The sequence below is a fragment of the Impatiens glandulifera genome, chromosome 1 (assembly GCF_907164915.1).
Source record: "Impatiens glandulifera chromosome 1, dImpGla2.1, whole genome shotgun sequence".
NCBI classification, from domain to species: domain Eukaryota; kingdom Viridiplantae; phylum Streptophyta; class Magnoliopsida; order Ericales; family Balsaminaceae; genus Impatiens; species Impatiens glandulifera.
Genome location: NC_061862.1, coordinates 94,315,702 through 94,387,790, shown reverse-complemented (window position 1 = coordinate 94,387,790; position 72,089 = coordinate 94,315,702). Strand labels below are relative to the sequence as shown.

General features: G+C 28.3%; 5 protein-coding genes across 6 annotated transcripts; 2 read left to right on the top strand and 3 right to left on the bottom strand.

The window, feature by feature from the left end:
• Positions 1-2,639: 2,639 nt before the first annotated feature.
• On the top strand, positions 2,640-8,001 carry LOC124919327 (pentatricopeptide repeat-containing protein At4g02750). 2 transcript variants are annotated; one of them, XM_047459552.1, is made up of 4 exons: positions 2,640-4,216; positions 5,436-6,357; positions 7,041-7,229; positions 7,727-8,001. In XM_047459552.1, exons 1-2 carry the CDS (start codon positions 2,657-2,659, stop codon positions 6,240-6,242), a joined length of 2,367 nt encoding a protein of 788 aa, XP_047315508.1. In that variant the 5' UTR covers positions 2,640-2,656; the 3' UTR covers positions 6,243-6,357; positions 7,041-7,229; positions 7,727-8,001. The 2 variants fall into 2 exon arrangements, with proteins under 2 accessions (XP_047315508.1, XP_047315509.1); XM_047459553.1 differs by having other exon boundaries at positions 7,721-8,001.
• Positions 8,002-32,947: 24,946 nt separating this feature from the next.
• LOC124919326 (cysteine proteinase COT44-like) lies at positions 32,948-35,179 on the top strand. The gene is made up of 4 exons (XM_047459551.1): positions 32,948-33,468; positions 33,701-33,936; positions 34,096-34,236; positions 34,721-35,179. The coding sequence occupies exons 1-4, from the start codon at positions 32,988-32,990 to the stop codon at positions 34,979-34,981; spliced, it is 1,119 nt and encodes a 372-aa protein (XP_047315507.1). The 5' UTR covers positions 32,948-32,987; the 3' UTR covers positions 34,982-35,179.
• A 1,744-nt stretch (positions 35,180-36,923) lies between these two features.
• Positions 36,924-38,662, bottom strand: LOC124936701. The gene is made up of 6 exons (XM_047477222.1): positions 38,528-38,662; positions 38,347-38,451; positions 38,102-38,266; positions 37,870-38,031; positions 37,470-37,619; positions 36,924-37,313 (listed from the first exon to the last, which is right to left on the bottom strand). The coding sequence occupies exons 1-6, from the start codon at positions 38,660-38,662 to the stop codon at positions 36,924-36,926; spliced, it is 1,107 nt and encodes a 368-aa protein (XP_047333178.1).
• Positions 38,663-46,457: 7,795 nt separating this feature from the next.
• On the bottom strand, positions 46,458-47,733 carry LOC124936691. Its single transcript, XM_047477212.1, has 6 exons — positions 47,599-47,733; positions 47,418-47,522; positions 47,173-47,337; positions 46,941-47,102; positions 46,541-46,690; positions 46,458-46,490 (listed from the first exon to the last, which is right to left on the bottom strand). The coding sequence occupies exons 1-6, from the start codon at positions 47,731-47,733 to the stop codon at positions 46,458-46,460; spliced, it is 750 nt and encodes a 249-aa protein (XP_047333168.1).
• A 7,777-nt stretch (positions 47,734-55,510) lies between these two features.
• On the bottom strand, positions 55,511-56,785 carry LOC124936681. The gene is made up of 6 exons (XM_047477203.1): positions 56,651-56,785; positions 56,470-56,574; positions 56,225-56,389; positions 55,994-56,155; positions 55,594-55,743; positions 55,511-55,543 (listed from the first exon to the last, which is right to left on the bottom strand). The coding sequence occupies exons 1-6, from the start codon at positions 56,783-56,785 to the stop codon at positions 55,511-55,513; spliced, it is 750 nt and encodes a 249-aa protein (XP_047333159.1).
• Positions 56,786-72,089: the final 15,304 nt, after the last annotated feature.

The window sequence follows — 72,089 nt, the reverse complement described above, 5'->3', positions numbered from 1 at the left end:
TTCTTCGTCTTTTCTACTCGTGGCGCTCTCGACAGAATAAGAGCTGCTGGTGCTGGTGCTGGGGGTAGGGTTGCGGGTTCTTCTTCTTGTGGAAGGTTTGGCTTTGGCTGGAGTAATTTGTCTTTTCTTCCTCATGACAGTTTTTTTATGAGGAACTCCATCGTCAATATCTCCAAATTTCCTCTTTCTGCAGTCAAGATCAAAAAAGACATCATAAACATTACCTCCTATATCTTCAAAGTCATCCCCAGCATATAAGATCTTCTCTTCTTCAGACAATTCCATTTGCTTAACAATCGTGCCTTGCAGGGCAGTTTGAAGATCAGAGGCAGTGCTCTTCCTCTTTGATTTGTACTGTATTATTCTTGGGCAGACAGGCTCTTCAGTTTGAAGCGTCGTTTTAATTGCAAGATTGGGGACAAAAGTTTGGATCACCTCATAAGTCCACACTTGTAAGGCTAGTGCGAACCCATATACGGTATAAGAAACATCGACATCTTTGTCTTTGTCTTTGTTCTTCTTCCCCGAGGCGGCATCCTTCTTCTGCAGATACAGCTTCCTGTAGCGATCAAGGTCTCTGGTCAAACCCTTCATGGTTGCTCTAAAGGCCACCTTTCCCCATGGAAAATTGAGGAAGGTGTCGATGTCATCGACCATGCTGAAGAGTTTCATATTTATTATCCTCCTCGGGTCAAGGGCAAAGAGATAATGGGAAACAAGGTATACCAGCCCCAATTTCCATGCATCTTCCCTATCAGAGCAGGACAGGAATTTTGAATGAAGGTCTCCTATTCTAATAAGTGGAATACGTTTAAAATATTTAAGAACCAAAGTTGGAGATTCTTCAACCTGGTTGAAAATTGTTTGCTCAGTAGGGAATCTCCCAAAATTGAGACCTGTAACCAATGCAAACTCCCTCATCCCGAAGCACAGCTCTTCTCCATTCACAAGGAACTTCATCTCCATAAAATTTGAGCTGGACTTCCTGAGGAGCATGTGGTGTATAATCATTCCTGAGAAACGCAGTAACGGGTGCCCTTTGAATAAGAATCTGAATTGGGTTTCCTCTACCCTTTCAGTTAGATTCATCTTGGCAAACTTGGCAGCAATATTTCCCATATTGGTTTTCCAGGATACCCTCCCAGCAAACTCGGGTATTGTAGTGGACTCCATCTACAAAACAAGGAAGAAGATGGGATCACCATGATAATTAGCAAAACAAAATAAGTATTTAATTAAATAGTAAGACCAACAACAAAAATGGAACAGAATAAATCATGACAGAAAATAGTTTGGTCCAGTTCAATCATAGCATCTAGTGTATAGATGCACATATATATTCCCGAGTCATCCACTCATCAAAAAGGATTTTACAATCAATGTATTCAATATAAGAACACTCATCTAGATGCAGCCTCCAATTAAACATATTAACACTTGATCAACTTTTAGAAATGCATTCAATCAAGGTAAAAGTGAAAGATATATTTGCTTCCTATAGCAAGTGCAATATGGTCCAAGAAAGTGAACATACAGTGTGGATCATTTATGGCTTTTGATTCAGCACGGCAAATTAGGAGCACGTGTTGACTAAATTTCTTAATATAACATCGAAACCTGTCTCATTGGCATTCTAATAAGGTGCAGTAAAGCAGCAAAAGTTAAACCCTAACCCTAAATACCATTTCTTCACAAGCACATAACAAACACGAAACCTGTCTCATTGGCATTCTATTAAGGTGCAGTAAAGCAGCAAAAGTTAAACCCTAACCCTAAATACCATTTCTTCACAAGCACATAACAAAAACGGAAATGTCATTTCTTAAACGAGAAATGAATGAATAAGCGTGAAATGCATGCATGCAGAATAAGAACACTGATACAATACTCGTCATATACCCTAAAAGCATTTACACACATAAACGAAACCAGAACCAAACCCTAAACCCTAAATACATCAATATAAATCAATATAAACGGAATAATACACATCAAAACCTAACCCTAACTCTTAAGCCCTAAACTCACCGGAATATGTCAAAAAGACGGTGGAAAGACGATGATGTCGAATAGACGGTGGAAAGTCGAAGATGTTGGACGAGGAACGATGATCTTGATCGATGTTGAAGGAAGTCGGCAGTTGAGAAGACGTGGTTTTGGAAGTCGGAGTGGGAGGGAGAATCGGGGTGGTTTTGTTTTAAATTAGGGCCGAAAAATTATATATACGACTAAAGACGCGATTTACCATGCACGCGATTTAATCTGAATCGCGTGAGTTCATCACCGCGATTTAGATTAAATCGCGTGCATGGTAAATCGCGTACATTTAAAAACGTGAATTACGAATCACGCGTTTCATCTAAATCGCGGTGATGAACTCACGCGATTTAGATTAAATCGCGTGATTGGTAATTCGCGTCTTTGAGCGTAAGAAATGGCGCCGAAGGGGTATTTTCGACATTTCGCAGGGCAAAAGGGCCCTTTTTGCCAACTTTAGTAGGCGGGGGCCCTTTTTGGAATTTCCCCTGTTATGGGGGCCATTTCATCAAATTTCCCCTTTGGGCCTTAGGTAAGTTATTAGTTATTACTTATTATTAAACGTTGAATAGTTTGAAAAAATAGGAAAAGATTAGTACGTTGAAAGTTGAAACCCCTTATGGTTCTTGTTGAGCGTTCAGTGTCGGAATTTGCCGCCATGAACGTCGCCAATCGTGTGAGGAAGTTCCAAGGGCTACTACACACAGAAGCAATGAACGGAATCCAATGCCCAACTGGAGCGATCGCGAAAAAGCCTAGTCTTGAACAACTTAAGACCCGTCCTCAGGAGAAGACGAAGTCATTACTAACTTATTCTACAGACACGGAGATCGTGAAATTGAACATTTCCATCACGAACCACATGCGTAGCGGCCGGTGTGAGTGCGCTCTTCGAGTATTCAAAGAGATGCCTCGCCGGAGCACTGTCACGTGGAACGCGATGATAACAGGTTATATCTCAAACGGAAGATTCAATCTTGCGCGTGAGATGTTCGAGAGAATGCCGAATAGAGATTTGATTTCGTGGAATGTTATGATTAGTGGGTATGTACGTTTCGGTAATCTTAGTGCTGCAGGTATGCTATTCGACGAAATGCCCAAAAGGGATGTTGTTTCATGGAACGCAATGTTATCCGGATACGCCCACAATGGATATGTTGATGAGGCTAAGAAGGTTTTTGATATGATGCCGATTAGGAATTCCATCTCCTGGAATGGTCTGCTTGCTGCGTATGTACAAAATGGACGGATTGATGAGGCCAAAGTTCTGTTTGAATCAAAATCAGACTGGGAAGTTGTCTCTTGGAATTGTCTGATGGGTGGTTACGTTAGGAACAAAAGATTGCTTGATGCAAGTAGACTTTTTGATAATATGCCAGTTAGGGATGGAGTTTCGTGGAATACCATGATTACAGGCTATGCTCAGAGTGGAGAATTGTTGGAAGCTCAAAAACTGTTTGACGAATCTCCCATACGAGATGTATTCACATGGACTGCAATTCTCTCTGGTTATGTTCAAAGTGGAAATCTTGTGAAAGCTAGGATGATATTTGATGATATGCCCGACAAAAATTCAGTTTCATGGAATTCTATGATATCTGGTTACTGTCGTGGCAACATGATGGACATGGCTCGTGAACTTTTCGAGATAATGCCTGATCGCAATATTGCATCGTGGAATGCGATGATTACTGGTTATGCGCATAACGGTGAAATTGTAGAAGCTAGAAATCTTTTCGATAGGATGTCTGAACGCGATTCCATCACGTGGGGAGCAATTATTGCAGGTTATGCCCATGTTGGTTATGGTGAAGAGGCTTTGCACTTATTTGTTGAGATGAAAAAGTATGGGGAGATGTTAAACCGTTCTATACTCACTTGCGTTTTGAGTACGTGTGCTGATATTGCAATGTTGGAGCTAGGAAGGCAGTTGCATTCGCAGCTTGTTAAGACGGGTTATGGGAGTGGTTACTTTGTGGGGAATGCTCTTCTAGCTATGTACTTTAAGTGTGGAAACCCAGAAGAAGCATGTAATGTTTTTGAAGAAATTTTAGTGAAGGATGTTGTTTCATGGAATACGATGATTATAGGCTATTCTAGGCATGGATTTGGGAAGGAGGCTTTGAATGTTTTCAGATCAATGAATGGAGCTGGCATCCAACCAGATGATGTTACATTGGTAAGAGACTTAACTTTTACCTGAATTATTGCATTCATTAGTGCCATATACTTTAAACTATTTAAAATGAATTATTTGTTTTTTTTTTCAGAGAAAACCTCATTAGGGAAATTTTATTAACGAATACGAATAATTAACGTTAACAGATAAAAAAACTTTCATGCTACCTAAATGGACCTGATTATGTAAGGAAACATTCCTAGGCATAAACCAGGATTTAATCAGAACATGAAAATATTGTTATTAGCCCTCAATTCGTTGAATAAGTCCACTATTTTCAAAGCAGACGAGCATAGTGTTCCCTTCTGCTTTCGTCATAAATATTGAACTAATTATTGAACCAACTAGATGTATCTTGTTGGTAAATGCTCTCCTATTTCTTTCAATTCGTATTGTGGTAAAAATACCAATTTTTTTGTTTAGTCTCAACTTCTTCAATGTTTAATTATTTGGTTGATTTTTTATAAAATTTGATCAATTCAATTTTGATATAATGACAATGGTAATGAGGGGTTATGCTTATTGGAGGATATGTTGAGCCTATTAGAAAATGCCAAAGTTAAAAATTCAAAATGTATTTTTTTCTGGGTTTAGTATAAAAAAGTGTCGGATAATAATCAAATTATTATTTTTTTTATTATGATCCAGATTATATTGTGATTTTTGTTGCATCATTTGGTTTACAGTTTTCTTCCCTCTAGATCATGATCCAAATTATTGTGTGATTTGCTTCATTTGGTATATGGATTTCTTTCTCGATCACGATCAAATTATTTTTTGAATCATGATTAGATTAGATTATTTTTATAGTTCATAACAAAACAACCAATTGGTTTTGAATTAGTTTTCAAGATCTGATTGCTTCATTATGTTTTTTGAATCATGATCCAATTTTTGAATGCCACCATTTGATTCCTGTTCAAGCCAGTTTGTTCGAGATTTTTTATTCTTGTTGATTTTTGTTCCAATCGGTTTGTTCCGAAGCTTACTGGATGACTCATAACATGTTTCATGTGAAGGGGTTTTTACATCACTATTCTTTTCATTCTTTGTTGTACAAAACATTTGCTTATTTAAAAAACAAAACAGCCGATTGGGTTTTTTTCATTTATTCTTCTTTCTTTCCCCCACCTCAACCATCTTTTTCGGTGTTTAATTTCATTGCACCAATTGTAATTCTTGAAACCGGATTCATTTCAATTGTTTACTTTTTATTCAGGTTGGTGTACTCTCAGCTTGCAGTCATACTGGCTTAGTGGACCAAGGCATGAAATACTTTTATTCAATGTATGAAAACCACAACATAACAGCAAACTCAAAACACTATACTTGCATGATCGATCTTCTTTGTCGAGCTGGGCGTCTAGATGATGCATTGAATCTAATCAAAGAAATGCCTTTCGAACCAGATGGTGCAATATGGGGCACTCTCCTTGGTGCAAGCAGGATCCATGGTAACACTGAATTAGCAGAAAAAGCTGCAGAATTAGTTTTCAAGATGGATCCCGATAATACTGGAATGTATGTACTTCTCTCCAATTTATATGCAGCTTCAGGTAGATGGAACGACGTAGGAAATATGAGATTGAAAATGAGGGATAAAGGGATAAAGAAAGTTCCAGGATATAGTTGGATTGAAGTGCAAAGTAAAATTCACACGTTTTCTGTTGGGGATTCTGTACATGTAGATAGGGATAGAATATATGCTTATTTGGAAGAGTTGGAGCTGAAAATGAAACAGGATGGTTACGTTAGTTCTACAAAATTGGTTCTACATGATGTGGATGATGAGGAGAAGGCTCATATGCTTAAGTATCATAGTGAAAGGTTAGCGATTGCTTTTGGAATTTTGAATATTTCACCTGGGAGGCCAATACGTGTGATAAAGAATCTACGCGTGTGTGATGACTGTCATACTGCGATTAAGCATATTTCGAAGATAGTTGGGAGGCTGATTATTTTAAGGGATAATCATAGGTTTCATCACTTCAGCAATGGAGTATGCTCATGTGGAGATTACTGGTGAATATGGGGATAGTTGGCAACAGAAGGAAGAGTTTAATGGGGGAGAATGTACTTCATTGACCTGATCAAGGATGTCTATTTCCACGATATTTTTTCTTTTTATGGAAAAGCATGAGGTAATTCCACTCCATATTAATTCACTTGTATGTATTCAAAATTTTGTTTGATGAAAAAGTTGGATTTTTTTAGATTATTTGAGTTAAATTACTAAAATATCTTTTTAAAATTTAAATTTTGTAAAAGTAAATTGAGAGTATTTTAATATTTTAGTTAATGAATTCAGTAATTTTATGGTTAAAATGAAAGATAATTTGATAAATGATTTTTTTTTTTTTTTATATAACCCAAGATGGATGGAAGATCACTAATAATAATTATATTTTTTCAAAAGGCATTTAACATTTCATTAAGAACCACAGTCAAACGCTAAAACTGCATAAAGTTTGGAGAAAAAACAGACTAGTTAATAAAATAGTCATGTCATTGGCTTGAGCTGCAGATCAGTAATTTATAAACCCTACGTTCAAGAGCTTGTTTGATGTTTTATTCTATTTAAATGATTTGATTGATGGGGTGGGATAATGATTTATTTGATTTAAATCCAAACAAACCACATCTAACAATCCCCACTTCATACTATTTCATTGGAGATCCATCAATTGTTTATAAGCAGGAGTTTAACTACTATTTATCTAGGATTACATTTGTGATCAGTTATGCTAATCTTGTGATAGGAAAGAGCAAGTGAAATCTTACCTAAGCCAAATAATTGAATAAGTTATTGTTTCCATACTTGTAGGACGATGGAAAATCATTCACACGGCAATCTTAACTGTTGGAACTTCACTTGTCTTCAAAGTTATTTACCCTTCATCAGTTAAAGTATTCCTGGCCTTCAAATTATTCCAGAGAACTTACTATGGCAAAAGCTTCCTGCAAAGTTTGAACTTTTATGAGGTTGAAGGGACAAGATTTTTAATGCTATACAGTAAGTTTTTCATTATTAAAGCCTTACTTCCAACATGAAATTATCGTCTCTTCTAATTTATCTTAATTATTGCAAGCTGAATGTTAGTTAAAAAGAACCATGTTTTCATGTCGGTTTAGGCAATATTCTAGTTTCAGGTTTTCTTTGCATTCTTGTGGTAATTCATTCAATATGGATATTGCATGATTTTTCTGCAGACAACAAATTATAATGATTAACTTCTCTTGCTTTAGCTGATATTCAAATAACCAGTATCCTTTCAATGAGACAATGTCTGTCTGTATTTTCTGTCATGTTTAGTTGTACCAAACTCACAAACATTGAGGGACTCACAAGATTCATTTGTGTGAAATTTAATATTCTAAAAGTATGTTGGGATATTTCTCTTTTTCCCAGTTTTGCCCCCAAAATTAGTGTCATCTAAGGTTCATTTCTTTTTCAACATTATGTTAGCTATTGACCATTTTTTGTAATTTTGTTTTTCTTGGAAGGAACAGTTATAAGATGAAATCAAGAAATCAGCACAAGCAAAACTAAAGGTCAGCTCTCCATCTTTAAGAAGTTCCAACTGATTTAAGTTCTTTCTGCTTCATCAAGGGCAAGCAAACAGAACAGACCTAGCCTCGTTTGGAAACAATTTATTTAGTAAATTTATTTTTGGAAAAACATATTCAAGACCATTGTAAACAAAATTGTTTAAGAGAGTATTTCTTTGATCTATTAAACAATTTGTAAAATATCATTTGTGGCACATGTTTGTGAATAAAAAGTATGATTAGTGATGATAATGGGGGCAGATTGGGGATAAGGGGGCAGATTGGGGGTAGGGGAGTACTTATTATCCTTGCTCAGGAATCCATTAGGTACCATTTATATCAGTCTCTAAAAACTATTTTTTATTGATAAAACAATGTTGAAATATTAGTCTGTAAAAGGAATATTGTATGAGATACATTAACTCAAACTTGCCAATAGCGTTAAAAGTGTTCATGGTTATATTGCAGAGCTAACTACATAGCGAGGTGTCACGGCCCATTGGTATGGGGTGCACATGGCAAGCCCACAAGGTGCATTTTCTAGAATATTCCGGATTGTTGTGGTCACTTATGGAACTCTCTAGAATCCTCTAGGAGTTCCTGGATTTTGGTCGGTCATGGAACTCTTTAGATTTCTCTAGGAGTTCCCTTTTTGTGAATGAGGTTATGGAACTCTCTAGAATTCTCTAGGAGTTCCTCTTTTGTAAATAGGGTCATGGAACTTTCTAGAATTCTCTAGGAAGTTCCTTTTTGTATGTAAGGTGGAGAACTCTCTAGAATTCTCTAAGAGTTCTCATGTATAGGTGTTAGTAGAATTCTCTAGAAATCTCTAGGAATTCTTGGGTCTAGGTTAGGTAATAGAAGTGTCTAGAAAACACTAGGTCTAGGAGGATCTAGAATGATCCATATACTTGTATATAAACAAGTCTTGGTCATAAACCAAGACACTCAACAAACTCAACACAACCATTGTTCAAAGAACTCAACACTTGTAATACCTCACTCTTGTAAGCAATAAACAAGATATTCTCCAAGCTCTTTCTCTCTCAAATTGTTCCATCTTCTTGCATATTTTAAGAGCCTGACTAGCTAGTATTGTGGCAATCTAGCCTAGTGCCGCACGGGACGAGGTGATATTCGGCGACCGAGTTTCTGCCCGTGACAAGTGGTATCAGAGCGAAAGTGGTATCGCATCTACGTTTGTGCTTCCGCATTTAAAAGAAGAGATGGATTCAAGTTCCAAAGTCACAATGGTTTCGACCGGCGAACAGAAGGACAAGAGGTCCAAGAAGGGCAAGTCCGTCGAGAGGAGTGTCGACATGGAAGCGCGGGTGACCCGGCTTGAGGAAGGCATGTCCGAGCACCAGGAGGCTCTCGAAGTGTTTAGCGCGGTGGCCGAGAGGGTGACAGCGTTGGATGAGGCTGGTGAAAAGTTGGAGAACGAGGTGATGGGGGTCATTAACAATATGAACCGGAGCATTCGTGACGAAGTGCTGGGATCGGTTCGAGGGGAGGTTAATGATATCCGCCATGAAGTGCTCGAGACAATCCGGGGAGAAGTCCATGCGAGGATCGACGCTCTCCGAAGGGAGATAATGGGGAGGTTCGACACTATGGAAAGGCGGATTGGGAGGAATGGAGGGGAACATAGAGGTGCGGCACCTCAACGAATGGATGTTCCTAAGCCAACTCCATTCAAAGGCTCGAGGAGTGCAAGGGAAGTGGAGGACTTCCTTTGGAACATGGAGAGGTACTTTCGGGCATCAAACATACTAGATGATCGTGGCAAGTTGGAGACAGCACCTTTCTTCTTGCAAGAGATGGCACTACTGTGGTGGAGGAGGCGAGAAGTAGATATTGAACGAGGTACGTTGCGAATGGAGACGTGGGAGGACTTCAAGACCGAGTTCAAGCGCCAATTCTTCCCAGAGAACGCCGAGTTCGAGGCTAGGAAAAGGTTGAATCAACTTGTGCACAACAGGAGCATCAAGGAGTATGTGAAGGAGTTCCAGGAGTTGATGCTCGAGTTACCTAGTCTAACAGAACAGGAGGCCCTGTTCGCGTTTATGAATGGCCTTAAGACTTGGGCGCAGTTGGAGCTGCAAAGGGCCAAGGTGCGGGACGTCTCCGAGGCAATCGCGGTTGCAGAAAGACTGTTAGAGCTCAAAGTGTTTGTGGATAGGCCGAAGATCCTCAGGGACGAGGAGGAAAATCGTGGGGGAGACCGCCCACGTGACCAGGAGAAAGGTGGGGGAGACCGCCCACCTAAGAAGGGGCATGCACATAACAACTCTGTGGGGAAAACCGACGACTCGGGTAAGCCAAGAGTGTGTCAAATTTGTAGTGCCCATAATCACATAAAGTTTATGTGCCCGTTCAAGGGGGAAAAGGTTGCAGCAGTGAAAGGACACGAGTCTTCCGAGGAAGAGGAAGGGACTCGGGTGGGATCCTTGAGACTGCTCAACGCTGCGAAGACTAGTGTTGCGAAGCTGATCAAGGGAACTAAGAGTGGCTCTTTGTTCGTGGAAAATTGGATCGGGGGAAGACGCATTAAGGCACTAGTGGATACAGGGGCTACACACAACTTCATGAGAGAAGGAGTAGCCAAGGCGTTGGGTCTGCGGATCAGTCCAACAAGAGGGACGGTGAAGACCTTTGATGTAGCCAAGCCGGTGGCCGGGGAGGCTAGGAAAGTGCACACCAGGATCGGAGATTGGTATGGGACAGTCTCGTTTACCTTGGTCCCAATGGAAGACTACGACGTAGTGTTGGGATTACAATGGTGCGATCAGGTACGCGCTTGCATAATGCCTTATTCCAATTCCTTAATCATTGTGGATCACGGGAAGTCTAGTGTGATCCCAACAAGGAGAGAATCCGAGGGAATAGGCATGTTCTCGGCAATGCGATTCAGCCGAGGTCGCAAATGTGGTAAATGGGCTTTTACCACTTTTGCTAGGGTGGATGATGGGGACGGTTCCAAGGGGAAAGGACAAGTACCCAAGGACGTCAAAGGGAGGTGCAAGGTCTTCGAGCGGCTCAAGACTAAAGGCGCAAAACCATCAGATCCACAAGGTTTGGCCACAGGAAACGTGGGCCAAAGTCAGTCTGCCTTCACTCGCGCTAAGTCCGTGGGAAAGGAAGTAGGTTATGCTCAGGCATCTTTGGAGGGAGACACCAAGAAGATGAAGAGAGGGGCAGATCTGAGAAGGCGTGCAGTAAAGGAAGGAGACGGTGGAAGGGGGAAGTTGCCCTCGCAACAGTTGAAGTCTCTGCGGTCTGTGCTCAAGGGGCTTGTGCGCAGATTCGAGGGACCGTTTTCGATCGAGAGACGTGTGGGAAACGTCTCATATCGGTTGGAGTTGGCAGCCATAAGTGCATCTGATGTCGTGACGTGCAAGGGGAAGGAAGAGCACTTAGGGGACGCCGGGAAGAAGATCACCATGCATCGTTCTAAGGTCGTGCCGAGGTCGGCCACGACTTAGGTGGGGGAGAATGTCACGGCCCATTGGTATGGGGTGCACATGGCAAGCCCACAAGGTGCATTTTCTAGAATATTCCGGATTGTTGTGGTCACTTATGGAACTCTCTAGAATCCTCTAGGAGTTCCTGGATTTTGGTCGGTCATGGAACTCTTTAGATTTCTCTAGGAGTTCCCTTTTTGTGAATGAGGTTATGGAACTCTCTAGAATTCTCTAGGAGTTCCTCTTTTGTAAATAGGGTCATGGAACTTTCTAGAATTCTCTAGGAAGTTCCTTTTTGTATGTAAGGTGGAGAACTCTCTAGAATTCTCTAAGAGTTCTCATGTATAGGTGTTAGTAGAATTCTCTAGAAATCTCTAGGAATTCTTGGGTCTAGGTTAGGTAATAGAAGTGTCTAGAAAACACTAGGTCTAGGAGGATCTAGAATGATCCATATACTTGTATATAAACAAGTCTTGGTCATAAACCAAGACACTCAACAAACTCAACACAACCATTGTTCAAAGAACTCAACACTTGTAATACCTCACTCTTGTAAGCAATAAACAAGATATTCTCCAAGCTCTTTCTCTCTCAAATTGTTCCATCTTCTTGCATATTTTAAGAGGCTGACTAGCTAGTATTGTGGCAATCTAGCCTAGTGCCGCACGGGACGAGGTGATATTCGGCGACCGAGTTTCTGCCCGTGACAGAGGGCTATTTTAGGAAAAATATAAATTAAAAAAAATGAAAAACTTATCAAAGAAAATATAAGTTCAAAATATATAAATCATCCATTATAAAACTAGAAAATGTGAAAAACAATCTAAAATTTGTGATATCATTTTCTTTATCAAGATTCAAACCATCATCTTCATTTGAAATTGCAAAATGTTCGACATTATTTTCTTCTTTATTTATTTTTTTATCTAAATCGAATTCATCTTCGACATGTGAGTGCTTCGAGATTCAATAATATTGTCCAAGAAAGAACATGAGCAATTGAATTGGACGAGGCTATCTAAGAAGGAGGAGGAAAGCAGTTGGTTTAAGGCATCATCAATGTTAAAGTAAATAGTAAGTAACTCACCAAAGTAGTATAGTTGTAAGAGTTTTTTTAAGAGATAAAAATGTCACGGGTTTGATTTCAACTGAATGCGTTTTAAGTTAAAACGGAGATTATAGTTGTGGAGTGTCATATTATTTCTCTTTAATTCAACAAAAATAGTAACCTTTAGATACCTCTTAAAAAGACCAAATTTGTAGGGCAATTATTCAGGAAATAAAATCTCAAATGCATATCTCCAATTACCATAACTTTTTTTTACCATGTGATGTTTGAAAATTTTCACTAAAATAATTATTAAAAGGGAATATAAAATTTAAATTTCGTACAGTACATGATTTTGAGAAAGTTTATCTAAATTAGTAGGGGTGTTTAAAGACCTTCGGTTTTTTCTTTTACCAAAAGGCTCCTATATTTTTCATTAGATACTAATTAAACATTATTTAATTAATATTTTTTTTTTAAAAAAAACTCTAATTTTAGTTTAAAAGAATATAATCTTTATTTAAATTTCAAGAAAAAAACCCTAAATTAAATTAAAAAATAAAAATAAAAATCTGAATTTTATAGACTAAAATCCTAAATTAATCATTTAAACATAAAGAATTAGAAGAGTTGAGGTGTTGGGACAAACTATAAATGAAAGACGATGAAGAATGGTCAAATAATCGCGAAGTGAAGAACGTCGAAATCGTTGGTGGAGAGATGATAGCGGACATAAATGAATATTGAAGCATTGAAAAAATTGCATCTAAATCTAAATATATTAATTCATATATTAATTAACTTTAGATATTATGAAATTCTATCTAAATCAAAATCTATATATTATTCAAAATCTTTTATTAATTGTAAATTGGTAAAATTTTATTTTAAAAAACATTAAAAAACTATTATTTATACAGTATCATATATATATATATATATATATATATATATATATATATATATATAATTGAGTATACAATTAATAATAAATAAATGATTGAATAAATGATTGAATAAATAGTATTTTTTTAAATTTATAAATATAATCCTTCCTTGTTTTTTTTTAAATCATAAAATTAATTATTTATAAATCGTAAAATCTTGCCACCATAAATTTAATAATAGTAAAAGTTTAACTAATATAAAATTTATTTAAATCATATTCATTAATTTTCTCTAAAATCATAAAATTAAGAATTAACTCAAATTTTAACCATTTTAATTGGCATGTGAATTTGTAAATAAGAAATTAAGAATAGAACATTGATTTATTGTAAGTTAGGGAAGTTTTTTTTTATACATTTTTTAAGTTTAAGTATCCAAGTCGGGTTAAGAAAAAAAAAATTGAGTTCAATTTATAGCTAGGTACTCTTATTTTAAGATTGTAAGATAATTCTGGTTCATGCTAATTTAAAAAAAAAAAAAAAGTTAGGTAAGTTTTTGAATCATAACCCATTATTTTATATTAGAAAATAACTTCTTTTTTTTATAAAAAAAAAATATTATTTTATGTTCCGAAATAATTTGTAATGAACTTGATGGACAATTTCAATAATTAATTACATAATGGATCTGACGCCAAAGTGTTGTAAAGGAATCACCCCCCAAACATGCGTGTCATGGATGTGAGATATTATTTCACAATAAATAAATAAATTTTAGTTTTATTACAATATAAATTTGTTGTCATTATTATTATTTTTTTCAAAGTTATATGTTCAAACAATTTAATAATATCTTTAAAAAAATCCACTCAAAAGTTATGGGCCATAGATTTGTTGGTTGATGCAATGAACTGATCGTTGGGAATAGAGAGCAGCTAACATTTCATTTTTTATGCCATCTAATATTCAAATGCATTTGCTCCAACCAATAAACTTATTATAACTATTAAAATACAAACTTTTAATATTTCTTTTTATTATCATCTTCCTCTAACAATTATCTTAAAAGAAACAAAACCTAATAAATATCTCATATAACCCAATATCAAACGAGCTCTGTTACCAAGACTCAGCCAATTTAATAGTATTCAGCCAATTTTTTTTATTTGTATATTTAATAATTAATATATATATTTTAATACTAAGCATTTTATTTATAAAAACAATATTTTTGATAAATTATCAATAATATATAACTCATTATTTAATTAAATATTTATAAAATTAATATTTTTTATTTAAAATAATTTGATTATTTTATTAACTTAATTTAAAAATAAATAAATTACTTAAAAATAAAAATAATTTATTTAAAAATAAATTATATTAATATATTTCTTTTTATAAATTTTTATTAGTACATAACTTTAAATTTTTAATCAATATAAGCAAATAAAAAAAATTAAGAAATAATTAATTTTTTTTTGTATTATTTTTTATTATCTAATTTTATCTATTATTTAATTTGTTAAAATTCGATAATTAAATTATTTACAGATTTTTATATTTATATATGTCACATATATAATAAGTTAAAGTCATTTAATCGTTAAAAATCTCAATTGATCTACGTGTAACATTTATAAATAAATAAATAAAATATCCATTACACCGTTAAAATTCGATAATTACATTTTTTTTATACATTTTTTTTTTATTTATACATGTCACATAGATAATAAAATAAAGTTGTAGTTAAAATAAAATCTCTATGATATAATTTTAACAACAATGAGTCTCATATTGTGAAATTTGAAAAAGGATATCTGAAATCTCAATTAACCTCACTAAGGAGTCCCAATTTCACAATATGATATATATTTTTTAATAATTTATATTTGGTATCTAACAAATTATAATTAATCATTTAATTAATTATTTAGAAAATTAACATAAAATAGTATTATTTTAAATAATAAATATAAATAAGATGAAGAGATTTAAATTTTTGTTTTTAGATAAATGGTTGTGTGTAAAAAAAAAATAGTTATATATGTTTAAATTTTATTATTATAAATTATGTATAAATAATTATATATATAATTAAATAAAACTATATAAATAAATAGAGAAATAAAAAATCGTTAAAATTAATTATAAACTTAAACGCTAGAGGAAGAGACAAATAAAAAGAGAAAATTGAACTTAAGCAAATAAATATATATATATATATATATATATATATATATAATTATATATATATATATATATATATATAATTATATATATATATATATATATTTTTATTATAATTGTTTGCGATAACTTATTAGATAACATTAATATAACTTATTATTATATAAACACAGATAAACCCAACTTATAAGTTGAATGAAACGAAACAAATATCTCTACTTTTTTTTTCATGATTTATTATATTTTATTGTATAATTGGCAACAATCTATTTTTTGTAACATGTTTTTGTTGTTAATAAATTTTGTAAATGTTTATTTTGTTGAATCAAATGTGATGATTTTTCAATAAATCATAAGTTATTAGAATTAGAGATCATCCAATAAATTTGAATTTAGACATTTTTATTTATTAAAGAAATTACTGTAACTTGAAAATTTTAGTAGAATTTTTTTTTAATAATAATAATTTAATTATAAACACAACCAAATCACATATCCTCAAAAACATTAAACTAAAACATCCTACAGACTAAGAGCGCACCTGAACTACCCATAGTCTATCTAGTTACAGGGTGAAATAGTCAATAAATTCGTTTTTCCGGAGGCCTTGTTCTATTCAGATCAGAAGAATAGTGTTAAAAGTATAACGAATTGAAACTCTAAATTAGGTCCAATCCAAGAAAGTGGCCGTTCACGGCCCCAATTGAGTAGGGTCGTAAGGGTCCGAAGGGCTTTACGAAAGATTATTCAGAGTCGAGATTTGGTTGGTAAGAAGTGTACCGCCCTATCATATCAAAAGGCGCTTGTGTAGCCTATGCTTTGCAAGCCTACATAGGGTACAAGATCTAAAATCATGCATTGGATGGATGCCCGGGCATTGAGAAGGAAGGACGCTTTCAGAGGCGAAAGGTCACATACCGTACGCTCTTTTCCCTCTCTATAAAAGAATGGATTCGAATAGAAAGTGACTCCAGATATTCATGAGCACAGGTGAGACAGGACAGCCTTGTGGAATACCCTTTGGGAAGAGTAAGAATTTGCTTTTTAGTCGAGGATTTGAGTTCTCCGAAAGGCAGTGAAGCGGAGCATAGTGCGCTTTAGGCGTCAAGCCAAAAATGTCTCTTCTTTCGTTTTGATTTATTCACTGATCTAAACTTAGCACTTGTTTTCTTATTGATTCCAGGAGCGGCGACGTTCCGTTCTTGAATTCAATCTATCCAAATCAAAGGCGCACTTCTCAGATCAGGAGTAGCCTCTCCAGCTGGGCTAAGGTGCCCTGGATGCGCCAGCGATTGGCACATAGGGGAGTGGTTGCCCGGCTTTCTCAGCCTGGTATCTTGCACGTGAATTAAGAGAACTAGATACAAATTTTATTTTTGAAATTTTAATTTTTTATCCAATTAACTATATTTTTATGTTTAATTCTTATTTTAATTATAATACACAGAGATAACAAATTCTTAGTAATAAGTGTAACATGTCTCTCTTTCAATTATAGAATCTATTATTGTATGTCCTAATCTTAATTGAGCCATCCCAACTATCTTACAAACATAACTATTGTCCATATAAATACTATCTATTGGTAAAAATATTATAGGAAACTCTAGAATTAAGAACCCAAACATCAATCTATGAGTTTGTCCATCTATAACTAGAATTATATCATTAGATAAATATATTATCTTCTGCAAAAGCTGTAGAATTATAACTAAATTCCTGCATATTTTTTTTCTTCAAATGATATTTATGCATCATCCAATGTCCTTTCATTTCATTTTTTTTAAGTAATTATAGACATCATTCATCTTAGAACCTTTTGAACCTTATGACGCAAATCCCTCGAATGAAGGGCAGCTTGATGTCTTCCAGATTCACTACATTTTTCCCAACAATGAAAGACTTAACAAAGTTTTCATATGATTTAGACAAAGATACTAACATAATCAAGTCAATATTCTCATCATCAACCTTAACATCAATATTTTTTAATTCTAACATAATATAATTTAATTGATCTAAGTGTTTCCTGAGGTGCATACCTTTCACCATTCATAGGGTGAACAATCGTTTTTTTCATAAACAACTTATTGATGAGCGAGTTCGTCATGTAAAAGCTCTCAAACTCCAACTATAACCCAACCATTCTCCTCCTCTAAGACCTCGATGATGACATCTTCTACAAGGTACAACATAATTATTGAAATTGCCTTCTATTCCAGAATGACCATCTCAACGGTTATTTCTGCTTTTGCAGACAACTTCAGCTCCCCATAAGTCTTGTTGTGTAACAAAGCCCGCATATTAATTTGCCATAAACTAAATGATAGTAGTTTAAGTATAATGACAAAAACAATACAAAACATAAGTGTTTACCTAGTCACCAAACACCCAAAACACAACGAGATTAACTATTTGAACGTAACAATGAAAACATAAACAAAAGTTCACAAACTAACCAAACAAAACATTCAAGGGTGAAACAAAATTTGTAATAAAGCAGCTAAATGAGTTTTGTGTGAGTAGACACGCTTAGTTTTAAATAGAAAAGAAAGCACTGAAAATAGTTAATATTCAAAGGCCTTATTTGAAAACGGGTAATTCGCCCAGTTGTAGGTTGTGCATCCAAACAGGAAACCATCCAGAAACCTTTATCAATGAGATGTAGCTAGGTTAAGGGTGGAGCCACCCACCAAATGGGGTGGGTTATAGACCACATAAGTTTTTTTAATTAATTATATATATTAATCAGATAGTGGTCATGATTGGTTTAGTTGGTTCACCTAAATATCTAATTATCTAGAGATGTGTATCATTTAGAGGGACATTTATTCTATGTGGAAAAGTTTTCGTGAGAAGTTTAGATTCATTGTGTGGATGGTTCTTCGATTAGTTTTTGGGACGATATTTGGTGTAGTGTCAAAGTATAGTTACGAAGTATCCTGAGTTTTCTTCCATTGCTATATATAGAAATGCCACAGTTAAGGACATGTTTGATCCTCGGTCTAGTGGTTTCACTAGCCGAGTTACATATAGATGGAGATTAAACATTATGAAGACTTTGTTCTATAATAGAGTTACTTTTGTTAGGACGCAATCAAGTGTCCCTATCTGAACAAGACGTTATGCGTTATCAAAATATTTATAGTTTCCATGTGGGGAATTGTTATAAATTGTTCGCTAAGATGGTTTCATATAATTTTTGTTGGGGAAAGCTTTGAGAGTCAAAGATTGAATCTTAGATCTCATTCTTTGGATAAAGCATTATTCACGGTGGAATTTTTATGGATGATATGTGAATGAAAAATGTTGTATTATAACTAGTTGTACGTGTCATTAAAAAGTTGAATCCAAGAGCGGAGCCATGATTTAAAATCTACCCAGGCTAATTTTTTTATAAATAAAACCAATATAACATAATAATAAATAGTTTAACCAAAAATTGAACCGTTTAACCTATAAAAAACCGGTTAACCAATAAACCGGTAAAATGAAATTGGTAAGCTATCGGTTATGTTGGGTTATCGGTTTTCCAATTTTTTTTGCACAGCCCTACGAATAGATAATGAAGAATTATACCTTATTGGTTAAAAGAAAGATGAAATATTATTTTTTGTATTCCTCTCCGAATTTGACATTAAAGAAGTTTGAATTTTAAGATTCTCAAAAATATAATCAAAATATTTAGAGAATGAAAACGATTCATACATACACAAATAACTATAAAATTGAAAATATACAAACCTGCTGATAGAATGAATTTCAATCTAATTTGTTTTAACCCTAGAAATTATCAAGGACTTAAAGTTAGCTAGTGAGAAAAAAATTCCAAATTTTTAAATAATTGACTTATTGTTAGGGACATATGTTTTAACTAGACTGAATAACTTATATATATTTTTGGGGAAAAAATGGGACAATAGATTAAACTAACGAACTCGAACCCATGACCTTAGGGTAAGAGTATAAATTATAAGAGTCAATAATAAATTATATATTTTATTGGTGACTATGAGACTCTTTAATTTGGAATGAATAAATTAGGAATGTTTAACTAGGAATTAATAGATTATGAACAAATTAGGGAATGTTTAATTAGTAAAGAATAAATTATATTATTTAGTGGTGGCCACCGGGCTGTATAATTAGAAATTACTCGGTTTATTTAATTAATAATTAATAATTACAATACTCTCTATAAAATAATAACGTTGGGATAGCTAAAAAATATTATATTATTAAAATGTTATTTAATCAATAAAGTAATAATTTATTATTTTACATGTATAATAATAAAATATAATTTTATTGAATGTTGTTGAATTTCAAAATTCAAATTCTATTTAGTGGGGTTCATTTATTGTATAAATTGTTAAAATATAATCAATTATAAAATATTTTATATTCTCAAAGTCATTTAATATTTACTGTAAATGGTGTAATATTTTATGTTGTAAAATATTTTTCATCTCAAAATATCCATCTTCAAGTACACAATATTCTACTACTTTTCTATCTTCTTTTTCTCTTTTCTCTAATCAATCTTATATTACTCTCTTTTTCTTGTTGTATTAATCTTTAATGGCTTCTCATCTCAAAGGGGTGAAGCATACAACCATGACATGTGAAATGCGTAAAGCATTGTGCGAGTATAAAAATAAGAATCTAGCTTCATCTCAAAAAGAGCTACAAAAATGGGTTTTTGAAGAATGTAATATCTAGATTGGTCGAGCGACAATATCGAATACAATTAAGCAGTCATCGGAATATCTCTCGACTGATTTGACGAAACCTGATGCCAAACGACACAAATCCGTAAAGTTTCCAAATCTAGAAAAGGCTTTATATGAATGGATTCTTCAACATCAAGAGCGGGTAAATATATCGGGAGAGTTAATCAATGAGAGTTTTATATAAAACAATCAAGATGAAGACAATGATGATGATAGTCGTGTTTTGGAGCCTGTTTCTTGCAAAGAAGCAATTAGAGAAGCAATGGAACTTAGTGATTTTCTCATACAATATAATAGAAGCACTCCACAACTTCATAAAACTTTGCAAAAAGTGAGGGATGAGATTCAAATATATATAAATTTTCATACAAAACAAACAACGGTGGACTCATATTTTACTAAGGCATTCTAAATTATTAAAAAAATAGTATATTATTACTTTATATATCGGTTGAGGCCTATATGCCAAAAAATTATAAGTAATTTATTGAAATTATTATTTTAACTATTCAGCCCGAGTCGGGACTGTAAGAATTTATTACTTTATCGAAGTTATAATTTTATCAATATTATTCATCGAGATTCTACTATAGAAGTTTAATTAATAATAATGTATTATATAGCATTGAGTGGTGGGGCCACCCGGGCTACATCCCATATACAACTGTACGTGGCCCCGCCCTTAGATGAATCATCAACTAACTTATTTTTGTATTGTTGAAGGATGACTAGTATTTGAAATATTTTGTGGAGTATTATTATGATTCATTGGGTGATGTCCGAGTCTTTGGGTAGTTGCTGGGAAACTTGGATTAATACGGTTGATATGGAAGACCTACATATTTGGATTACCATCCAAATTATTTTTTGGTGGACTATCTAGTTCGAGAGAAATCGTAGAACATTCAATGATCGTAGTCGTCCGATGCGTATCATTCATAATGTTATTATTACGACGATTTCTGAGATTCGTTTAGAAAAACCAATAGAGTTTGTCGGGGAGATAATCGTTCTTCTCGAAAATTAATGAGCTCATAACTTATTTAGTACGTTTTTTCTTTTTTTCTTTTCATGTCATATTTTGTTGTTTTGTTTAAAGTGATTTTTTTTAATTTTTAATATAAATTGACTTTTTTCAAAATAAATATAATATAGCATTGAGTGGTGGGGCCACCTGGGCTACAGCCTAAATGCAACTGTACGTGGCCCGTCCTTGGTTGAATCAGCAACTAACTTATTTTTATATTTTTGAAGGATGACTAGTATTTAAAATATTTTGTGGAGTATTATTATGATTCATTGGGTGATGTTTGAGTCTTTGAGTAGTTGATGGGAAGTTTCAATTAATACGGTTGATATGGAAGACCTACATATTTGGATTACCATTCAAATTATTTTTTGGTGGACTATCTGGTTTGAGAGAAATCGTCGAACTTTTAATGATCGTAGTCGTCCGATGCGTATCATTCATAATGTTATTATTACGACAATTTCTGAGATTCGTTTAGAAAAGTCAATAGAGTTTGTCGGGGAGTTAATCGTTCTTTTCAAGAATTTATGAGCTCGTAACTTATTTTTTATTTTTTTATTTTCATGTAATGTTTTGTCGTTTTATTTAAAGTGATTTTTTTCATTTTTAATATAAATTGACTTTCATTATCAAAATAAATATAATATAGGATTGAGTGGTGGGGCCACCCGGGCTACAGCCTAGATACAACTATTCGTGGCCCCGTCCTTGGTTGAATCGACAACTAACTTATTTTTATATTATAGAAGGATGACTAGTATTTGAAATATTTTGTAGAGTATTATTATGATTCATTGGGTGATGCTCGAGTCTTTGGGTAGTTACTGGAAAGCTTGGATTAATATGGTTGATATGGAAGACCTACATATTTCGATTACCATCCTCATTATTTTTCGGTATCCTATCTAGTTCGAGAGAAATCGTAGTAGTCGTCCGATGCGTATCATTCATTATGTTATTATTACGACGATTTCTGAGATTCGTTTAGAAAAACCAATAGAGTTTGTCGGGGAGTTAATCGTTTTCTCGAGAATTTACGAGCTCGTAACTTATTGAGTACCGTTTTTTCTTATTTTTTATTTTTTTTCTTTTAATGTCATATTTTTTCGTTTTGTTTAAAGTGATTTTTTTTTTTCATTTTTAATATAAATTAATTTTTTTCAAATTAAATATAATATATATATATATATATATATATATATATATATAATGGTTATACATATAAATTAAATATATATATATATTTATAAATAATTTTTTAAGATATATATATATATATATTAAAATAAATATAGTTTTTTTAATTTAATTCTTACTTTTATCAAGTTTAATTTTAAGTTAAATTATTTTTGAACACCTTCCATTAAGGCTAATTTTATGATTTATAATTATCACTTTTATTTTTTTTCCTACACCCTGCTTCTCTTTTTTATCTATCGATTAGTAACTCGATAAGACAAATCTCTTGATATTATAAGTGGCATGAATCTAGTCTCAACTACTAAAACACTATTCTCCAATTTAAGAGAAAATAATTTGATCATCTCCTATAATACGTGCAAAAGATTTGCGCACAATATAGCATTGAAATTTCATATTTAAATGCAACCAGATATATATTTAAATTAATTTCTATCACTTTTTTAAATTTCGTATATTTATTTTATTTTAGTAAAAGTATTCGTGAATAAATTCTATTAATATATTTAATATACTCATTTATTTTTCGTAATAGTGTAATACCTATAATCTTTATAACTTATGAAAAAAATCATAAATTCGCCTTAATCTGATTTTAAAGATTCTATGGTTTGAAAAAGAAACCAGATACCCTGACTCAGGATAAACGAGAATTGTTATGTCGTTGGATCCCTTAGTCCAAAGCTCCCTCAAATACATTTAAATAGAAAATTTTAATAATTAATTGTTATAATTAGGCATTTATATAAACTCATTTATTTATGAATATTGATTAATAATAATTTTGAAAATTTGATTTTTTTTAATAATATTTTTTAAATAGCATTAATATACAGTGATAAAATAATTTTTTTTAAATGAAATATATTATATTAATTGAGTAATGTAATTTGCTATATTATATATTTTTTGGTATTTTTTTTTGGGGGAAAAACGACTTAACGTCATTTCATTAAAAATTTTCAAAAATAGAAAAAAAAACCCACGAGTTTAAGAAATCATTCTAGACAGACCTATAATGATTTTGAAGTCGTAACATTTTGAATAAAAGTTAAAAAGTTAAAAACGTAAATAAATTAATATTTTGGGTAATTAATTATTAGCATTTAATAAAATAATATGATAAAGATAGAAGATTATAGATTCAAAGTTAAAATGAGGGTAATATGGTAAAAATAGAATATTCATGATGACAAAGAAAAATAATGAGTTTATTTATAGATTGTTTAGTATTTAAATTGTGACGATATAGAAAAGCGTACAAATTAGTAATACTATGATTTTCGGGATATTACTAATTAGCATTAAAATTTTCATATACAATGTAAGATTATTTTTAAAAATAAATTATATTATTGTATTACTGAATTATAATAAAATATTATTATTTTTAAAATATAAATAATAAAATAAATTTAAAATATAAATAATATCAAACCAAACTAATAAATTATAAATAAAATTATAAATTAAAATCAGTTTTAATTACCTTTGTCATACAAAATGCTACTAGAAAATGCATTCAGAAATTATTAGGCAAGGATCAAAAAACGGGATTAATCCGCGATTAATCGAAAATCGAAAAAAAAAACGTTTAGTTTTTTCTAAAAATCGGTCAACGGTCTGGTCAACGGTCAACCCGATTAAATTGGGTTTGACCCGATAGTTTAAGGGCTTATTTCAAAATAATCCCTTACTTGAAGGGCTTATTTCAAATCATCAATCTCTTGAAAACTCACTCTTTAGGTTACTCTACCATTTCACCGCAGCGTCTGCGACTCGCCGACTGAGAGGAATCCACTAACCGTCACCTTCATTCTCTCGGCTCAGCCATTTCTCCGCCTCGCCGCCACCATCTTATCCGGCTGATCTAATCGGACAGATTCATCTCCGCCGCATCAATTTCCACTTGCAACCGAGATCAATCGCAGGTGAGGGATCTGCTTCAAAGGCATCAACTGGTAAACCTGAATCAACTGGGTTCTGCTTCAAAGGCATCAACTGGCAACCGAGATCAATCGTAGGTGAGTTTTGTTTTCCGAGGGAGTCGAGCAGATTTAGATAATGGGTTACCTGAATATTTTCCTCAAAGGCATCAACTGGTAAACGGTAAACCTATAGTAGAATTCTACTCTAGCAACTTAGCCTCTTCCATTTTCATGGTTGAATTTTGTTTTGTTGCATCTGAAAGTTCCTGAAACAGTTTTGCTTTCTTATTTGTACTAGCGTGTGCATTCAACTAGGATAATTTTAGTATCCAACGTGACTCTGTATGAATTTGGGTGTGTTTTTATGAATGAAATTTACTAATTTAGTATTATTCTTAAAAAATAATGAGTTTAGGCTAAAAACGATTAATTCGATTAATTTCGATTAATCCCGATTAATCCAATTAATCATTAATCCGTGTGTGTCAATTAATGTCCGATTACCGATTACTGCAACCTTGTTATTAGGTTATACTTATAAAATAAAGATAAATAAGACATAAATAAAAAATAAATTTTATAAAATCATTTTATTCATAAATAGTTATAAAAAAATAATTAAAAATACTTTAAAATATTAAGTATACTTTAAAATTTATCTTACACATTTTCAAAAAATAAATAGAATGTTAACATAATTTTCAAAATCATAATGTACTTCTACTTAATATTTTTTTAATGTGAATCAGTAATTGATGTCTTAACCCGACTTTTAACATTTGAACTAACATAATTAGTTTAGTTAAGTAAATATTTTTTGTAAGAATAAAATAACATATTTTTAAATATAAAAATAATCATTATTCTTCAAATATTCAAACTTTATATTTATATATATATATATATATAATATAATTAAAGATAAAAAAATATAAATTAATTATGAGAGATAAGACAATCTAAAATGTATCATAGACTATGCTAGGTAGAGAATCATATGTATAGCTTGAAACTCATTTATTTTCCAAAAAATAAATATATGTTATTATATATTTATTATTGTTGTGTATCTCTATACATTTATTCTAATGAAAGTGTAAAATTTATATTCTCTAAACATGTCTTCATTTTCATGTTCATTATTTAATTTTTTTTTTTTGAAAATTCACAGATAAAAATATAAACAAAATATTATTTTATATATAATTTTTTTTAGGAGAACTAATATTATTCAAATTTAATTAATTTTGAATTGGTTTAATTTTTACAAAAATTAGTTTTAATTAAAATTTAATGTTAATATATATTTTTAAATTTATCAAATATCTAAAAATATAAAATTTCATTTATATAAGTTTGAAATTTAATTTGTCAAATATTTAGTTTTGGATAATATTACCAATTAAATTATATAAAATTTACTTTGTTTTGTTACGATAAAAATTTACTTATTTAGAAAATAAAATACTAAAAAACACATGTTGAGTTTATTTGCGTTTTTTATAACTATATTAATTTTGACTATTTAGTTAAATTTTATATTTAACAACAAAAAATATTAATAAATAAATTTAAAAAATTAATATAATTAATTAATTATTAAATATATAATTAGACTGAGTAACTCGAGCATCAACTCCTAGAACTGCTTCATATAGTCATTGATGGTCCCTTTGTGCACAAGTTGACTCAACATTTTCTTAGCCTCGTACTCGACATTCTCTAGAAAGAATTCGCGTTTGAACTCGGTCTTGAAATCTTCCCATGTTTCCATCATCAATGTCCCTTGTTCAATATCTCCTTCTCGCCTCCTCCACCACAGCAGTGTCATCTCATGTAGAAAGAAAAGTGTCGTCTCCAACTTGTCATGATTAATAAATAAGTCTCAAATTTTCTTTATCATTTTAAAACTTAACATGATTAGTTAAATATATTTTCAAACATATATAATTTTTAAATTTTTTTATTATTTATCTTAAGTTATTTTTGCTTTTTTTTTAAAGATTTTTTATTTTTTATTTAATTTTATTTATTTAATAATATATTAATATATATTTATATATAATTATTAATTTTATATTAAATAATAACATTAATTGTTTTTTTTTATTTAATAAAAACAATTTTATAATATAATATTTTAGTAAAATTATATGAGACAACTATAAATTAAAATAACAATTTTTTATTAAAAATTTAAAATATGTCAAAATATATTTTTTTAAATTTATTATTTAATAATATATATTACATATTTATTATATTTTATGGATATATATATATATATATATATATATATATATATATATATATAATTAATAATTTTAAAATAAGAATATTAAAAGACAAAAAAAATAAGTTAAATATATTTGAAAGAAAAATAGTATAAATAATTTTTCATTTTAAAAATATTAATATTAGTTCCCTCTATATTAATAATATTATTTTATCAAACATTATACTCCAAATTTTAACTTTTTTTTATTAATCAAACATCTCATTTCACATTTATTCATAAATTTACTTAATTTCTCGTCTAGTAATCTTACTCAAACCAAGTCATTGAATTTATATATTTTAACCACCAATATATTTTCACGTAACACTTTGAATATTTATAATAAAGTAGAATTTATGTGTAAACATAAACAAAAATTTTAACTGAAAATAATCATAAATTTTAGTAAACATATTAAAATATACATTCTCATAATTAAAATAAACAAATATCTACAAAATTAAGAAATAATGAGTATTATGATCATTAGTAGGGGATAATTAGTATTATGATCAATTTTAGATATAAAATATTAAAACAATTATTTGTTGACCTAAAAGATATTAAAAATAAATAAGTGCATAATGTAAAAAAAATTAAAACTAATAAAAAATAATTTAATACATAAGTTAAAATGACAATATTTTATTAGATGACTCATGGTTTAATTTGGACAATTCATCTTCACAATTACACTTTAGGGTAATTCGTCTGAAAACCATAAAATGTGTAAATATTTGCATGGATTCTTCACTAACCGGTGTATGAAGATTTAAAAAATATGCATAAATTATTTACAAAATAATATGATCATTATTAGGAGATAATGAGTATTATAATAAATTTTAGATAATGTCAAAAATATTATTTGTTGACCAAAAGATATTATAATTTAGAATATTAAAAATAAATATGTGCATAATGTCAAACAAATTTTAAAACGAATAGAGAATAATTTAATATATAAGTTAAAATGACAAAATTTTATTAGATGACTCAACTTTTAGTTTGGACAAATCATCTTCACAATTACTTCTTAGGATAATTCGTCGTGAAGCCATAAAATGTGTATAAATTATTTAAAAAATAATAATGGAAAAATGTGTATTTTGTTATCCTTAATTCTATTTTAGGAGTTTCGACATTAGAGTAGTTACCTTTTGTGTTAACTTTTGTGATAATAGTAATAAAAAGATTTGATTATTAAGAATAAAAAATAATATAAATTCATTAACTATCAACATTTTTGAAATGCATAATGTTATAATAGGCACAATGATTGTATATATTTTCTCGCATTGACTACATATGTCTTCACGAAAGTCTATCATTTATGAGAAGTTGGGAATCCTCATAAATCATTATAAATTTTTTTATGATTATATTAATAAAAAAAATATTAATATTATTTATATAAAGTCAATGAAAATTATCAAGCATTCACTCAAATTGTTTAGTAAATTTGATGTATGTTCTTCCTCGCTTAGACATAGATGTTGCAAACTTACATTATGTTGTTTTTTTATATAATGATATCTAAAACAACTATAATTAAGAAAATTTATTGACGTAAAAGTCTTTTACCATTTGATCTGCAAAGTTATCACAAATATTTAAGCTTTTTAATATCGGCAAATTTACTTAGCTCCTCTAAAAAAGTCTTTATAGAAATTTTAAAACCAAAACACTCAAAAAAATATGAGAACCTTGAGCCATATTAGAGCAATATATAAGGTGTAAATATTTGCATGATTCTTCACTAACTAAGGTAACGAAGATTGAAAACGTGAACCTATATTATAGAAGAAAAAAATAATTGTAATATCGTTAAATACGTTAAATCAAGTGACATATTAAAATGTAATCAAACACATGAAACTGATAATCTTTTAATATTTTCTAATCTTCATACAATCATACCTGATAATAATGATAAATCAATAAACAAAATGAATGATCTTAAATTTTACCATTTTAGTAATGTAGTCAAGATTTATGGATGTGAATCGAAAGAGTTCATTGCAAAAAATATTTTATCGTCATCATATATTTCTCACTCCCTTACAAATTACGATTTATTGCAACACACACTCAAAAAATATGAGAACCTTGGGCCATATTAGAGCAATATATAAGGTGTAAATATTTGCATGATTCTTCACTAACTAATAAGGTAACGAAGATTGAAAACATGGACTTATATTATAGAAGAAAAAAATAATTGTAATATCGTTAAATACGTTAAATCAAGTGACATATTAAAATGTAATCAAACACATGAAACTGACAATCTTTTAATGTTTTCTAATCTTCATACAATCATACCAGATAATAATGATAAATCAATAGAAAAAAATGAATGATCTTAAATTTTTATCATTTTAGTAATGTAGTCAAGATTTACGGATGTGAATCGAAAGAGTTCACTGCAAAAACTATTTTATCGTCATCATATATTTCTTACTCCCTTATAAATTACGATTTAGTGCAACACCTTATATTGTAGGAAAAAACAATATCTTTATATTATATAATTTTAGACTCGCAGGTCAATAATAATTTTAATGATTTTTTTTAGAGACAACACATTATACCACCGTAACACAATTGTCATTTTAATCTTATACTAAGATATTTTAATCTCATATATACCACCACCATCATTTTCAAATTTGTATTAAGAGAGATTCTCATGGTCTCATATATAGAATGTGAACCCTTTGCACGCTAGACCAATGATAATTGTTGATTTTAATTTAAAATTATATATATATATATATATATATATATTAGTTAAGTTTTTAACCATTTGTTTTAAATATGTGGTTATATATATAATATAATTATATAAATTATAAAATAATTAATATAAATTATAAAATGATTAATAAAAATATAAAATAAAATAAAATAATATTAATAATAATAAACCGTCAATAATAAATATAAAAAAAAATAAAAAAGTATATTAATAAAAATATAGAATTTAATATATAAAGAGAAATATATATATATATAATAATGCTAAAATATAATAAATATATATTGATATAAAATTATATTAAATTGTATTAATATATATATATATATGAAGAGAGATAAAATAAACAAATTAATTATGAGAGATATAAATTTATATATATATATAAATTTATATATATATATATAAATTTATATATATATATATATTTTTATATATATATATTTATATATATATATATATATTTATATATATAAATAAATAAGATGAGAGAAAATAAAGAAAAATAATTAAAAAGGAAAATTAATATATAAATAAGAATTGATAACATACAAAATAAATTAATTATTAGAAATAAAAAATTTATTAATTATATATATATATATATATAATGAGAGAGAAAATAAAAATATATTATATATATGAAAGAGAAATGCACGTTATACAAAATTAATTAATTTATATATATATATGATAAAGAAAAAAAATTAAAAGTAATTGATGAGGAGGGAAAATATATATATATATATTATAAGTATAAAATATAAAAATAATTAAAAAATAATAATTAAAAAAAATATATTAATAAAAATAAAAATATAGGGGTTAATATATAAAGAGATAAATATATATTTATATAAAATTAATTATAAAATGTATTATAGATATGAAGTGAGATAATATATATATATATATATATATATATATATATATATATATATATATATATATAAATAATTTAGAAAGAAAATTAATATATAAATGAGCCGTGATAACATAAAAATAAATTAATTATAATAGAAAATAAGATAAGAGAAAACAAAAAGAAAATTAGTTATGAAAAAAATTAATATAAAAATGATGAGTGATAATATAAAAAAATTAATTATTATTATTATTATATATATATATATATATATATATATATATATATATATATATAATGAAAGAGAAAGTAAAAACAAAAATTAATTAGGAAATATATTATATATAGGAGAGAGAAATGCATATTAAAAAAATTAAAAATAATTGATTAAAAGAGAGAAAAAAAAATATATTATATAGAAGAGAAATTTATAATTTTATTATGAGTATTAAAAGTTATTATTTATATTATTATTATTATTTATATTATTATTATTATTATTATTATGTATATTATAAATATTTATATAAAAAAATAAAAAATATTTAATATTAAATATAAAAATAAATAAAGATTTAATATTAAAATGATTAATAAAATTATATAAAATTATTGAAGAAAAAAATATATATATATGAAAGATAAAATAATAAAAATATTAATTAGGAAAGAAAAATTAGTAATTATTAAAGAAGAGATAAATTAGTAATTATTATAAGAGATAATTTAAAAATTATTATTATTATTATTATTATTATGTATATTACACATAAAATAATATAAAAATAAATATTTATTTATTAATAAGATAATATATATTTTATATAATTTGTGTTAAAAAAATATATTTATATAAAATGAATGAAGAAAAAGAATATATTTATATTAGAGATAAAATTAAATAAAAATTAAAAAAAATAAATTAATAATTATGATAGAAAATATAAATTAATAATTATGGAAATGTAATTATGACAGGAGAAAAAAACTAATCTAAAATATATAAATAAATTAGGAAAGAAAAATTACATAATTTATGGTTTATAGATGATCGTGAAAAGATAGTTTTTTATACTTTCAACATTTTAAATTAAGCATAATTATATATAAATAAGTCAGTCAATTTAAGAACTAACTCAAATACTAACTCTATCTCTAACTTTAAAATCATTTCAAACGAGCTCAAATTTATTTTTTGTTTACTTGTACACATTGGTTTCATTTTTTTAATAATAATTTATTTGGGCTTTTAGTTGCTTTTTATTTGCTTATATCATTATTTAGTTTGTCTTTATTTGTAGTTTAAGAAACAAACTAAACAGGATTTCTGTAACTGACTTTAGTAACGCTCTAAGAAAAAATAATAATTTATAAATGAACCAAACAATTTTTTCCTTACGTTACTATTTATTTGTTTTGTACACATGTTAATTAAAAAAAATTAAAAAAACAATTGTTTGAGCAGCACAACAAATCAAGAGTAATAAAAAAAATAAAAAAATGAAAATAATATCAAGAAGTTAAAAAAAAATAATGGAGTTGAAATTTGTTTTTAAAAAGTTAAATATTTTTTAAAAATATAAATTAATAAAATTAAAAAATATTTTAATATTTTAATTATTAAATTAAATGACTTAATAATTAAAATGATAATGATAAAATATAAATATTTTTATTTTATAAAAAACACCCAAAAAAATCTTACCAAATATAAAAATATAAAAATAATATATATTATATATATATAATTATTTAAATAACTCAAATGAATTCAATATTATTTCACTAATGTGTCCTCTCAATACATTTATTAATTAAAATATTAATATATTTTATTATTATATAATAATATTCTTTTAAAAAAATTTATCATCTTTCTTTTATTAAATCAAAATTCAAAATTTAGTAGGATAATGTAAAAGCAGATAGGATATATATATATATCACTGTCACATGTTTGACCATGACTAATTAACTTATCAAACATGTGCATCAACATTTAATAATTAACTAACAAAATAAAATTTTAAAACATACCTAAACAAAATATAATATATTAATGATTTAATAAATGAACTCATTACTAGACTCAAACTTAACTTGATTTTGCTGGATGAAACTTAAACTTTGAATATATTATATGGATTTAATTAACACAATTCTAACTATTTAAATATTTTCTCACACAAAAATTACTTTAACATAGTACTTTTTATTATTTTTTAATTAATTTTATAAATTTGTAATAACAAAATAATAATCCTATATTTAAACCATTCAAACCATATTTGTTACTTTTGAATGCATAAATCTTGAAAATCCTAATTTAAAATCCATATATATTAAAATTATAAATTTTACGTAAAGTTATTAATTATGGAGATTTTTAATAAAAAAATACAAAATCTATCTTTATTTAAAATTTCTTATATCTTTCTTTATATTATATTTTTAGTTACTCAGACTAACTCCGACATATTAAAAAATATAAATCTCAAATATAATATTTAAAACGTTTTTAAATATTATTTCATTTAAAAACATCTTAAATAAAATAATAAGTGAAAATAAGAAGTTTATTAAAAAAAAAAATCACAAATAAATAAAAATTTATTATTTCGAGTCCTATGCAACCCAATTTAAAATTATATAACCCCTTAAACCCAAGTTCAATCCCAATATGAATTGGGCTTTTAATAAATTATTTATTAACATTTTAATATTTTATAAAATCCACTTATTTTATCTGCCTATAAATTAGCCCCTTTCCTCTCCTCCACATTTACATTCTACACATCATTCAGCTTCTCTCTCTACGAACCCATTTTAAACATGACGACTCTGACCGCCGCCGCCGTTCTCCTCCTCTTCTCCGCCGTCCTCACCCTAGTCACGGCGGACATGTCAATCATCGCGTATAACAACAAGCATCCCTCAAAATCCACTTTTGAAAGAAGCAACGAGGAAATGATGGATCTATATCAAACCTGGATGGCCAAACACGGCAAAATCTACAACAAGATTGGTGAATCCGATAAGCGATTCAACATTTTTAAAGATAATTTGATCTTCATCGATGCTCATAACTCCAATAACCTCACTTACAAGGTGGGTTTAAACCGATTTGCCGATCTAACCAACGAAGAATACCGATCCTTGTACCTCGGCATGAAACCTGACGCCCGTCGCCGATTTGTTAAATCAAAGGTCGCCAGCCAACGGTATGCTGTTTCCGCCGGAGAAAAGCTACCGGAATCGGTTGACTGGAGGAAAGAAGGTGCCGTTGCTCCGGTTAAGAACCAGGGAGACTGCGGTAAGGTTTCCGGCCATTTCTTTTTTCAAAACCAAGGGTACTTTTGTAATTTCGGTATCTAACTTTCGAACTAAGGAATGGCTGTTACGTTTTATAAAAAAAAACTTTAATTAATGGCGGTGTGTGAAGAAGGCAGAGCCAATAGAAATTTGACAACAAAGCATATTCTTTTTTACTTTTTTATGTACAGTGGGCCTAAGCCCAAATAAATAAAATTATTTTCAAATATCAGGAAGCTGTTGGGCTTTTTCGACAATTGTGGCGGTGGAAGGAATCAACAAGATAGCGACCGGAGAATTGATTGTTCTGTCGGAGCAAGAACTTGTTGACTGTGATCGAACTCTTAACGCCGGTTGCGACGGCGGACTTATGGATTACGCTTTTGATTTCATTCATCGTAACGGTGGGATAGATACTGAGTCAGATTATCCTTATCTTGCCTCCGACGGCACCTGCGATGTCGCTAAGGTTAGTCTTGTTGTCTTCATTTGTTCTTTTTGTTTGATCGTGAACTATTTTGTGTTCACCAACTGCTTTAACGGTGTACCCAATTAAACCTCCCGATTGTTATAATAATGGAATTATGAATTAAACGCATTGGTCGCTAAACGTTTTCTTTGAATGTAGGAGAATGCGAAGGTGGTGAGCATAGACGGTTACGAAGACGTGCCTTCCAATGATGAAATTGCTTTGCAGAAAGCGGTTGCACATCAGCCCATCAGTGTCGCCATTGAAGCCTCTAGCAGAGCTTTTCAGCTCTATGTTTCCGTAAGTACATTCTTCATTTGAACATATTTGGGATTTTTGAGATTGAAAGTGACTTAAGGTTATAGAATTAGAGTTAAATTTAAAATTAGGATTTGAATTCCAAATTTATTGTTTGTTTGATAACTTGATCATGGGAAATTCCAATGCCAATGGAATTGTAATTTCATGATTTCCCCAATTCAAAATAGTCTTGCTTAACAGGATATCGAGAGCTGTCTCAGGTTCGGTTCCTACCAAGAAGTCTGTAGATACGGTGGTGATATTAGTTTCTTCAAGGGACTAAACCTTGGTTTTTAAAAAAGAAAATTTGTTTACTTTCTTTCCTTGCTCAATTTGTTTTCTACTTTGTATTTGGGCTAAGGCATCATAGGATTTAAGAGGGGATATTCATAGATATAAGAATTGAATCGTAACTAAAATTCCACTCCAATTCTCTTATAAAATTAGAATTCTAATTCGTCTAATAACTTTTGGGGTATGGCAGGGTACATTCACTGGCAATTGCGGAACATCGCTGGACCATGGAGTGGCGGCGGTTGGGTATGGAACTGAGAATGGAGTTGATTATTGGATCGTGAGGAACTCGTGGGGAGAGGATTGGGGTGAGAAGGGATATATCAGGATGGAGCGAAACACTGCTGGTCATGGTATGAGATCGGGGAAATGTGGAATAGCGATGCAAGCTTCTTATCCCATTAAGAAGAAGACCGGCTATGCTCACACCCATATTGGAACCATTGTTTGATTGTAATGAATTAAACATTATTGTAATGAATCAAATATATATATATATAGAAGTGGTTAAAGGCTTATTTTACTTCTAAATTGTAATTCCCATTGGTTGGTTGCCTTGTAAGATGATGATGGTGGTGGTGGAAGCTGATGGAGGCCTATTTTAGTTTGTTAAATTGCTGTGTAATATATAATGTTGTTATTACCTTCATGTTTTAAATTGTTGGATCTGCAGTCTCAAATAGCTAGTAAATTGTTGGGTCTCTAATCTTTCTCTTAAGTTATAACTCTAAGTTCATTTAGTTATGACTTTAGGCAAAAACTGTACTTAAATAGCTAACCTTAACACTATGAATTAACTGATTACGTTACTTGTGCCTGATGTTAAGTAACTCTAGGTTAGTTATGGACTAATCTATTCCCGCCCAAATTGATTTGGGGAATGACTCGGCCGAGCCCGGGTTGACTCGCCTGGTTCACCCAGTTCAGCATATTGCCGGCCTCCGATGCTCTTGTTGGCGACTGCTAGCTCCGGTCCGACGAAAACCTCCACGCGCTGCCCCCATGGCAGTTTTCAGGGACCCGGACCCAGGAAAAGAATTTTTTTTTTTTTATCATTTATTTTCATGTAAAACACAATATTAGTACCAAAATGCTCTATGAGCTAAAGCTATTGGCCACATTTAATTTATTTTATGTATTTTTGACAATTTAACTAAATATTTGTGATTTAATTAATTCGAGAAACGGCTAAGCTGATTCGTTATTGAATTAATTGTTTTATATGGATTCTGGCTTAGTAATCATGAATATACTAACCCAAAATAGTTTAATATAGTATATTCGGGGGTAGAAATCGAGTGTATACAAAATTGATTATTTGAAACATTTTGAATTGTTAAACTTTGTTATTGAGTTTGTATTCTTATATCTTTTTGAATATGATATATCAATAGAACTTATTTGGAACTCAAGTTACATGAGTTAAGAGTAAGGTTGTGAGGCGATGATCGTGCTAATTTCCTAAAAAAATAACCTAAAATGATATTTTAATAGTTGATTTAATGATTTGTTGAAACAAATTAGGCACATTATATTCATTTTTCTTTGCTTATTTTTTATCTTCTATATTTTGCTTAAAAAAGTTGAGGTTGTTTAAGAAATACACTTAACTTTAGTTGTTTTTAGGAATTTAAATAAAAGTGTTAAAGTATCTTGTCTTGAAATTAAAAAAAAGAATATAAGAATATGATGTTAAAAAAAATAAATGAAGTATAATATACAGATAAACGAAATCATCGAATAAGAGGTTGATTCGAGATGTGTTAAATACATTTTCATTAAAATAGTTTCATTGTGTTTATATTGTACGTGTTAAAGTTTATCAAAAATAGTTATCTCTTATTGTACAACAACTACTTGAGTAGTGATTCAATATTAAATGATTAAAGGAAGAGATAATATAGTTCTCTAAATATTATTGCCTTATTAACAACTAAGAATTTATATCAAAATAAATTAGTCAATATAATCAATTGCATTTTTCATTAAATGTATTTAAATGGTTTCAATTGGTATGCCTTTATTATAATTGTATTTGATTGAAAATTTATAATTTGCATATTAATATTAATACCAGTTTAATTGACTAATTCAATTAAAAAAATTAATTTATATATCCTCTTATTTGTATGCCAATTAAATGTACTTGCAAATAAATTAATACCCATTTGAAATAATGAGCAGTTAGCAAAATCTTATTATATATGATTTATAGATTTATGATAAACATATTAGGTACATTTTACTATCTTTCCAATTTGGGACAAACACACTACATTGATTTTATTTTTGAAACTCACTCATTCAATTTATTCTTATATCCTCATTTCTATTCATATAATGGAGTAGTCTATATAATCCAAATTCCAACCAAAAGTTTATTATATATAAAATCATGGACAATTTTTAGAAAATCCAGGACCTCCATAATAAAAATGAACCCCCCAACCCATTTTCCTTTTGAAAAAGTTTGGAATGCTCAGGTTATAGCATTGAGGCTTTGTCACTAATTTTTCAAGAGACCACTCAGGACTACTCCATGTGTTTGGCTTTTTCATGACTAGAAGATTACGGACATAACTAGCTCTTGAGTAACCTTCTCTGGGAAAGTGGCCGGTGCCCATCTCAGTAGTCGTGTGGCTACTTAAATTGTTTGAGCTATAAACTTCTCCGCCCCATGTAACTCTACTGGCATTCGCATCTAAACTGTTGAAAAGGTTAGATGGCCAATATCCTATCAATTCATTGTCCAATTCGAGCAACCAGTGTCCTGTTTTCTTGTCCTGACACATCAAATTTTGTTAAAAAAATACATTTACGGCTCGTAGTTCAAACATGGGCAGATCTATGTAGGGGCTAGTTATCCGAATAATCCAGATCGAACAAGACCTACACTTAAAGGAATACAATATGAGATTATAGACATTTCAATTTCAAACCTTATAGATAGAAATTTGTATGTCGCTCGATTTCTTGTCATGTGTGGAAATCGGTAATTCTAGGGGAGAGCCGAGGGCAAAAGTTTGGCTTGTTTGCACGAAGCCAGGGCATCTTAGGTTATAACATCCTGTTTTGCCATAGGAATCTCTCTGCATTGTCCCCATTAACTAGGTTACTTATAAACAAATTTACACATTGAATAATGTTGCAATAATAATCTTAAAAAAACACCCATTATGCTGGAGGAGAACTCACTGTCCAATATATGAAAAACCTTGTTTGATTGTCTCCTAAAATTTTAGGATAGACCTAAGAAATTAAATCAATAATAAATTAATTAAACTACTTATATATCTAAATAGTTTTTACATCAAATGTATAATCGAGTTTTGTACTTACTGTCCAACCGGCTTCAATGGAGTTTAATTTCAATGTGTTAAGCCCAGATGCAAGCCAAAGTTGCGATAAGCTAAAATCATTTTTCTCAGTTCGAGGATTCGAAACACTGAATTTTGCAGAAGTTCCATAGTATTCTCCTTTCTTATTCCATACCGCTGCATGCTAACATTTTTAATTTGTAACATTAAATTATTTTAGGAAAAAGTTAATTGAAAAGGTAATATAATCATACCTCATGCTTCTTAAAGTCAGCATATTTGATGGCTGGAAATGGCTGAAACGACTTAAATTGATTCTTAAGGGTTCTTAGAATAGGGACTGTTTGAAATGGGCATTTGCCATTTCTATGCCAGCCCTGGACAAGTTTATTCTCGGGGAGAGAGTTATCTATTTTCATCTATACAGATTAATTAATTAGCTTTTATAAACCAAGAATTTAGGAAATATTTCCAAATGGACTTGTGTGGTATAATGTACCTGCTTGTCCAAGTATAGATTGAGTTGCAAACTCTTAATCAATGGATTATCGAAAGCGATTTGTTTGTAGATATCAATGCAATCGATAACATCTCCGTTGTCACTCTGCATATAGATTATAAAAGATTTTATTTTATAACCTTAATGTTGAAATTGAAAAGAAAATAATGAGGATGATGACCTTGATGGTTTTAAGTGTTCCTTTGGGTTTTGAAAAGTTCATGAATGTCGTAGTGGCATATGTAAATCCATAGGGTAACAAATGGGCTACGACTATTGTCCCAAATGCAAAGATCATTGCAACAATATTCATCATTTTCTCATAAATGAGAAATGCATTCAAGGATGATTCATTCTTTAAGAGTCATTGGTGGTGGGTTATATAAGACTTCTAAACCTTCCTTATGTTTAAATTATTAATTGTATGAACAAGAAAAAGAAAATACAGATCTGATCTGATCCAAGAGTGTTTAGGCATTAATTATACATTTTCTTTTTAAAAATAAATAAATTACATCATAATAAAATAATTTAATCCTTTGAAAGGACATTTATTTTTATTTTTTTTTCAAATTAGGATTTACATAATTATATATATATATATATATTTTTTTTTTCCAAATTAGGATTTACATAATTTTATATAAATTATAAAGAGATAAAAAATTCTTTTGTTTTTCAAAAATACAATTTACAGTAACTCTATATAAATTATAAAGAGATAAAAATTTCTTTTGTTTTTCAAAAATACAATTTACAGTAACTTTATATAAATTATAAAAGATAAAAAAAAATGTAATAGTCTTCTACAATAATGAAATAAAAATGAAATCTCAGACAAACACATCAAAAACACGAAGAAACAGTTTTTTCATAATAAGAATATAAATGAAATAAAAACTACTTTAGAGTCTCGTAGCTTTGATAGTTATATTTCTATTAATATCTCATTTCTTTGATATTTTAAGTGTGCCTTTACACAATTTTAATTTAATATGAGTGATAGTTCATGTAATTTTTTTTGTAATATTTATAATGTTGAAGCAATACTATATTCATTATACCATATGAGACAATCATATACGATAAACTTGAGTATAAGAGAAAGACGATGAAATTGTTTTAAGTAAAATGTTGTAAACACTAAGTTTTTTACTCACTAATTATATAGTTTATATATTTTTGATAAATACAGAACTTATTAATTATTATATAAAATTTATACACGGGCTTATTGCAGAATTATTAATTAAATAATTATTTTAAAGACATCGTCAAGGCGACTGCAATATAAAAATAATTAACTTCAGACCTTAAATAAATAATAAGATATATAACAAGTTAAATTTGAATAATAGAACTTAGTAGGATGTATTTATATTTATTAGATAAATAATATGTTAGATTTAAATTAGTGTCAATTTGATTTCAAAAATAATTTTTTAATAATAAAAATCAAATATATGAAATAAGTGATTGTTATATACAAATGATTTTGAAATGAATTTATTTGTTTTATAGGGAAGAAAAAAATGAAAAAAAAAAATAATGAAAGAGAGGAGGAATTAGTCAATGGGAGATAATTAGTAAGTCAATACATGCCATTCTTATTGTTTTTCTATGAAACAAATATATTAGAATCTCAATAAATGAATATAATATTTATTTATCGATAAATAAATAATAATTTATTTAGATGATATTTTTACATATTTTTTTATTTAATTATATCATTTTATATATATATATATATATATATATATATATATATATATATATATATATATATATATATATATATATATATATTAAGTTAATGTACCTAGAATTCATGATAGTTATAACTTTTATGCAAACTTTAATTACATTCATATTTGTAGAATTCTAGATGCATGATATGATAGTTAGAGTTGAGACCAGGGACGGACCCAGAATTCGGTGGTGGGGTGTAGGGATGACAATTTGAAACCGCCTCGTAAAAATCGAATCGAATTGTCCCATTTGGGACGGTTTCCCCCGAAACCGAACGGGATGGGGTTGGGATGATATTTGTGTCTCCCGCCCTGATCTCACCCCGTTTTTGCTCCGAACACTATAAATATAATTAAATATATTAAATCACTATTATATTTATTTCTTCACTATATTTTATAAGAATTTTAAGTTTATTTCTTTATAAAAATATAAACTTTCAATATATTTTAATATATATTATATTAAAAAAATCCATTTATATAATTTTATTTTACAATTTTATTAATTTTTTAAAAATATTTTATTAACGGTGCCCCGCGGGGATTTCCCGAAACCGAATAAAACCGAACGGAGCGAGGATGGTATTAAAAAAATTCCCGAAACAAAAACGGTGCAGGGATGGTAAATGCATTCCCCGCCCCGAACCGCCCCATTGCCATCCTTAGTGGGGTGGGCTTAAAATTTTTTTAGGGTGGGCTAAAGTAAAAACGATTTTTTTTTTGGATAAAACGGGTAAATAAAAGTAAGTTTTATAATTTTTTTAATAATTAAATAAATAAAATAGTGAATTCTATTGAAATTTTTTAAAAAATTAGGGGTAATGTCACATCTAAACCGTAATTTTCTTTTCTTTTTTCAGGGTGGTCTTCAGCCCACCCGAGCCCCTACATAGATTCGTCCCTAGTTGAGACTATTATAATGTGCACATGATAGTTAGTGCACAATATCATGTATGTAGTGAGACTATTGTACTATCTCCAAAAAATATGACTTATTAATGTGTTTAAAAATTAGTCTGGGATGAAATGTATTCATGATATATTATATAAATAAAAATATATTATTTGAAATATAGTGATTATTCATTTATATTTACATAGGCCTATAAAGCCTTTATTTGTATTTATTCGTTAATGCATTAAACAATGTTATTTGTTAAGCCCATAGGACTAAGTTGAGACCGAAATTTTTATTCATTAGACGAGATTATTCATTTATCGAACATTCATTTATCGAAGTTCTACTGTAGCTATTTTTTGGACAAATTTGAAACGATAATAAATTTTGATTGGGAGTTCCAAATTTACCCCCGAAAAAATAATGTAATCGAAAAACATGTAAAATTCAAATATTCATGCCTATAAATACAATTTAGGAGCCTCTAAAAAGAAACACTTTTGACACATCTTTCCACATCTTTAAACACATTCACACACCTTTTCAAACCCCCTAGTACTCTTTTGAATTTTCTAAGCAAAATCACCAAGGTTGTCTTATTGGTATTCAAACATAAAACATAAGTGTCTTACTTTGAAATTTGGTATATTTATTCACAATGATATCCATAAGCATGGTAATGAATCTTTTATTTTTTTAATTCATCTTTTGTAAGTCCAATTTAATAAAGTCATCTTATTAATATTTTAGGATTATTGCATTATTCTAGATTCAATTTATTGAAATTGATTGAATATCTATTTGTGTGGGTGATTATTTAAATTTCCGTTCTTATAGATTGGTTCAATTCAATCATATTAAATAATGGTCAAATTCAAATAAGAGTTATTTTGATTGACTATTGTTTTTGGTCCTTGTTTGAAGACAATGACTCAAAATTAATCAATATGTTGTATGTGGTAAAAATGAGGTATTTTCAATCCCCTAAACAAAGGTATTTATTTACTTTATTTTTTTTTATAATTTTATGTGAAGAACATGATTGATTTTCGACAAATATTTTGATTTTTTTTTTGATGTTATGGATGCATGTTTGATGTTAGATTCATGTTAAGGAATGTTTCTATGCAATTAAATTTCGATTTAGGACAAACTTATGTTTTTTGTGTTCTTAGCGTTTTTGGCTAGGACCTTTCGATCGAGGTCGACCGTGGAGGTAGGCCTTCGACCGAGATTTCTCCACCAACGAGAGCCTGTACGAAGTATTCTCGCGACAGAGGCCCACGACACTGATCCATTTACTTTAAAGTCTGATTCGTTTGTTTATTTTGTAATGAATATTTATTTTGTGTACTTTCTTCTTTTCATTGTTTTAATTTTTTTTTACGAATAAAGACCTATAAATCATATTTCCACAACTTTGCAGAAATATAGCTTTTAAACCGTGTGTCTAAAAATTACAAAATGAATATATTTATTCTCACAAAAATATTTCCTACCTTATTAACGATTTTCATAATTTTGTGGATATTTTTTTTTGACTTTTTTCTATAACTCTAAAAACGTTTTGAGATATTGTGCTGGTATATTATTGTCAGTAATTTAAATTTTGCTCCTAACATTGTATTGTTGTCATAAATGTCAAAAAAAAATCACATAAATGTGGATAATACTAAAGATAACAAAGAAAAATTGAATAAAATGTAAAGCATAACATTATACTAAAAATGTCAAAATTGACAACTCATTTACTTTTGCATTATCGGGGTGGCTATTATATGAAGTTTTTTTTGGAATATCATTGAGATTTATTTGGTGATGCCCGAGTCTTTGGGTAGTTGTTGGAAAATTTGGATTGATGCGGCTAATATGACAGAGCTACATAATTTGGTTACCATTCTAATTATTTTTAGTGGACTATCTGGTTGGAGAGAAATCATCAAAATTTCATTGACCGTAGTCGTACGATCAGGACCGGCTATTAGGGTGGGCAAGATGGGCCACCGCCCAGGGCCCCAAAATTAAGAAGACCCAAATTTTTTTTATGCAGTACTATAAAAAATAAATAAATTAGGTTTTATGTTTCTTTCTACTCCTACTCGACTCTCTCTCTCTCATTTTTTTTTATACAGTACTATAAAAAAAATAAAATTAGGTTTTATGTTTCTTTCTACTCGGCTCTCTCTCTCAAATTTAGGCACCAAATCTTAGATCGCCCAGGGCCCCAAAAATGAACGTGATGACCCTGCGTACGATGTGTATCATACATACTGCTATTATTTTAATGTTTGCTGAGATTCATTCCGGAGAGCCGGTAGAGTCCGTCGGAGAGTTGATCGTTTTTTTCGAGGACTTACGAGTTCGATAACCTAATAAGTAACGTTTTTTATTTATTTCCTTTTCATGTCATGCATTTGTTGTTGTGTTCAAACGATTTTTATACTTTTTAATATAAATGGACCTTTTAAAAAAATGGGATAATATTTTTTTGTTTTTCAAAAGTACGATTTACAATAATTTTATATAAATTAGAAAAGATAATACAAAAAATGTAGTAGTCTTCAAAAAGAATGAAATAAAAATGAAAACTCAGACAAACATATAAAAACACGATAAACAATTTATTCATAATAAGAATATAAATGAAATAAAAACTACTCTAGTCTATAACTTTGATGGTTAGATTTAAATTAATGTCTCATTCCTTTCATCATCTAATTGTGGCTTTACACAATTCTGATTTGATATCAGGGATAGTTCATATACTTTTGTGAAGTTCATTGCGTAAGGATTACATTTATGGAGCATTACTATATTCATTTTACCTTAAGAGACAACTATATACGATAAAATCGAGTATAAGAGGGAACGATGAAACTGTTTTTAAGTGAAATAGTATAAACACTAATTTTTACTCCCTTTTCTTTATTTTTTTTAAATTAAGGAGAACTAGCATGACTCCCACATTCACGGCCTCCCGTTTCAACACAAAGCGTTTTCAGATGAAATCGAATCTGTGACCTTTTAGTCTCTTAAGCCGACTCTTACCACTAGTTTACGTGAGTTACTAATTGTTTAATTACTCCCTAATTATATAATTTATATATTTTGATAAATCTCGAACCTATTATTATATAAAATCTATATACAAGATTATTGCATAATTATTAAATAAATAATTATTTTTAAAGACATCGTTACGATGACCGGATTCTGAAAATAGTTAATTTTGGTCCTTAAATAAATAATAAGATATATAACTATCGAGTTAAATTTGAATAATAGAAATCATTATAGATATATTTATATTTATTAGACAAATAATTATTTTTGAAGTCATTTACGGAAATAATTAATTTCGGATAATTAATAAGTTATATTTAAATTATTTTTTTTCATTTTTAATTAAATAATTATTTGAAGTTATTGTCGTTTCAATTTGATTTCAAAAATAAATTTTCAATAATAAAAATCAATTATATAAAATAACTGATAGATATATATATAAATAATTTGAAATGAATTTATTTATTTTTAATATGATTTATTTGTTTTTATAGGGGAGAGAAAAATGAAAAAAATAATAATGAAAACAGGAATTAGTCGATGGGAGACCAAGTTATAAGTTAACACATCCCAATGTTTTTCCTCTCACGAAACAAATAGCTATTTTTTTACGATTCTGAAAACGGTAATAACTTTTGATTATGTGCTCCAAATTTACTCAAAAATAATGTAATCGAGAAACATGTTGAATTCAAATATTCCTACCTATAAATACAATTTAGGAGTCTCTAAGAATGATACTCTTTTGACACACCTTTCCACATCTTTAAGCACATTCACACATCTTTCCAAACCCATGAAACTCTCCTTTTGAATTTTCTAAGACAAATTATCAAGCTTGTCTTATTGGTATTCAAACTAAGTGTTTTTTTTTTAAATTTGGGAAATTTAACTCACAAGGATATCCATTAACATTGTAAAGAATCCTTTATTTTTTTAATTCATCTTTTGTAAGCCCAATTTAATAAAGCCATCTTATTGATATTTTCAAATTATTGCATTATTCTAGATTCAATTTATTGAAATTGATCTTTGTTTGGGTGATTTAACTTTATGTTTTTATAGATTTGTTCAATTCAATCCTATTCAAAAACGGTTTAATTAAAATAAGAGATTTGTTTTGAATGAGTCCTTGTTTGAAGACAATGACTCAAAATCAATCCATATGTTGTATGTAGTAAAAGTGGGGTGCTTGTAATCCCCAAAAAATATCTTTATTTTATTTTAATTTTTAAAAGAAAATAATTTTATGTGAAGAACCTGCTTGATTTTATGCAAATAGTTTGATTCATTGATGTTATATAAGGATGCATATTTGATGTTTGATTCATTTATGGCATGTTTCTATGCAATTAAATTTCAATTTAGGACAACTTATGTATTTTTGTGTCATTAGCTTTTTTTTTGCTAGGACCTTTCTATTGAGGTCGACCGTGGAGGCAGCATCCTTCTTCGTGCGACCAATGCACACAACCCTGATCCATTAAATATCAATATAATTAATATATAATATAATTAATATATAAGTGATTATTTGTAAATATTATGCCTAACTAATAATACGATAATTCATTCATAATGAGTATTATTCATAAAGTATGATTATATAGCAATTTGTATACATATATGAATAAAGATCTATTATAAATGTATTTTGTTTTAATAGAAAATTTTGAAAATTTTTCAAAAAATTATGTGTCTTTTTTCGTGTACAATTTTTTTTTTTATGAAAGTTAAAGTCATCTACTTTGTATACATATATGAATAAAGATGTATTATAAATGCATTTTGTTTTAATAGAAATTTTTTCAAAAAATTATGTGTCTTTTTGTATAAATTTTTTTTTATGAAAGTTAAAGTCATCTAATTAATTAAGAAACTGGACGAATTGATGACATGAATAATTATTTATAATAATTAGTTAGTTATATATTTGATTAAAAATAAATTGTCAATAGTCTAATTAATTGTAATAATTAATATTTTAATTAATTATAATAATTAATTATTGATGTATTTTATTGATGTATTTGTTTAATGATATATAAAATAATTATAATATATATTAATATATTTAATAAGAGTAACGATAGGGGATAAGGGCCACGAAAGTCCAAAATATTCCATTTTAAACACCAAATATTCTCTCCCTCTTACTAATTAATTTATCTCTCCACATCTACTAATTAATTAATTTATCTCTTCTTCTCTTCGGATTTATTTCTCTTTATTAATTAATTTCTCTATTTTTTTTAAATTAATTAATTTATCTTCTCTAACTAAATAATTTATTTATTTCTTTTATTATTTAATTTTTTTTTCTTTTCTTTAAATTTTGTTAAAAAAATACATTTACGGCTCGTAGTTCAAACATGGGCAGATCTATGTAGGGGCTAGTTATCCGAATAATCCAGATCGAACAAGACCTACACTTAAAGGAATACAATATGAGATTATAGACATTTCAATTTCAAACCTTATAGATAGAAATTTGTATGTCGCTCGATTTCTTGTCATGTGTGGAAATCGGTAATTCTAGGGGAGAGCCGAGGGCAAAAGTTTGGCTTGTTTGCACGAAGCCAGGGCATCTTAGGTTATAACATCCTGTTTTGCCATAGGAATCTCTCTGCATTGTCCCCATTAACTAGGTTACTTATAAACAAATTTACACATTGAATAATGTTGCAATAATAATCTTAAAAAAACACCCATTATGCTGGAGGAGAACTCACTGTCCAATATATGAAAAACCTTGTTTGATTGTCTCCTAAAATTTTGGGATAGACCTAAGAAATTAAATCAATAATAAACTAATTAAACTACTTATATATCTAAATAGTTTTGACATCAAATGTATAATTGAGTTTTGTACTTACTGTCCAACCGGCTTCAATGGAGTTTAATTTCAATGTGTTAAGCCCAGATGCAAGCCAAAGTTGCGATAAGCTAAAATCATTTTTCTCAGTTCGAGGATTCGAAACACTGAATTTTGCAGAAGTTCCATGGTATTCTCCTTTCTTATTCCATACCGCTGCATGCTAACATTTTTAATTTGTAACATTAAATTATTTTAGGAAAAAGTTAATTGAAAAGGTAATATAATCATACCTCATGCTTCTTAAAGTCAGCATATTTGATGGCTGGAAATGGCTGAAACGACTTAAATTGATTCTTAAGGGTTCTTAGAATAGGGACTGTTTGAAATGGGCATTTGCCATTTCTATGCCAGCCCTGGACAAGTTTATTCTCGGGGAGAGAGTTATCTATTTTCATCTATACAGATTAATTAATTAGCTTTTATAAACCAAGAATTTAGGAAATATTTCCAAATGGACTTGTGTGGTATAATGTACCTGCTTGTCCAAGTATAGATTGAGTTGCAAACTCTTAATCAATGGATTATCGAAAGCGATTTGTTTGTAGATATCAATGCAATCGATAACATCTCCGTTGTCACTCTGCATATAGATTATAAAAGATTTTATTTTATAACCTTAATGTTGAAATTGAAAAGAAAATAATGAGGATGATGACCTTGATGGTTTTAAGTGTTCCTTTGGGTTTTGAAAAGTTCATGAATGTCGTAGTGGCATATGTAAATCCATAGGGTAACAAATGGGCTACGACTATTGTCCCAAATGCAAAGATCATTGCAACAATATTCATCATTTTCTCATAAATGAGAAATGCATTCAAGGATGATTCATTCTTTAAGAGTCATTGGTGGTGGGTTATATAAGACTTCTAAACCTTCCTTATGTTTAAATTATTAATTGTATGAACAAGAAAAAGAAAATACAGATCTGATCTGATCCAAGAGTGTTTAGGCATTAATTATACATTTTCTTTTTAAAAATAAATAAATTACATCATAATAAAATAATTTAATCCTTTGAAAGGACATTTATTTTTATTTTTTTTTCAAATTAGGATTTACATAATTATATATATATATATATATTTTTTTTTTTTTCCAAATTAGGATTTACATAATTTTATATAAATTATAAAGAGATAAAAAATTCTTTTGTTTTTCAAAAATACAATTTACAGTAACTCTATATAAATTATAAAGAGATAAAAATTTCTTTTGTTTTTCAAAAATACAATTTACAGTAACTTTATATAAATTATAAAAGATAAAAAAAATGTAATAGTCTTCTACAATAATGAAATAAAAATGAAATCTCAGACAAACACATCAAAAACACGAAGAAACAGTTTTTTCATAATAAGAATATAAATGAAATAAAAACTACTTTAGAGTCTCGTAGCTTTGATAGTTATATTTCTATTAATATCTCATTTCTTTGATATTTTAAGTGTGCCTTTACACAATTTTAATTTAATATGAGTGATAGTTCATGTAATTTTTTTTGTAATATTTATAATGTTGAAGCAATACTATATTCATTATACCATATGAGACAATCATATACGATAAACTTGAGTATAAGAGAAAGACGATGAAATTGTTTTAAGTAAAATGTTGTAAACACTAAGTTTTTTACTCCCTAATTATATAGTTTATATATTTTTGATAAATACAGAACTTATTAATTATTATATAAAATTTATACACGGGCTTATTGCAGAATTATTAATTAAATAATTATTTTAAAGACATCGTCAAGGCGACTGCACTATAAAAATAATTAACTTCAGACCTTAAATAAATAATAAGATATATAACAAGTTAAATTTGAATAATAGAACTTAGTAGGATGTATTTATATTTATTAGATAAATAATATGTTAGATTTAAATTAGTGTCAATTTGATTTCAAAAATAATTTTTTAATAATAAAAATCAAATATATGAAATAAGTGATTGTTATATACAAATGATTTTGAAATGAATTTATTTGTTTTATAGGGAAGAAAAAAATGAAAAAAAAAAATAATGAAAGAGAGGAGGAATTAGTCAATGGGAGATAATTAGTAAGTCAATACATGCCATTCTTATTGTTTTTCTATGAAACAAATATATTAGAATCTCAATAAATGAATATAATATTTATTTATCGATAAATAAATAATAATTTATTTAGATGATATTTTTACATATTTTTTTATTTAATTATATCATTTTATATATATATATATATATATATATATATATATATATATATATATATATATATTAAGTTAATGTACCTAGAATTCATGATAGTTATAACTTTTATGCAAACTTTAATTACATTCATATTTGTAGAATTCTAGATGCATGATATGATAGTTAGAGTTGAGACCAGGGACGGACCCAGAATTCGGTGGTGGGGTGTAGGGATGACAATTTGAAACCGCCTCGTAAAAATCGAATCGAATTGTCCCATTTGGGACGGTTTCCCCCGAAACCGAACGGGATGGGGTTGGGATGATATTTGTGTCTCCCGCCCTGATCTCACCCCGTTTTTGCTCCGAACACTATAAATATAATTAAATATATTAAATCACTATTATATTTATTTCTTCACTATATTTTATAAGAATTTTAAGTTTATTTCTTTATAAAAATATAAACTTTCAATATATTTTAATATATATTATATTAAAAAAATCCATTTATATAATTTTATTTTACAATTTTATTAATTTTTTAAAAATATTTTATTAACGGTGCCCCGCGGGGATTTCCCGAAACCGAATAAAACCGAACGGAGCGAGGATGGTATTAAAAAAATTCCCGAAACAAAAACGGTGCAGGGATGGTAAATGCATTCCCCGCCCCGAACCGCCCCATTGCCATCCTTAGTGGGGTGGGCTTAAAATTTTTTTAGGGTGGGCTAAAGTAAAAACGATTTTTTTTTTTGGATAAAACGGGTAAATAAAAGTAAGTTTTATAATTTTTTTAATAATTAAATAAATAAAATAGTGAATTCTATTGAAATTTTTTAAAAAATTAGGGGTAATGTCACATCTAAACCGTAATTTTCTTTTCTTTTTTCAGGGTGGTCTTCAGCCCACCCGAGCCCCTACATAGATTCGTCCCTAGTTGAGACTATTATAATGTGCACATGATAGTTAGTGCACAATATCATGTATGTAGTGAGACTATTGTACTATCTCCAAAAAATATGACTTATTAATGTGTTTAAAAATTAGTCTGGGATGAAATGTATTCATGATATATTATATAAATAAAAATATATTATTTGAAATATAGTGATTATTCATTTATATTTACATAGGCCTATAAAGCCTTTATTTGTATTTATTCGTTAATGCATTAAACAATGTTATTTGTTAAGCCCATAGGACTAAGTTGAGACCGAAATTTTTTATTCATTAGACGAGATTATTCATTTATCGAACATTCATTTATCGAAGTTCTACTGTAGCTATTTTTTGGACAAATTTGAAACGATAATAAATTTTGATTGGGAGTTCCAAATTTACCCCCGAAAAAATAATGTAATCGAAAAACATGTAAAATTCAAATATTCATGCCTATAAATACAATTTAGGAGCCTCTAAAAAGAAACACTTTTGACACATCTTTCCACATCTTTAAACACATTCACACACCTTTTCAAACCCCCTAGTACTCTTTTGAATTTTCTAAGCAAAATCACCAAGGTTGTCTTATTGGTATTCAAACATAAAACATAAGTGTCTTACTTTGAATTTGGTATATTTATTCACAATGATATCCATAAGCATGGTAATGAATCTTTTATTTTTTTAATTCATCTTTTGTAAGTCCAATTTAATAAAGTCATCTTATTAATATTTTAGGATTATTGCATTATTCTAGATTCAATTTATTGAAATTGATTGAATATCTATTTGTGTGGGTGATTATTTAAATTTCCGTTCTTATAGATTGGTTCAATTCAATCATATTAAATAATGGTCAAATTCAAATAAGAGTTATTTTGATTGACTATTGTTTTTGGTCCTTGTTTGAAGACAATGACTCAAAATTAATCAATATGTTGTATGTGGTAAAAATGAGGTATTTTCAATCCCCTAAACAAAGGTATTTATTTACTTTATTTTTTTTTATAATTTTATGTGAAGAACATGATTGATTTTCGACAAATATTTTGATTTTTTTTTTGATGTTATGGATGCATGTTTGATGTTAGATTCATGTTAAGGAATGTTTCTATGCAATTAAATTTCGATTTAGGACAAACTTATGTTTTTTGTGTTCTTAGCGTTTTTGGCTAGGACCTTTCGATCGAGGTCGACCGTGGAGGTAGGCCTTCGACCGAGATTTCTCCACCAACGAGAGCCTGTACGAAGTATTCTCGCGACAGAGGCCCACGACACTGATCCATTTACTTTAAAGTCTGATTCGTTTGTTTATTTTGTAATGAATATTTATTTTGTGTACTTTCTTCTTTTCATTGTTTTAATTTTTTTTTACGAATAAAGACCTATAAATCATATTTCCACAACTTTGCAGAAATATAGCTTTTAAACCGTGTGTCTAAAAATTACAAAATGAATATATTTATTCTCACAAAAATATTTCCTACCTTATTAACGATTTTCATAATTTTGTGGATATTTTTTTTTGACTTTTTTCTATAACTCTAAAAACGTTTTGAGATATTGTGCTGGTATATTATTGTCAGTAATTTAAATTTTGCTCCTAACATTGTATTGTTGTCATAAATGTCAAAAAAAAATCACATAAATGTGGATAATACTAAAGATAACAAAGAAAAATTGAATAAAATGTAAAGCATAACATTATACTAAAAATGTCAAAATTGACAACTCATTTACTTTTGCATTATCGGGGTGGCTATTATATGAAGTTTTTTTTGGAATATCATTGAGATTTATTTGGTGATGCCCGAGTCTTTGGGTAGTTGTTGGAAAATTTGGATTGATGCGGCTAATATGACAGAGCTACATAATTTGGTTACCATTCTAATTATTTTTAGTGGACTATCTGGTTGGAGAGAAATCATCAAAATTTCATTGACCGTAGTCGTACGATCAGGACCGGCTATTAGGGTGGGCAAGATGGGCCACCGCCCAGGGCCCCAAAATTAAGAAGACCCAAATTTTTTTTATGCAGTACTATAAAAAATAAATAAATTAGGTTTTATGTTTCTTTCTACTCCTACTCGACTCTCTCTCTCTCATTTTTTTTTATACAGTACTATAAAAAAAATAAAATTAGGTTTTATGTTTCTTTCTACTCGGCTCTCTCTCTCAAATTTAGGCACCAAATCTTAGATCGCCCAGGGCCCCAAAAATGAACGTGATGACCCTGCGTACGATGTGTATCATACATACTGCTATTATTTTAATGTTTGCTGAGATTCATTCCGGAGAGCCGGTAGAGTCCGTCGGAGAGTTGATCGTTTTTTTCGAGGACTTACGAGTTCGATAACCTAATAAGTAACGTTTTTTATTTATTTCCTTTTCATGTCATGCATTTGTTGTTGTGTTCAAACGATTTTTATACTTTTTAATATAAATGGACCTTTTAAAAAAATGGGATAATATTTTTTTGTTTTTCAAAAGTACGATTTACAATAATTTTATATAAATTAGAAAAGATAATACAAAAAATGTAGTAGTCTTCAAAAAGAATGAAATAAAAATGAAAACTCAGACAAACATATAAAAACACGATAAACAATTTATTCATAATAAGAATATAAATGAAATAAAAACTACTCTAGTCAATAACTTTGATGGTTAGATTTAAATTAATGTCTCATTCCTTTCATCATCTAATTGTGGCTTTACACAATTCTGATTTGATATCAGGGATAGTTCATATACTTTTGTGAAGTTCATTGCGTAAGGATTACATTTATGGAGCATTACTATATTCATTTTACCTTAAGAGACAACTATATACGATAAAATCGAGTATAAGAGGGAACGATGAAACTGTTTTTAAGTGAAATAGTATAAACACTAATTTTTACTCCCTTTTCTTTATTTTTTTTAAATTAAGGAGAACTAGCATGACTCCCACATTCACGGCCTCCCGTTTCAACACAAAGCGTTTTCAGATGAAATCGAATCTGTGACCTTTTAGTCTCTTAAGCCGACTCTTACCACTAGTTTACGTGAGTTACTAATTGTTTAATTACTCCCTAATTATATAATTTATATATTTTGATAAATCTCGAACCTATTATTATATAAAATCTATATACAAGATTATTGCATAATTATTAAATAAATAATTATTTTTAAAGACATCGTTACGATGACCGGATTCTGAAAATAGTTAATTTTGGTCCTTAAATAAATAATAAGATATATAACTATCGAGTTAAATTTGAATAATAGAAATCATTATAGATATATTTATATTTATTAGACAAATAATTATTTTTGAAGTCATTTACGGAAATAATTAATTTCGGATAATTAATAAGTTATATTTAAATTATTTTTTTTCATTTTTAATTAAATAATTATTTGAAGTTATTGTCGTTTCAATTTGATTTCAAAAATAAATTTTCAATAATAAAAATCAATTATATAAAATAACTGATAGATATATATATAAATAATTTGAAATGAATTTATTTATTTTTAATATGATTTATTTGTTTTTATAGGGGAGAGAAAAATGAAAAAAATAATAATGAAAACAGGAATTAGTCGATGGGAGACCAAGTTATAAGTTAACACATCCCAATGTTTTTCCTCTCACGAAACAAATAGCTATTTTTTTACGATTCTGAAAACGGTAATAACTTTTGATTATGTGCTCCAAATTTACTCAAAAATAATGTAATCGAGAAACATGTTGAATTCAAATATTCCTACCTATAAATACAATTTAGGAGTCTCTAAGAATGATACTCTTTTGACACACCTTTCCACATCTTTAAGCACATTCACACATCTTTCCAAACCCATGAAACTCTCCTTTTGAATTTTCTAAGACAAATTATCAAGCTTGTCTTATTGGTATTCAAACTAAGTGTTTTTTTTTTAAATTTGGGAAATTTAACTCACAAGGATATCCATTAACATTGTAAAGAATCCTTTATTTTTTTAATTCATCTTTTGTAAGCCCAATTTAATAAAGCCATCTTATTGATATTTTCAAATTATTGCATTATTCTAGATTCAATTTATTGAAATTGATCTTTGTTTGGGTGATTTAACTTTATGTTTTTATAGATTTGTTCAATTCAATCCTATTCAAAAACGGTTTAATTAAAATAAGAGATTTGTTTTGAATGAGTCCTTGTTTGAAGACAATGACTCAAAATCAATCCATATGTTGTATGTAGTAAAAGTGGGGTGCTTGTAATCCCCAAAAAATATCTTTATTTTATTTTAATTTTTAAAAGAAAATAATTTTATGTGAAGAACCTGCTTGATTTTATGCAAATAGTTTGATTCATTGATGTTATATAAGGATGCATATTTGATGTTTGATTCATTTATGGCATGTTTCTATGCAATTAAATTTCAATTTAGGACAACTTATGTATTTTTGTGTCATTAGCTTTTTTTTTGCTAGGACCTTTCTATTGAGGTCGACCGTGGAGGCAGCATCCTTCTTCGTGCGACCAATGCACACAACCCTGATCCATTAAATATCAATATAATTAATATATAATATAATTAATATATAAGTGATTATTTGTAAATATTATGCCTAACTAATAATACGATAATTCATTCATAATGAGTATTATTCATAAAGTATGATTATATAGCAATTTGTATACATATATGAATAAAGATCTATTATAAATGTATTTTGTTTTAATAGAAAATTTTGAAAATTTTTCAAAAAATTATGTGTCTTTTTTCGTGTACAATTTTTTTTTTTATGAAAGTTAAAGTCATCTACTTTGTATACATATATGAATAAAGATGTATTATAAATGCATTTTGTTTAATAGAAATTTTTTCAAAAAATTATGTGTCTTTTTGTATAAATTTTTTTTTATGAAAGTTAAAGTCATCTAATTAATTAAGAAACTGGACGAATTGATGACATGAATAATTATTTATAATAATTAGTTAGTTATATATTTGATTAAAAATAAATTGTCAATAGTCTAATTAATTGTAATAATTAATATTTTAATTAATTATAATAATTAATTATTGATGTATTTTATTGATGTATTTGTTTAATGATATATAAAATAATTATAATATATATTAATATATTTAATAAGAGTAACGATAGGGGATAAGGGCCACGAAAGTCCAAAATATTCCATTTTAAACACCAAATATTCTCTCCCTCTTACTAATTAATTTATCTCTCCACATCTACTAATTAATTAATTTATCTCTTCTTCTCTTCGGATTTATTTCTCTTTATTAATTAATTTCTCTATTTTTTTTAAATTAATTAATTTATCTTCTCTAACTAAATAATTTATTTATTTCTTTTATTATTTAATTTTTTTTTCTTTTCTTTAAATTTTGTTAAAAAAATACATTTACGGCTCGTAGTTCAAACATGGGCAGATCTATGTAGGGGCTAGTTATCCGAATAATCCAGATCGAACAAGACCTACACTTAAAGGAATACAATATGAGATTATAGACATTTCAATTTCAAACCTTATAGATAGAAATTTGTATGTCGCTCGATTTCTTGTCATGTGTGGAAATCGGTAATTCTAGGGGAGAGCCGAGGGCAAAAGTTTGGCTTGTTTGCACGAAGCCAGGGCATCTTAGGTTATAACATCCTGTTTTGCCATAGGAATCTCTCTGCATTGTCCCCATTAACTAGGTTACTTATAAACAAATTTACACATTGAATAATGTTGCAATAATAATCTTAAAAAAACACCCATTATGCTGGAGGAGAACTCACTGTCCAATATATGAAAAACCTTGTTTGATTGTCTCCTAAAATTTTGGGATAGACCTAAGAAATTAAATCAATAATAAACTAATTAAACTACTTATATATCTAAATAGTTTTGACATCAAATGTATAATTGAGTTTTGTACTTACTGTCCAACCGGCTTCAATGGAGTTTAATTTCAATGTGTTAAGCCCAGATGCAAGCCAAAGTTGCGATAAGCTAAAATCATTTTTCTCAGTTCGAGGATTCGAAACACTGAATTTTGCAGAAGTTCCATGGTATTCTCCTTTCTTATTCCATACCGCTGCATGCTAACATTTTAATTTGTAACATTAAATTATTTTAGGAAAAAGTTAATTGAAAAGGTAATATAATCATACCTCATGCTTCTTAAAGTCAGCATATTTGATGGCTGGAAATGGCTGAAACGACTTAAATTGATTCTTAAGGGTTCTTAGAATAGGGACTGTTTGAAATGGGCATTTGCCATTTCTATGCCAGCCCTGGACAAGTTTATTCTCGGGGAGAGAGTTATCTATTTTCATCTATACAGATTAATTAATTAGCTTTTATAAACCAAGAATTTAGGAAATATTTCCAAATGGACTTGTGTGGTATAATGTACCTGCTTGTCCAAGTATAGATTGAGTTGCAAACTCTTAATCAATGGATTATCGAAAGCGATTTGTTTGTAGATATCAATGCAATCGATAACATCTCCGTTGTCACTCTGCATATAGATTATAAAAGATTTTATTTTATAACCTTAATGTTGAAATTGAAAAGAAAATAATGAGGATGATGACCTTGATGGTTTTAAGTGTTCCTTTGGGTTTTGAAAAGTTCATGAATGTCGTAGTGGCATATGTAAATCCATAGGGTAACAAATGGGCTACGACTATTGTCCCAAATGCAAAGATCATTGCAACAATATTCATCATTTTCTCATAAATGAGAAATGCATTCAAGGATGATTCATTCTTTAAGAGTCATTGGTGGTGGGTTATATAAGACTTCTAAACCTTCCTTATGTTTAAATTATTAATTGTATGAACAAGAAAAAGAAAATACAGATCTGATCTGATCCAAGAGTGTTTAGGCATTAATTATACATTTCTTTTTAAAAATAAATAAATTACATCATAATAAAATAATTTAATCCTTTGAAAGGACATTTATTTTTATTTTTTTTTCAAATTAGGATTTACATAATTATATATATATATATATATATTTTTTTTTTTTCCAAATTAGGATTTACATAATTTTATATAAATTATAAAGAGATAAAAAATTCTTTTGTTTTTCAAAAATACAATTTACAGTAACTCTATATAAATTATAAAGAGATAAAAATTTCTTTTGTTTTTCAAAAATACAATTTACAGTAACTTTATATAAATTATAAAAGATAAAAAAAAATGTAATAGTCTTCTACAATAATGAAATAAAAATGAAATCTCAGACAAACACATCAAAAACACGAAGAAACAGTTTTTTCATAATAAGAATATAAATGAAATAAAAACTACTTTAGAGTCTCGTAGCTTTGATAGTTATATTTCTATTAATATCTCATTTCTTTGATATTTTAAGTGTGCCTTTACACAATTTTAATTTAATATGAGTGATAGTTCATGTAATTTTTTTTGTAATATTTATAATGTTGAAGCAATACTATATTCATTATACCATATGAGACAATCATATACGATAAACTTGAGTATAAGAGAAAGACGATGAAATTGTTTTAAGTAAAATGTTGTAAACACTAAGTTTTTTACTCCCTAATTATATAGTTTATATATTTTTGATAAATACAGAACTTATTAATTATTATATAAAATTTATACACGGGCTTATTGCAGAATTATTAATTAAATAATTATTTTAAAGACATCGTCAAGGCGACTGCACTATAAAAATAATTAACTTCAGACCTTAAATAAATAATAAGATATATAACAAGTTAAATTTGAATAATAGAACTTAGTAGGATGTATTTATATTTATTAGATAAATAATATGTTAGATTTAAATTAGTGTCAATTTGATTTCAAAAATAATTTTTTAATAATAAAAATCAAATATATGAAATAAGTGATTGTTATATACAAATGATTTGAAATGAATTTATTTGTTTTATAGGGAAGAAAAAAATGAAAAAAAAAAATAATGAAAGAGAGGAGGAATTAGTCAATGGGAGATAATTAGTAAGTCAATACATGCCATTCTTATTGTTTTTCTATGAAACAAATATATTAGAATCTCAATAAATGAATATAATATTTATTTATCGATAAATAAATAATAATTTATTTAGATGATATTTTTACATATTTTTTATTTAATTATATCATTTTATATATATATATATATATATATATATATATATATATATATATATATATATATATATATATATATATATATATATATTAAGTTAATGTACCTAGAATTCATGATAGTTATAACTTTTATGCAAACTTTAATTACATTCATATTTGTAGAATTCTAGATGCATGATATATAGTTAGAGTTGAGACCAGGGACGGACCCAGAATTCGGTGGTGGGGTGTAGGGATGACAATTTGAAACCGCCTCGTAAAAATCGAATCGAATTGTCCCATTTGGGACGGTTTCCCCCGAAACCGAACGGGATGGGGTTTGGATGATATTTGTGTCCCCCGCCCTGATCTCACCCCGTTTTTGCTCCGAACACTATAAATATAATTAAATATATTAAATCACTATTATATTTATTTCTTCACTATATTTTATAAGAATTTTAAGTTTATTTCTTTATAAAAATATAAACTTTCAATATATTTTAATATATATTATATTAAAAAAATCCATTTATATAATTTTATTTTACAATTTTATTAATTTTTTAAAAATATTTTATTAACGGTGCCCCGCGGGGATTTCCGAAACCGAATAAAACCGAACGGAGCGAGGATGGTATTAAAAAAATTCCCGAAACAAAAACGGTGCAGGGATGGTAAATGCATTCCCCGCCCCGAACCGCCCCATTGCCATCCTTAGTGGGGTGGGCTTAAAATTTTTTTAGGGTGGGCTAAAGTAAAAACGATTATTTTTTTTTTTGGATAAAACGGGTAATAAAAGTAAGTTTTATAATTTTTTTAATAATTAAATAAATAAAATAGTGAATTCTATTGAAATTTTTTAAAAAATTAGGGGTAATGTCACATCTAAACCGTAATTTTCTTTTCTTTTTTCAGGGTGGTCTTCAGCCCACCCGAGCCCCTACATAGATTCGTCCCTAGTTGAGACTATTATAATGTGCACATGATAGTTAGTGCACAATATCATGTATGTAGTGAGACTATTGTACTATCTCGAAAAAATATGACTTATTAATGTGTTTTAAAAATTAGTCTGGGATGAAATGTATTCATGATATATTATATAAATAAAAATATATTATTTGAAATATAGTGATTATTCATTTATATTTACATAGGCCTATAAAGCCTTATTTGTATTTATTCGTTAATGCATTAAACAATGTTATTTGTTAAGCCCATAGGACTAAGTTGAGACCGAAAAATTTTATTCATTAGACGAGATTATTCATTTATCGAACATTCATTTATCGAAGTTCTACTGTAGCTATTTTTTGGACAAATTTAAAACGATAATAAATTTTGATTGGGAGCTCCAAATTTACCCCCGAAAAAATAATGTAATCGAAAACACGTAAAATTCAAATATTCATGCCTATAAATACAATTTAGGAGCCTCTAAAAAAGAAACACTTTTGACACATCTTTCCACATCTTTAAACACATTCACACACCTTTTCAAACCCCCTAGTACTCTTTTGAATTTTCTAAGCAAAATCACCAAGGTTGTCTTATTGGTATTCAAACATAAAACATAAGTGTCTTACTTTGAAATTTGGTATATTTATTCACAATGATATCCATAAGCATGGTAATGAATCTTTTATTTTTTTAATTCATCTTTTGTAAGTCCAATTTAATAAAGTCATCTTATTAATATTTTAGGATTATTGCATTATTCTAGATTCAATTTATTGAAATTGATTGAATATCTATTTGTGTGGGTGATTATTTAAATTTCCGTTCTTATAGATTGGTTCAATTCAATCATATTAAATAATGGTCAAATTCAAATAAGAGTTATTTTGATTGACTATTGTTTTTGGTCCTTGTTTGAAGACAATGACTCAAAATTAATCAATATGTTGTATGTGGTAAAATGAGGTATTTTCAATCCCCTAAACAAGGTATTTATTTACTTTATTTTTTTTTATAATTTTATGTGAAGAACATGATTGATTTTCGACAAATATTTTGATTTTTTTTTTTGATGTTATGGATGCATGTTTGATGTTAGATTCATGTTAAGGAATGTTTCTATGCAATTAAATTTCGATTTAGGACAAACTTATGTTTTTTGTGTTCTTAGCGTTTTTGGCTAGGACCTTTCGATCGAGGTCGACCGTGGAGGTAGGCCTTCGACCGAGATTTCTCCACCAACGAGAGCCTGTACGAAGTATTCTCGCGACAGAGGCCCACGACACTGATCCATTTACTTTAAAGTCTGATTCGTTTGTTTATTTTGTAATGAATATTTATTTTGTGTACTTTCTTCTTTTCTTTGTTTAATTTTTTTTTACGAATAAAGACCTATAAATCATATTTCCACAACTTTGCAGAATATAGCTTTTAAACCGTGTGTCTAAAAATTACAAAATGAATATATTTATTCTCACAAAAATATTTCCTACCTTATTAACGATTTTCATAATTTTGTGGATATTTTTTTTTGACTTTTTTCTATAACTCTAAAAACGTTTTGAGATATTGTGCTGGTATATTATTGTCAGTAATTTAAATTTTGCTCCTAACATTGTATTGTTGTCATAAATGTCAAAAAAAAAATCACATAAATGTGGATAATACTAAAGATAACAAAGAAAAATTGAATAAAATGTAAAGCATAACATTATACTAAAAATGTCAAAATTGACAACTCATTTACTTTTGCATTATCGGGGTGGCTATTATATGAAGTTTTTTTGGAATATCATTGAGATTTATTTGGTGATTGCCCAGTCCTTTGGGTAGTTGTTGGAAAATTTGGATTGATGCGGCTAATATGACAGAGCTACATAATTGGTTACCATTCTAATTATTTTTAGTGGACTATCTGGTTGAGAGAAATCATCAAAATTTCATTGACCGTAGTCGTACGATCAGGACCGGCTATTAGGGTGGGCAAGATGGGCCACCGCCCAGGGCCCCAAAATTAAGAAGACCCAAATTTTTTTTATGCAGTACTATAAAAAATAAATAAATTAGGTTTTATGTTTCTTTTCTACTCCTACTCGACTCTCTCTCTCTCATTTTTTTTTTATACAGTACTATAAAAAAAATAAAATTAGGTTTTATGTTTCTTTCTACTCGGCTCTCTCTCTCAAATTTAGGCACCAAATCTTAGATCGCCCAGGGCCCCAAAAATGAACGTGATGACCCTGCGTACGATGTGTATCATACATACTGCTATTATTTTAATGTTTGCTGAGATTCATTCCAGAGAGCCGGTAGAGTCCGTCGGAGAGTTGATCGTTTTTTTCGAGGACTTACGAGTTCGATAACCTAATAAGTAACATTTTTTATTTATTTCCTTTTCATGTCATGCATTTGTTGTTGTGTTCAAACGATTTTTATACTTTTTAATATAATGGACCTTTTAAAAAAATGGGCTAATATTTTTTTGTTTTTCAAAGTACGATTTACAATAATTTTATATAAATTAGAAAAGATAATACAAAAATGTAGTAGTCTTCAAAAAGAATGAAATAAAAATGAAAACTCAGACAAACATATAAAAACACGATAAACAATTTATTCATAATAAGAATATAAATGAAATAAAACTACTCTAGTCAATAACTTTGATGGTTAGATTTAAATTAATGTCTCATTCCTTTCATCATCTAATTGTGGCTTTACACAATTCTGATTTGATATCAGGGATAGTTCATATACTTTTGTGAAGTTCATTGCGTAAGGATTACATTTATGGAGCATTACTATATTCATTTTACCTTAAGAGACAACTATATACGATAAAATCGAGGTATAAGAGGGAACGATGAAACTGTTTTTAAGTGAAATAGTATAAACACTAATTTTTACTCCCTTTTCTTTATTTTTTTTAAATTAAGGAGAACTAGCATGACTCCCACATTCACGGCCTCCCGTTTCAACACAAAGCGTTTTCAGATGAAATCGAATCTGTGACCTTTTAGTCTCTTAAGCCGACTCTTACCACTAGTTTACGTGAGTTACTAATTGTTTAATTACTCCCTAATTATATAATGTATATATTTTGATAATCTCGAACCTATTATTATATAAAATCTATATACAAGATTATTGCCTAATTATTAAATAATAATTATTTTTAAAGACATCGTTACGATGACCGGATTCTGAAATAGTTATTTTGGTCCTTAATAAATAATAAGATATATAACTATCGAGTTAATTTGAATAATAGAATCATTATAGATATATTTATATTTATTAGACAAATAATTATTTTTGAAGTCATTTACGGAAATAATTAATTTCGGATAATTAATAAGTTATATTTAAATTAGTTTTTTTCATTTTAATTAAATAATTATTTGAAGTTATTGTCGTTCAATTGATTTCAAAAATAATTTTCAATAATAAAATCAATTATATAAAATAACTGATAGATATATATATAAATAATTTGAATGAATTTATTTATTTTAATATGATTATTTGTTTTTATAGGGGAGAGAAAAATGAAAAAAATAATAATGAAACAGGAATTAGTCGTGGGAGACCAAGTTATAAGTTAACACATCCCAATGTTTTTCCTCTCACGAAACAAATAGCTATTTTTTTACGATTCTGAAAACGGTAATAACTTTTGATTATGTGCTCCAAATTTACTCAAAAATAATGTAATCGAGAAACATGTTGAATTCAAATATTCCTACCTATAAATACAATTAGGAGTCTCTAAGAATGATACTCTTTTGACACACCTTCCACATCTTTAAGCACATTCACACATCTTTCCAAACCCATGAAACTCTCCTTTTGAATTTTCTAAGACAAATTATCAAGCTGTCTTATTGGTATTCAAACTAAAGTGTTTTTTTTTTAAATTTGGGAAATTTAACTCACAAGGATATCCCTTAACATTGTAAAGAATCCTTTATTTTTTTAATTCATCTTTGTAAGCCCAATTAATAAAGCCATCTTATTGATATTTTCAAATTATTGCATTATTCTAGATTCAATTTATGAAATTGATCTTTGTTTGGGTGATTTAACTTTATGTTTTATAGATTTGTTCAATTCAATCCTATCAAAAACGGTTTTAATTAAATAAGAGATTTGTTTTGAATGAGTCCTTGTTTGAAGACAATGACTCAAAATCAATCATATGTTGTATGTAGTAAAAGTGGGGTGCTTGTAATCCCCAAAAAAATATCTTTATTTTATTTTAATTTTTAAAAGAAAATAATTTTATGTGAAGAACCTGCTTGATTTTATGCAAATAGTTTGATTCATTGATGTTATATAAGGATGCATATTTGATGTTTGATTCATTTATGGCATGTTCTATGCAATTAAATTTCAATTTAGGACAACTTATGTATTTTTGTGTCATTAGCTTTTTTTTGCTAGGACCTTGCTATTGAGGTCGACCGTGGAGGCAGCATCCTTCTTCGTGCGACCAATGCACCAACCCTGATCCATTTAAATATCAATATAATTAATATATAATATAATTAAATATAAGTGATTATTTGTAAATATTATGCCTAACTAATAATACGATAATTCATTCATAATGAGTATTATTCATAAAGTATGATTATATAGCAATTTGTATACATATATGAATAAAGATCTATTATAAATGTATTTTGTTTTAATAGAAAATTTTGAAAATTTTTCAAAAAATTATGTGTCTTTTTTCGTGTACAATTTTTTTTTTTATGAAAGTTAAAGTCATCTACTTTGTATACATATATGAATAAAGATGTATTATAAATGCATTTTGTTTTAATAGAAATTTTTTCAAAAAATTATGTGTCTTTTTGTATAAATTTTTTTTTATGAAAGTTAAAGTCATCTAATTAATTAAGAAACTGGACGAATTGATGACATGAATAATTATTTATAATAATTAGTTAGTTATATATTTGATTAAAAATAAATTGTCAATAGTCTAATTAATTGTAATAATTAATATTTTAATTAATTATAATAATTAATTATTGATGTATTTTATTGATGTATTTGTTTAATGATAATAAAATAATTATAATATATATTAATATATTTAATAAGAGTAACGATAGGGGATAAGGGCCACGAAAGTCCAAAATATTCCATTTTAAACACCAAATATTCTCTCCCTCTTACTAATTAATTTATCTCTCCACATCTACTAATTAATTATCTCTTCTCTTCGGATTTATTTCTCTTTATTAATTAATTTCTCTATTTTTTTTAAATTAATTAATTTATCTTCTCTAACTAAATAATTTATTTATTTCTTTTATTATTTAATTTTTTTTCTTTTCTTTAAATTTTGTTAAAAAATACATTTACGGCTCGTAGTTCAAACATGGGCAGATCTATGTAGGGGCTAGTTATCCGAATAATCCAGATCGAACAAGACCTACACTTAAAGGAATACAATATGAGATTATAGACATTTCAATTTCAAACCTTATAGATAGAAATTTGTATGTCGCTCGATTTCTTGTCATGTGTGGAAATCGGTAATTCTAGGGGAGAGCCGAGGGCAAAAGTTTGGCTTGTTTGCACGAAGCCAGGGCATCTTAGGTTATAACATCCTGTTTTGCCATAGGAATCTCTCTGCATTGTCCCCATTAACTAGGTTACTTATAAACAAATTTACACATTGAATAATGTTGCAATAATAATCTTAAAAAACACCCATTATGCTGGAGGAGAACTCACTGTCCAATATATGAAAAACCTTGTTTGATTGTCTCCTAAAATTTTGGGATAGACCTAAGAAATTAAATCAATAATAAACTAATTAAACTACTTATATATCTAAATAGTTTTGACATCAAATGTATAATTGAGTTTTGTACTTACTGTCCAACCGGCTTCAATGGAGTTTAATTTCAATGTGTTAAGCCCAGATGCAAGCCAAAGTTGCGATAAGCTAAAATCATTTTTCTCAGTTCGAGGATTCGAAACACTGAATTTTGCAGAAGTTCCATGGTATTCTCCTTTCTTATTCCATACCGCTGCATGCTAACATTTTTAATTTGTAACATTAAATTATTTTAGGAAAAAGTTAATTGAAAAGGTAATATAATCATACCTCATGCTTCTTAAAGTCAGCATATTTGATGGCTGGAAATGGCTGAAACGACTTAAATTGATTCTTAAGGGTTCTTAGAATAGGGACTGTTTGAAATGGGCATTTGCCATTTCTATGCCAGCCCTGGACAAGTTTATTCTCGGGGAGAGAGTTATCTATTTTCATCTATACAGATTAATTAATTAGCTTTTATAAACCAAGAATTTAGGAAATATTTCCAAATGGACTTGTGTGGTATAATGTACCTGCTTGTCCAAGTATAGATTGAGTTGCAAACTCTTAATCAATGGATTATCGAAAGCGATTTGTTTGTAGATATCAATGCAATCGATAACATCTCCGTTGTCACTCTGCATATAGATTATAAAAGATTTTATTTTATAACCTTAATGTTGAAATTGAAAAGAAAATAATGAGGATGATGACCTTGATGGTTTTAAGTGTTCCTTTGGGTTTTGAAAAGTTCATGAATGTCGTAGTGGCATATGTAAATCCATAGGGTAACAAATGGGCTACGACTATTGTCCCAAATGCAAAGATCATTGCAACAATATTCATCATTTTCTCATAAATGAGAAATGCATTCAAGGATGATTCATTCTTTAAGAGTCATTGGTGGTGGGTTATATAAGACTTCTAACCTTCCTTATGTTTAAATTATTAATTGTATGAACAAGAAAAAGAAAATACAGATCTGATCTGATCCAAGAGTGTTTAGGCATTAATTATACATTTTCTTTTTAAAATAAATAAATTACATCATAATAAAATAATTTAATCCTTTGAAAGGACATTTATTTTTTTTTTTTTTCAAATTAGGATTTACATAATTATATATATATATATATTTTTTTTTTTTTCCAAATTAGGATTTACATAATTTTATATAAATTATAAAGAGATAAAAAATTCTTTTGTTTTTCAAAAATACAATTTACAGTAACTCTATATAAATTATAAAGAGATAAAAATTTCTTTTGTTTTTCAAAAATACAATTTACAGTAACTTTATATAAATTATAAAAGATAAAAAAAAATGTAATAGTCTTCTACAATAATGAAATAAAAATGAAATCTCAGACAAACACATCAAAAAACGAAGAAACAGTTTTTTCATAATAAGAATATAAATGAAATAAAAACTACTTTAGAGTCTCGTAGCTTTGATAGTTATATTTCTATTAATATCTCATTTCTTTGATATTTTAAGTGTGCCTTTACACAATTTTAATTTAATATGAGTGATAGTTCATGTAATTTTTTTTGTAATATTTATAATGTTGAAGCAATACTATATTCATTATACCATATGAGACAATCATATACGATAAACTTGAGTATAAGAGAAAGACGATGAAATTGTTTTAAGTAAAATGTTGTAAACACTAAGTTTTTTACTCCCTAATTATATAGTTTATATATTTTGATAAATACAGAACTTATTAATTATTATATAAAATTTATACACGGGCTTATTGCAGAATTATTAATTAAATAATTATTTTAAAGACATCGTCAAGGCGACTGCACTATAAAAATAATTAACTTCAGACCTTAAATAAATAATAAGATATATAACAAGTTAAATTTGAATAATAGAACTTAGTAGGATGTATTTATATTTATTAGATAAATAATATGTTAGATTTAAATTAGTGTCAATTTGATTTCAAAAATAATTTTTAATAATAAAAATCAAATATATGAAATAAGTGATTGTTATATACAAATGATTTTGAAATGAATTTATTTGTTTTATAGGGAAGAAAAAATGAAAAAAAAAAAATAATGAAAGAGAGGAGGAATTAGTCAATGGGAGATAATTAGTAAGTCAATACATGCCATTCTTATTGTTTTTCTATGAAACAAATATATTAGAATCTCAATAAATGAATATATATATTATCGATAAATAAATAATAATTTATTTAGATGATATTTTTACATATTTTTTTATTTAATATATCATTTTATATATATATATATATATATATATATATATATATATATATAATATATATATATATATATATAAGTTAATGTACCTAGAATTCATGATAGTTATAACTTTTATGCAAACTTTAATTACATTCATATTTGTAGAATTCTAGATGCATGATATGATAGTTAGAGTTGAGACCAGGGACGGACCCAGAATTCGGTGGTGGGGTGTAGGGATGACAATTTGAAACCGCCTCGTAAAAATCGAATCGAATTGTCCCATTTGGGACGGTTTCCCCCGAAACCGAACGGGATGGGGTTGGGATGATATTTGTGTCTCCCGCCCTGATCTCACCCCGTTTTTGCTCCGAACACTATAAATATAATTAAATATATTAAATCACTATATTTATTTCTTCACTATATTTTATAAGAATTTTAAGTTTATTTCTTTATAAAAATATAAACTTTCAATTATTTTAATATATTATATTAAAAAAATCCATTTATATAATTTTATTTTACAATTTTATTAATTTTTTAAAAATATTTTATTAACGGTGCCCCGCGGGGATTTCCCGAAACCGAATAAAACCGAACGGAGCGAGGATGGTATTAAAAAAATTCCCGAAACAAAAACGGTGCAGGGATGGTAAATGCATTCCCCGCCCCGAACCGCCCCATTGCCATCCTTAGTGGGGTGGGCTTAAAATTTTTTTAGGGTGGGCTAAAGTAAAAACGATTTTTTTTTGGATAAAACGGGTAAATAAAAGTAAGTTTTATAATTTTTTTAATAATTAAATAAATAAAATAGTGAATTCTATTGAAATTTTTTAAAAAATTAGGGGTAATGTCACATCTAAACCGTAATTTTCTTTTCTTTTTTCAGGGTGGTCTTCAGCCCACCCGAGCCCCTACATAGATTCGTCCCTAGTTGAGACTATTATAATGTGCACATGATAGTTAGTGCACAATATCATGTATGTAGTGAGACTATTGTACTATCTCGAAAAAATATGACTTATTAATGTGTTTAAAAATGAGTCATTCTATAATATATAAAAATATATTATTTGAAATATAGTAATTATTCATTTATATTTACATAGGCCTATAAAGCCTTTATTTGTATTTATTCGTTAATGCATTAAACAATGTTATTTGTTAAGCCCATAGGACTAAGTTGAGACCGAAATTTTATTCATTAGACGAGATTATTCATTTATCGAACATTCATTTATCGAAGTTCTACTGTAGCTATTTTTTGGACAAATTTAAACGATAATAAATTTTGATTGGGAGTTCCAAATTTACCCCCGAAAAAATAATGTAATCGAAAAACATGAAATTCAAATATTCATGCCTATAAATACAATTTAGGAGCCTCTAAAAAGAAACACTTTTGACACATCTTTCCACATCTTTAAACACATTCACACACCTTTTCAAACCCCCTAGTACTCTTTTGAATTTTCTAAGCAAAATCACCAAGGTTGTCTTATTGGTATTCAAACATAAAACATAAGTGTCTTACTTTGAAATTTGGTATATTTATTCACAATGATATCCATAAGCATGGTAATGAATCTTTTATTTTTTTAATTCATCTTTTGTAAGTCCAATTTAATAAAGTCATCTTATTAATATTTTAGGATTATTGCATTATTCTAGATTCAATTTATTGAAATTGATTGAATATCTATTTGTGTGGGTGATTATTTAAATTTCCGTTCTTATAGATTGGTTCAATTCAATCATATTAAATAATGGTCAAATTCAAATAAGAGTTATTTTGATTGACTATTGTTTTTGGTCCTTGTTTGAAGACAATGACTCAAAATTAATCAATATGTTGTATGTGGTAAAAATGAGGTATTTTCAATCCCCTAAACAAAGGTATTTATTTACTTTATTTTTTTTTATAATTTTATGTGAAGAACATGATTGATTTTCGACAAATATTTTGATTTTTTTTTGATGTTATGGATGCATGTTTGATGTTAGATTCATGTTAAGGAATGTTTCTATGCAATTAAATTTCGATTTAGGACAAACTTATGTTTTTTGTGTTCTTAGCGTTTTTGGCTAGGACCTTTCGATCGAGGTCGACCGTGGAGGTAGGCCTTCGACCGAGATTTCTCCACCAACGAGAGCCTGTACGAAGTATTCTCGCGACAGAGGCCCACGACACTGATCCATTTACTTTAAAGTCTGATTCGTTTGTTTATTTTGTAATGAATATTTATTTTGTGTACTTTCTTCTTTTCTTTGTTTTAATTTTTTTTTTACGAATAAAGACCTATAAATCATATTTCCACAACTTTGCAGAAATATAGCTTTTAAACCGTGTGTCTAAAAATTACAAAATGAATATATTTATTCTCACAAAAATATTTCCTACCTTATTAACGATTTTCATAATTTTGTGGATATTTTTTTTGACTTTTTTCTATAACTCTAAAAACGTTTTGAGATATTGTGCTGGTATATTATTGTCAGTAATTTAAATTTTGCTCCTAACATTGTATTGTTGTCATAAATGTCAAAAAAAAATCACATAAATGTGGATAATACTAAAGATAACAAAGAAAAATTGAATAAAATGTAAAGCATAACATTATACTAAAAATGTCAAAATTGACAACTCATTTACTTTTGCATTATCGGGGTGGCTATTATATGAAGTTTTTTTTGGAATATCATTGAGATTTATTTGGTGATGCCCGAGTCTTTGGGTAGTTGTTGGAAAATTTGGATTGATGCGGCTAATATGACAGAGCTACATAATTTGGTTACCATTCTAATTATTTTTAGTGGACTATCTGGTTGGAGAGAAATCATCAAAATTTCATTGACCGTAGTCGTACGATCAGGACCGGCTATTAGGGTGGGCAAGATGGGCCACCGCCCAGGGCCCCAAAATTAAGAAGACCCAAATTTTTTTTATGCAGTACTATAAAAAATAAATAAATTAGGTTTTATGTTTCTTTCTACTCCTACTCGACTCTCTCTCTCTCATTTTTTTTATACAGTACTATAAAAAAATAAAATTAGGTTTTATGTTTCTTTCTACTCGGCTCTCTCTCTCAAATTTAGGCACCAAATCTTAGATCGCCCAGGGCCCCAAAAATGAACGTGATGACCCTGCGTACGATGTGTATCATACATACTGCTATTATTTTAATGTTTGCTGAGATTCATTCCGGAGAGCCGGTAGAGTCCGTCGGAGAGTTGATCGTTTTTTTCGAGGACTTACGAGTTCGATAACCTAATAAGTAACGTTTTTTATTTATTTCCTTTTCATGTCATGCATTTGTTGTTGTGTTTCAAACGATTTTTATACTTTTAATATAAATGGACCTTTTAAAAAATGGGATAATATTTTTTTGTTTTTCAAAAGTACGATTTACAATAATTTTATATAAATTAGAAAAGATAATACAAAAAATGTAGTAGTCTTCAAAAAGAATGAAATAAAAATGAAAACTCAGACAAACATATAAAAACACGATAAACAATTCATAATAAGAATATAAATGAAATAAAAACTACTCTAGTCAATAACTTTGATGGTTAGATTTAAATTAATGTCTCATTCCTTTCATCATCTAATTGTGGCTTTACACAATTCTGATTTGATATCAGGGATAGTTCATATACTTTTGTGAAGTTCATTGCGTAAGGATTACATTTATGGAGCATTACTATATTCATTTTACCTTAAGAGACAACTATATACGATAAAATCGAGTATAAGAGGGAACGATGAAACTGTTTTTAAGTGAAATAGTATAACACTAATTTTTACTCCCTTTTCTTTATTTTTTTTAAATTAAGGAGAACTAGCATGACTCCCACATTCACGGCCTCCCGTTTCAACACAAAGCGTTTTCAGATGAAATCGAATCTGTGACCTTTTAGTCTCTTAAGCCGACTCTTACCACTAGTTTACGTGAGTTACTAATTGTTTAATTACTCCCTAATTATATAATTTATATATTTTGATAAATCTCGAACCTATTATTATAAAAATCTATATACAAGATTATTGCATAATTATTAAATAAATAATTATTTTTAAAGACATCGTTACGATGACCGGATTCTGAAAATAGTTAATTTTGGTCCTTAAATAAATAAAGATATATAACTATCGAGTTAAATTTGAATAATAGAAATCATTATAGATATATTTATATTATTAGACAAATAATTATTTTTGAAGTCATTTACGGAAATAATTAATTTCGGATAATTAATAAGTTATATTTAAATTATTTTTTTTCATTTTTAATTAAATAATTATTTGAAGTTATTGTCGTTTCAATTTGATTTCAAAATAAATTTTCAATAATAAAAATCAATTATATAAAATAACTGATAGATATATATAAATAATTTGAAATGAATTTATTTATTTTTAATATGATTTATTTGTTTTTATAGGGGAGAAAAAATGAAAAAAATAATAATGAAAACAGGAATTAGTCGATGGGAGACCAAGTTATAAGTTAACACATCCCAATGTTTTTCCTCTCACGAAACAAATAGCTATTTTTTTTACGATTCTGAAAACGGTAATAACTTTTGATTATGTGCTCCAAATTTACTCAAAAATAATGTAATCGAGAAACATGTTGAATTCAAATATTCCTACCTAAATACAATTTAGGAGTCTCTAAGAATGATACTCTTTTGACACACCTTTCCACATCTTTAAGCACATTCACACATCTTTCCAAACCCATGAAACTCTCCTTTTGAATTTTCTAAGACAAATTATCAAGCTTGTCTTATTGGTATTCAAACTAAGTGTTTTTTTTTAAATTTGGGAAATTTAACTCACAAGGATATCCATTAACATTGTAAAGAATCCTTTATTTTTTTAAT

Bases quoted from the DNA above. Each gene is read 5' to 3' on its own strand.
- LOC124919327 (XM_047459552.1), top strand. From the start codon at position 2,657: ATGGTTCTTGTTGAGCGTTCAGTGTCGGAATTTGCCGCCATGAACGTC. The intron at 4,217-5,435 runs GTAAGAGACTTA...CTTTTTATTCAG, and splicing joins AACCAGATGATGTTACATTG to GTTGGTGTACTCTCAGCTTG.
- LOC124936701 (XM_047477222.1), bottom strand. From the start codon at position 38,662: ATGATGAATATTGTTGCAATGATCTTTGCATTTGGGACAATAGTCGTA. The intron at 38,267-38,346 runs GTACATTATACC...TAATCTGTATAG, and splicing joins ATCTATACTTGGACAAGCAG to ATGAAAATAGATAACTCTCT. The intron at 37,620-37,869 runs GTAAGTACAAAA...GGGACAATGCAG, and splicing joins CCATTGAAGCCGGTTGGACA to AGAGATTCCTATGGCAAAAC.
- LOC124936691 (XM_047477212.1), bottom strand. From the start codon at position 47,733: ATGATGAATATTGTTGCAATGATCTTTGCATTTGGGACAATAGTCGTA. The intron at 47,103-47,172 runs GTATGATTATAT...TAAAAATGTTAG, and splicing joins CTGACTTTAAGAAGCATGAG to CATGCAGCGGTATGGAATAA. The intron at 46,491-46,540 runs GTTTGAAATTGA...CTTTAAGTGTAG, and splicing joins TACAAATTTCTATCTATAAG to GTCTTGTTCGATCTGGATTA.
- LOC124919326 (XM_047459551.1), top strand. From the start codon at position 32,988: ATGACGACTCTGACCGCCGCCGCCGTTCTCCTCCTCTTCTCCGCCGTC. The intron at 33,469-33,700 runs GTAAGGTTTCCG...TTCAAATATCAG, and splicing joins TAAGAACCAGGGAGACTGCG to GAAGCTGTTGGGCTTTTTCG. The intron at 33,937-34,095 runs GTTAGTCTTGTT...CTTTGAATGTAG, and splicing joins GCACCTGCGATGTCGCTAAG to GAGAATGCGAAGGTGGTGAG.
- LOC124936681 (XM_047477203.1), bottom strand. From the start codon at position 56,785: ATGATGAATATTGTTGCAATGATCTTTGCATTTGGGACAATAGTCGTA. The intron at 56,575-56,650 runs GTCATCATCCTC...ATCTATATGCAG, and splicing joins GAACACTTAAAACCATCAAG to AGTGACAACGGAGATGTTAT. The intron at 56,390-56,469 runs GTACATTATACC...TAATCTGTATAG, and splicing joins ATCTATACTTGGACAAGCAG to ATGAAAATAGATAACTCTCT.